Genomic DNA, 71,328 nt, shown 5'->3' with positions numbered 1-71,328 from the left:
TGAAAGTTTATGTACATTTGAATAACAGAAACTGGTAAACTTTTTCCTGTGACGGCTCTAGTGATTTTTTCTCAACATTTTTTTGCACCCTTAAAATTTCATATTTTCAAAAAGTGTCCTGTCCTCACAAACCATACATCAATGGAAATCTTATTTCTTCACGTGAATAAATCTCAATTTATTTATGAATGGTTTTGTTGGGAATCGATGTATTGAAAATGTATTTAAAATGATCAACAAGTAATCAAGCAATAAATCTAATCATATAGCGCTTATTTTTTTCTTCTCTTGCGGATAACCGTGACCAGCAGCTCTTTCATTCATCAACATCCTGCAGACATTCCTCTACAATACACTGAAAGCAAATATGAATAAGTGTTCCCTCAAAAAAAATAAGGGAACGTACAGGACATGCTCAAAAAATACATTTCCATACATGGGAAACTATACTGAAGTATATTCATGGACCAAGTATGAATATAATTTGAGGAATTTAAAAGTACATGTCAAACCTGCAGTACATAAGAAACAGCTTAATTGAAAAACTCAATTTCTCCTTGTTTTATATAGATGAACACATTCATAAACATTTCTATCACTTTGTAATTTTCACGTCCTGATAGAAAGGCAGACACAGGAAATTCCAAGTAATAGTATCTTTAATAATTCAAACTGAGGTATCGGCGAGTAGCCGTTGAAACAAACATAGGCTGGGTTCCAAAACCCTGAGAGAAACAAACTCAATAGTCTCAAAAAAAAAGTCTCAATAACTTCCCTACAAAGGGTCGGAGAGTTCCAGGGTTCCTGAGGACAGCAGATTGAGAGAGTAAGCAGACAGACTGGTTAGCAGGCAGGCAGGCAGAGCACAGGTCGAGATGCAACCTTGAGATCAGCCGTTGAGTGAATGTGAGTGCGTGTATATGAAGGGGAACGGGTGACTACAGGTGTTGATGGTTAGTAATCAGGTGACTGGGATCTTAACCATGTGACTGGCTCATCTGATGGTGGCGCTGGCGTGACAGTAATATATCACTATAATATGTATATTTTTTTTCTAGGCTGTGTGTGTGAGTATACACTTCACACTGTATCAAACTGTATCATACTGTATCAAATCTACATATTATAAATACATTATATAAGTAAATATATATTTGCTCGTCCCGCTCTGATACACATTAAAGGCATAGTTCACCCAAAAAGGAATATTCTGTCATTAATTACTCGTCTTCATGTCGTTCAAAACCCAGAAGGTCTTTGTTGATCTTCAGAACACAACGGGGCCTTTCACACCACAGGAACCTTTTCATAGACCCTGAACTAATGGTGGAGCTACCCACTTTTTAGCACGTTCACGGGAACTAGGAACGGTTTTAGTTCCAGGTGCTCAATTAAATTAGCTCTGAACACTTCTATATGAGGTATCAGATACCCAATACAATGAACAAAGAAGGTAAGGGCATCAGGAAACGTAGAAAATCAAACTGTTTTTAAAATAACTTTTTGTTTAGCCTCTGCTGAAATGGAAACATTAAAGCAGATACAAATTTATAAAATACATCTTTGTTTACTTTTTAAAATAATATATCACTGATACTTCAATAATTTTTCATTGTTAAAGAATTTATTCAAAATTCATCATTAAAAATATATATTCCAGTTATATTCAAAGTGCAATTAAAATACAAATTTCGATCCCATTATCTATTATACTGATAAGAATGAAGTTGATTTAATCTTATAAAATTTCATGCCTTTTTCTTTTTTGCCACAGTATCTGAGACCACTGAAGTCTCTCAGACCGCCGAAGATTCTCAGACTGCTGAAGCCCTTCACATTGATGAAGCCTCTCCTGCCGAAGCCTCTGAGACTGCTGGTGCCTTCAGGAGCGCCACTTTCTCTCAGACTGCCATTGTCTCAGAGACAGTCATTAAAACAGAAACTGCCGCTGTCTCTGAGGCAGCCCCTGAACATCAGACTGTCTCTAAACTGTCAAAGGATCTGATACAGTTACTGCTTCTCAGTCATCCACTGTCTCTAAGACTACCCCTTCCTGAAGACCTGAGCTGCATTTAACTTCCACCGTTTGTCCTACTGTCTGTATAATGCATTTAAAAAATTACAAAAAATACATATATTACAAATACTTTGTACTGTTCTCTGTGGGAGTGTAATGAAGAGTCATAGGCGGTTGGATCCATGTGCGACAGGGTTTTATCGTAGTCAAACGGGCGAGGTCAAACAGGAGCAAACAGAGCAACAAGGGAGATCCAGAAGACAAAACGATAACAGGCAATAGGTCAGTAGGCAGGCAGAGAACAATCACAGAAACGTATACGGTCAAGGTCGGCAACAGATAATCAAAACAAGAATAAACGCTCGGAATTGCTGTGTAGACAAACAAGATTTTGCGAAGAGTGATCATAGGGAAGTTCATTATAAAGGTTGGGAGTGATGAGAAACACCTGGTGATAATGAGGAGGTAACACCATCAATACTTTGGGATGCGATGAAAGCAGTTCTAAGAGGTAAAATCATTGCATTGACATCTAATTTGAAGAAACTCAGAAGGCAGAAATTGCAAGATCTTGAAATTAAACTCAAAAGATTGCAGGAAGAACATAGGGCCACAATGAATCATAAGGTGAAGCAAGACATTAGAAAAATAGTTAAAGAAATAGATGAAATATATTCTAAAGAAATACAAAAGAAACTTCTGTTCTTTAAACAAAGTTATTATGAAGTAGGGGGGAAATCTTTAAAATTGCTATCATACAGATTAAGAAAACAACAAGCGGATAGAGCCATCAATAAAATTAGAAATACTCGGACAGGGGAGATATATTGTAAATTAGAGCAAATTCAAAAGAGTTTTGAGAAATTCTATAAAACTCTTTATTCACAACCTAAAAATAATAACGATTTACAAATAAACGCATTTCTAGATTCACTAGAGTTACCCACGGTATCAGAGGAACAAAATAAATTATTATTAGCGGAAATTAGTATGGAAGAATTGAAAATAGCTGTAACAAGATTAAAGACAGGTAAATCCCCAGGAGCAGACGGCTATTCTGCGGAATGGTACAAAACGATGTTTGACCACTTGGCCCCGTCTTTACTAAAGGCATTAAATTGGGTAGTACAAAAAAGGGAAATCTTACCATCATGGAGGGAAGCAATAATTTCAGTTATACCAAAGGAGGGAAAAGATAGATTGGAATGTGGCAATTATCGACCAATTAGTGTTCTAAATGTTGACTACAAATTGTTTACCTCGATTTTAGCTAGGAGACTAGAAAAGATTCTTCCAGATCTCATTAATTTGGACCAAACAGGCTTCATCTGCCAAAGGCAAGCAACAGACAATATCAGAAGAACTCTGCATATGCATAGTTTTATTTCAAATCATAAAGTGGAAGCTGCTTTTTTGAGTTTAGATGCAGAGAAAGCCTTCGACTCGGTGAGATGGGGTTTCCTATACAAAGTATTAGAAAAATTTGGATTTCATAAAAAAGTTATAGAAATAATTGAGACTCTATATGACAAACCATATGCAAGAATTAAAATCAATGGAAATGTATCTGACCCTTTTAATTTAGAGCGGGGCACAAGACAAGGATGCCCCATCTCACCACTACTTTTTGCCTTGTTCATCGAACCTTTAAGCCAATGGATAAGACAAAACCATGCAATTAAAGGGATAGACATGGGCTTTGGAGAGCATAAATTAGCTCTCTTTGCGGATGATATACTGATTTATATGAGCCAACCTACAAGGTCACTGCCTATTTTATTCAACTTTCTTAAGGGGTACGAAGCAATATCTGGTTATAAACTTAATGTCACAAAAACTCAAGTTTTAAAATTTAATTATAACCCACCTAGGCAAATTAAAGAGGAATTTGATCTAAAATGGGACACAAAGTCAATTAAGTATTTAGGAGTAAATATACCGGGTGATCTTTCTAAATTGTTTGATTTAAATTACAATCCCCTTCTTAAAAAAATTTAATCAGATCTACTCCGTTGGAACCTTATTCCACTCTACGGTTTAAGTTCAAGAGTTGATTCTGTACGGATGATAATTTTACCAAAACTTTTATATTTATTTCAAACGCTCCCAATAGAAGTACCAAATCAGAAGTTTATGGAATGGCATAAACTAATATCTAGATTTCTTTGGCAGGGTAAAAAACCAAGAGTAAGGTTTAAAACATTACAATTAAGTAAGGAAACTGGTGGGCTAGGTCTCCCATGCCTTCAAAAGTACTATTTTGCCGCTCAGTTAAGGCCACTTGTCTGTTGGTGTAGCCCAACATACTCAGCTAAATGGATTGAAATAGAAAAAGGGTTGATTGAAGAGTTTCCATTACCAGCTCTGGTTGCGGATAACAAATTAAGAACTAGAATTACTACGGAAACAAACCCATGGATTAATTTACCATTTAAAATCTGGCATCAAATTAAAAAAATGGGCAATTTGGAGGATGCAATGAGAATATTAAGATGGTGTGCATATGACACTGATTTTATTCCGAATAGAATAGATGACCGTTTCAGAACATGGGTTAAGCTAGGTATTACAAATTATTATGTATTTTTAACAAGGGTAAAATCCAAAGCTTTGAATCACTAAAGGAAAAGTATGGTCTTAACCAAAGTGATTTCTACAGATATCTTCAAGTAAGACATTATATTGAATGTAATATTAAATCAGAAATATTGAAGGCAGCAGAGACAGGAATAATAAAGGTGATCTTGTCAGTGTCTAAAGCTCATCCATGCAATAAGATTATTTCTAAATTATATAATGGATTCCTGCAAATTTTAGATGAGAACACATTATATGTCAGAGACAAATGGAAAACAGAAGGAAACCTGAATATTTCAGAGGATAACTGGCGGCAAATTTGTAAATCACAATGGGAATCTACAAGTTCAGCAACATGGAGAGAATTCTGTTGGAAGAATGTTATTCGTTTTTTTATTACACCTATCCAGAAACTTCATAGAGGAGATAGTACTGATTGTTGGAGACTATGTGGGGAGAGGCGAGCTAGCCACTATCATATTTTTTGGGCATGTCAAAAACTAACCCCTTACTGGCAAGAGATTAAAAACAATTTAGAAGCGGTTTTTGAAATAGAGATAGATTTTAATTGTGAATCTTTGTATTTTGGTAATATTACTTTAAAAGGGGGAACCAATAAGGATAAAAAGCTGTTGTTAATTCTGTTGGCAGCCAGTAAAAAAGGAATTACTAGAAAATGGTTAAAACCAGAACCACCTACAGTGGTAGAATGGATTGATATAGTGCATAATATATATGTCATGGAAAAATTATCGTTCTCAATAAAAACTCAAACAGAATTTTTTTCAGATTTGGTGCAAATGGATGGACTACATTAATCCAATACGCCCAGACTTTTCGTAATTGTAATTGAACTTTGCTTTTTTAACAAATTACCTGAATAAGCCGCACACTAGAGCTCCCCATGTTCTGTTGTATATAGTTAAGTGGAAAATACATCACATTTGCAATATTTGAGAAATTATTATATTTTTATTTCTAAGGTCCAGGGGCATACTCTGTATCTGTATTTCAAACTATTATTTTTACGTCAGTGAAATTGTATGTCTGTTGAATTGTCTTTGAATCTGTATGTATTTTCTATCTGAAAAGAAAAATAAAAATTATAAAAAAAGAGAAACACCTGGTGGCTCTAATCAGCCCAAGGTGCACGGGTCCTGATGATCAGTACTCCGGTGAGAGCTCCCTCTGGTGGGGGTCGGAGAGAGGGGCCCCCCCCGCGAGCGGCTCTGGAAGCGAGGAGTGATCCGACGCTGAGGTCTTCCACGGGGTCTGGGAGCAGGTTTGTCGGGATGGTCATGGTGAAAGGTGGCAGTGAGCGCGGGATCGAGAATGTCTCGAGCAGGTATCCAAGACCTCTCCTCGGGTCCATAGCCTTCCCAATCAATGAGATACTGTAGTTCCCTGCCTTGGCGTCGTGAATCCAGGATTTCCCGAACCTGGTAGGCCTCCTCGCCATCGATGATTAAGGGAGGGGCGTCGTAAGCAGCAACCTCATCCTGGTCCCTCTCTCCTCCTGGGCCACCGGTGGGTTTGAGCAATGAGACGTGGAAAGTAGAGGCAACGCGGTAATTAGCAGGGAGATCAAGACGGTAAGAAACTGGGATGATTTGAGAAATGATTTTGAAAGGACCCACGTACCTTGGACTTAATTTCCTGCAGGGTAGCCGAAGGCAGAGGTCTCGGGTTGATAGCCAAACCCAGTCACCAGGAGAGTACGCCGGTGCATCTCGGCGATGACGATCTGCCTGAGCTTGGAACCTTCCGACTGCTCCTCTGAGATGGACATGAGCGGAGTTCCAGACCTCCTCACTCCTTTGTAGCCACGAGTTAACTGCAGGTAGTGTGGAGGTTCCCCAGACCAGGAAATAATGGAGGCTGAAAGCCCAGTACGCATTGAAAGGGAGTTAGCCCGGTGGATTGTTTCCTTAACGAGTTCTGTGCATACTCCGCCCAGACTAAATAGTGGCTCCAGTCCTGTTGGTTGTTGTGGCAGTAATTCCGGAGGAATTGTGACAGTTCTTGGTTCTGACGTTCGGCTTGACCATTGGATTGAGGGTGATACCCTGAGGTTAGACTTACGTTAATGTTGAGTTGTGAGCAGAAAGCCTGCCAGACTCGAAAGGTGAACTGTGGACTGCGATCAGACACGATGTCTTCGGGTAGGCCATAGAAGCGGAATACCTGTTGCAGCAGTACTTCGGCGGTCTCCCAGGCTGTGGGTAGCTTAGGCAAAGGTATGAACCTGCAAGATTTGGAAAACCGATCCACAACTGTGAGCACCGTGGTGAAGGAGTTGGAGACCGGTAGATCAGTTACAAAGTCTATGGCTATGTGAGACCACGGTCTTTCCGGTATGGGTAGTGGTTGAAGGAGTCCTGCTGGGCGTTGATGGGAGGTCTTTGTGATATTGCACGTTTCGCATTGTTGAACAAAATGGATGGTGTCCGAGCGAATGGTTGGCCACCAGAAACAGTTGTTAACTAGCTGGAGGGTGGCTGTGATGCCTGGATGACCGGCGCTGGGGGTATCATGAACCCAATGAAGAACTCTTTGTCTTAAGACTTGAGGCACGTAAGTTCGATTGGGAGGGCATGCTGGTGGGGCTGGTTCGGAAAGTTGAGCTTCTGTGATCTCGGTCATGATGTCCCACTGGACCGGGGCAACGATGTGGGTTGGTGGTATGATAGGATCGTGAGAGAATTCCTGAGGAACGCTCTAAAATTGTCTGAATAGGGCATCCGCCTTAGTGTTCTTTGATCCAGGACGATACGTAACTTTGAAGTCAAACCTGGAGAAAAACAGCAACCATCTGGCTTGCCGTGAATTCAGGCGTTTAGCAGATTGAATGTATTCCAGGTTTCTGTGGTCGGTCAGAATGGTAAACGGTAATTTAGCTCCTTCTAGCCAATGCCGCCACTCCTCAAGGGCGGACTTCATAGCGAGAAGTTCTCTATCTCCCACATCGTAGTTATGCTCAGCGGAGTTAAGCTTATGGGAGAAGTAGGCACATGGGAAGAGTTTCGCTGGCTGTCCGTGACGTTGAGATAAAATTGCTCCAATGCCTACAATAGATGCATCCACCTCCACAATAAACTCTCGATTCGGGTCTGGGTGATGGAGTATCGGGGCGGACGTGAATTTTTTCTTGAGCATATCAAATGCCTGGATGCTGTCAGGTGACCACGATAGGCGATGACAATTCCTTTTGACAAGTGTGGTGAGAGGGGCGGCTACAGTACTGAAATTACGAATGAACCTTCGATAAAAATTAGAGAAGCGCAGAAATCGTTGCAGTTCCTTTACTGTGGAGGGGCGCGGCCACTCCATGACTGCCTTGACCTTGTGCTCGTCCATGGTCACCCCCTCCGAACTGATGATATACCCCAGGTAAGCCACTTGCGTCTTATGGAATTCACATTTTTTGAGCTTGGCATACAATTGATTCTCTATCAGGCGTCGGAGAACAGTTCTAACATGAGAGACATGAGAATCAAAGCTATCAGAGTAGACGAGTATATCATCCATGTAAACGATTAGAAACTGGTTTAGCATGTCTCTAAATACCTCATTCACGAAGGCTTGGAAGACCGATGGACTGTTCGCGAGCCCGAACGGCATAACAAGGTATTCGTAGTGCCCGGAAGTTGTGGAAAAAGCTGTTTTCCATTCATCTCCCTCTCTGATACGGATCAGGTTGTAGGCATTTCGGAGATCTAACTTTGTGAAGAACTTGGCGGTGCGAAGTTGTTCCAGGGAGGCTGGTACTAATGGCAAAGGGTAGCGGTATTTAATCGTGACTTCATTCAGTCCACGATAGTCAATGCAGGTCTGTAATGAAGAGTCATAGGCGGTTGGATCCATGTGCGACAGGGTTTAATCGTAGTCAAATGGGTGAGGTCAAACAGGAGCAAACAGAGCAACAAAGGAGATCCAGAAGACAAAACGATAACAGGCAATAGGTTAGTAGGCAGGCAGAGAACAATCACAGAAAAGTATACGGTCAAGGTCGGCAACAGATAATCAAAAAAGAATAAACGCTCGGAATTGCTGTGTAGACAAACAAGATTTTGCGAAGAGTGATCATAGGGAAGTTCATTATAAAGGTTGGGAGTGATGAGAAACACCTGGTGGCTCTAATCAGCCCAAGGTACGGGGTTGTGGGAAATTGAGTCCTTTGATGATCAATACTCCAGTGAGAGCTCCCTTCGGTGGGGGTCGGAGAGAGCCACAGAGGTGCTGTTTGTGACAGGGAGTGGGGCAGTGAAGTGCACAGCAGGAGCAATGCTAAATACAATACAATAGCGTTAAAGTGATTCCACAGTGAATAGCAATGCTTTGTTATTTTATGTATATTCTTTTGAAAAGAAGGTTCACGGATTTGCTTTTTATGATTTTTTTTGCACCAAAATGAAATCAGCTCAATTACATTACCTCCCAACTGTTTGACGTTCACTCCATGCTAAGCACTTTTTTTGAATATCCTATTAAATGTTTTTAAATGATTAAATCACAAATGCTACATGCTCAGCACATGATAAAACTTCTTTATTACAGTCCTTTATATAGAAGATCTGTAGTCCTGTATTTCATGTTAAATTTCAGCTTGATCACCGAGTCATAAACTCCTTTTAAAACTTATACAAAAATCTGAATCAGGGTTTAATGGCTGTTAGCTTTGCTTCATTCAAATTATATTTCTCTTTAAAAATTCACATTTAGAAGTGAATCTGGCTCAAGATTACTCCAAGAACATGAAGCTGAGATATTCTCCTGATATTAAATAAGAAAGACGTGAGAATGCAGAGTAAATACTTTTATTACATTATATACAGTGTAAGTGTAACTTTATTACAGTTGTTAATTTATAAATAGTTCTTTTGTTAATCATGTTCACATTTATATGGTCCTTTACAGCAAAAACCAGCAAAAGGAGCAGCTTATTATGAGATATGAAGGACAGACACAGGTGAGGGAGATCACATTAAAAGAGTTATTAAGGAGTTCATTTAAAGAATAATTAAAGTTTGGTGTTTATACGAGGGTGTAGGTTATGTAGGTGTTATGTTTTATTATAACCTATTATCTCCGGAGCAGAGAGGGCGGTAAAGCACCAAAACCTTACAAGAAAAAGAAGAATCTTTCTCGTTTAAACGGGACTTTTATTTTGGCGTCGGGGCGTGACGTCACCCGGCTGCGCCCGCATCTGTTGAAGACAGTTTTGCGTTTTGAAGCGTTTAAAGCGCCGTTTTCGCAATGAATTCGTAGCTCGACATCCACGTTTAGCTCCATCGATCATGAATCGGTGTATCGGTAAAGATGAAGTCCGGTAGAGAGGATGGAGAAACAGAGCAAACTTTTCTCAGGGGTTCACAGCGAGGACAACAAACACAAACAAGTACGAGATGTTACCTGAAAGCATGAGATGTTACCTGAGCTAACTCTAAATAGTGAAGTGGAAACAATGTGTCCAGATCCTCGCGACAAACTCTCATAAAGATGGCTTTTGTTAAAGAGGAGAGAGAAGAGCTGAAGATTGAAGAAGCGTTCAGAGTCAAACATGAAGATACTGAGGAAGAAACAGGTCGGTTTTCATTCAAAGAATAAAGTCCCTCTTTTGATTTCATTCACCTCGCAGTAGAAAAATAACAAGAAAACTCAACTAAAAGTATCCTGGTATTATCATTGTAAAATTCCACAAGAGTTCAGCATTTCACTTTCCTCAGTTGTTTAAAATAATAATAAAAACAATCATCTTATTAATGCATTTTTTAAATATTAATTTAGGAGTGTCATGATTTGATTTGTATTCCTTACAGCTTCGTTCAATGACAATCAAATACTGAAAAATAGTTTCTTGATAATCTCAAAAAAAAAATCAATTCAAAATAAAAAAGTAGCATATTTGTGATATTAACATTGACATTAAAATGATCAGAAACGGTGCATTTAAGGCATGGTTTTTAAAATTTCGGATGGGGTACTTCAAGAAAAAAAGGTGATGAATAAAGAACGATGTTGAGAAACAAACTCCCATTTTATTGGAAAGAGTAGCCTAACTTCAACTGTACGAGTACTAATAATGACAATAATCTGCACAGCCTGCACAAGTGATTTAAACCTTATTTTTACGTTGGAGAACATTAATAAGTAGAACAACAGCGCTCTTCTGTGTGGGAGTAGTCAACACCCTACAGATCAGGTAGGGCCACATCTGAGAAGGAGCGTCCGCTAGTCGCCCAAATCCTTCGTTTTCCACAGTGCTAAAAGGCTGATTATCAAGAGCAATCGTTTGATTACATTGTTGAAGGTTTTTAGGCTCTTGGTGGTTGAATGTTTTTGCCTTCTCAAACGATTGAACACTGGTTCCTCTGGCTGGGTCGTATACAGGTACCGTTCCCGCTTGTCTGCCCATCAGTTTGATTTTCTGTCTGTCCGAGGAGCTGCTTTCACCGGAGAAGGCCGTCATCTGAGACATGAAGGGGGTGCCCTGATTGTTCAGTATCTCTGACCTGACAAAACGGCTTAACTTTGGCCCGGCCAGTGGAAATAATCACGGATGCAATCTTTAGTGTTTGTGGCCCAGAGATGTCCGGCTAAGGCATGGATCTGAGTTGACTGCAAAACCGCTTCTGTCTCTGGAATGAGTGTCATCCTCTCCCTTGGAGATGGGGTGAGGAGCTCAGAGTAGACCGCTGCTCCTCCGCATCCAGAGAGAGGCCAGCTGAGGTGGCTCTGGGAAGACCTAGGACATGCCGGAAAGCCAACAATTCACTAAAAACGTTTTTTTATTGGACGTTTGTTGAATGTGAGCCAATATCATCATAATCAAACCAACCACAGACTTAAACTACTTCAGTCAGTTTGCACTGAATTTATTTAATACACGAGTTTGAGTTCAATTAAATTCCAATTTATTGAGATGCACCTGTATCGAACTGTTGCGTTCATTGCGTTTCATAATATTATTGTATTATATAATCCACAAAAAAAATCAATTTTATGATGTAAATCCCAATTAATTTCCACTTTGAAGTTAACGTGTATTAAAATTTTTCCCTCCACTGTAGAGCTGATGTCTCTGAAAGAGGAGAGACAAGAACCCAATGAAATGAACGAGAAGGATCAATGTGTGGAACGTAGTCATTTTACGACTGAAAAAACATCTTCACAAAAAACACCTAAGAAAGCCAAACCTAACGCCTGCCATCAGTGCGGAAAGAGATTTCTGCATAAACAGTCGCTAAAGGACCACGCGAGAGTTCACACTGGAGAGAAACCTTTCACCTGCCTTCAGTGCGGAAAGAGTTTCAGGTACAAAGGGAGCCTTACGAACCATATGAGGACTCACACCGGAGAGAGACCTCACACGTGTCAGCAGTGCGGAAAGAGCTTCGGTCAAAAGATGCACCTCGTGTGCCACATGAGAGTTCACACCGGAGAGAAACCGTACATCTGCCCACAGTGCGGAAACGGCTTCAGTCAGAACTGGACCTTTATAAAACACATGAGAGTTCACACCGGAGACAAACCGTTCACGTGCGGTCAGTGTGGAAAGAGTTTTGCGCTGAAAGAAACTCTGAACTCTCACGTGAACGGTCACTTCAAAGAGAACAGCTATGTTTGTCAGAAGTGTGGAAAGAGTTTCGGTCATAAAGCCAGCTTCAAGACTCACATGAGAGTTCACACGGGAGAGAAACCATACGCGTGCTCTCAGTGCGAGAAGAGCTTCGGATACAAACAGTCCCTCGATTCCCACATGAGGATTCACACCGGAGAGAAACCTTACGTGTGTCAGGAGTGCGGAAAGGGCTTCTCTCGGAAAGGAGACCTCAAGCTTCACGCGGTTGTTCACACCGGAGAGAAGCCGTTCGCATGCGATCGCTGTGGAAAGAGTTTCGGACGCAAAGTGAACCTCAATCAGCACGTGAAGATGCACTTCTGGAAAGATGTAGTTTTAGAGTTCTAGTATTCAATGCTTTCTGTATGGAATAATTTTGAAAGATAGGAAACCCCTTATGCATCATGTTAACACTGTTTACCCAAAAAGCCAATCATGTAAATACGTAAGTCGGTCTTGGTGTTATTTACAGTGTTATATATGCTCCAATATAAATTTACAAAAATGGCACTGCTGGTATTACTCTACATATTAGTAACTACAGTAAATCAATAAATTACTAAATCACAGTGTTTAAGATGTTGTTGTTGTTTTTGTTTTTTTATTAACCCAAACTGATGTAAGAGTTCAGCGATCCAATGAGAAATAGGAAGCTGATTGAAAAGTTTAGATTTATTTTTCTGTCTGATAATTAAAGCTCCCACTCCCACGCTACTAGATTTTTACCTGAGGAGCCTGCAGGAGACTGTCACAACAGGCTCAGAGGATTCAAGTGCGGTTAAACAAAGTTTCTTGACAAAGAATAATTTAACAAATCCAGGAAGAAATGAGTCATAGTAGAAAATCCAGGAAGAGCAAAGAGAATCCACAAGAGTCCAGAACACGGCGTCCATGTGGCGTGAAGGGAGCCACAAACCTGGAGACCCTGAACGGGATAACACGCAAGAGGAACTGACAAAACACAAGACCAAAAGCACACAATAAATAGCGGGCAGAGTTTAGCAGAGCAGAGTTTTAAATTTAATTTTAATGTTAACATTTAATAACTCAAGAATGAAGTATAACAATAATGTTTTGCATGGCTTGAAGCCCTAAAGTACGCATGGGATATAAATCCGCAATGAACTGCAGTTACAGGTTTTCAAACATAGATGGTGACAAAGAGGCGAATCTTATGGACTGCAGCTTTAATTAATTATTGTTAATTAATCTTAAACGGAACAAACATCCAAACCTACATAAGAACTCCTGTTGGATAATCCACTTGACAAACTATTGTGACGTTTACTGAAGAAGAGAGCAAAGAGATGAAGATTAAAGAAACATGCAGGAATACTGAGGAACAAACTGGTTGGCTTTCATTCTCAAAGCTGAAGTCACTCGTTGGATCCTATAGAACATACAAGTTGGACATTTGTTATTACGATATAATATGCATAAAACTGCCATGATCCTCCAGCTGGCTCATTGCTGTGTCCCGCAAGAGTTCTGCGCATATACGTGGATCACACCTGAAGCTTCAGCAGCTCTGAGCAACTTTTTGGCATACCAGTGCCCCCTTGGGGTGAGAGTCACACTTCAACCTCACCCGGGGATGCGATCATTGTCTTCTCATCCAGTAAGTTCCCGAGTCAGTGAACCCTTGTGGAGCTTCTTCCAACACCCTTGGCAGCCAGACTCAGTAACAGTGTAGCTTGCCTGGTTCTAGTCAGCCCCTGTACTGGGCTAGGTGCTCCATATAGCTGACTCTCCACAGCAAACCTATATGTGTCTCTGCTAAGAGATAAGTCGGATAATTTACTGCCCCGACCTTAGGTCAGTGCATAGCAGCATTCCACATCTCACTTCCTCTTGGTCAGGATGTGATCTCTGTTGCATTCTTCTTAGGAAGGCCCACTTCCCCATTGTTCTGCCATCTGTACAACAAATAGAAGAGGTTAGCACCCTCTCGGATGGTTGGGCCTGTTGACTTGGGCTTCTTTGTGAAATTTGGCTCTTTTTTGTTTTAATGTTTAGATTGAATCTTACGCTGTTTGATGCCCTACACCTCTGTGGATTATTAAAAGACTGTTTATCATTCTTTGTGTTATCTCCTGTACCACACTGTGACAGGTTTATTATTGTTGCTATTATTATTATTATTATTATTATCAATTCAATTGCAGGAACAAACCCCGTTTTAATCACACATGAAGAAACTTGTTTTACCTTCTAGACAAGTCACTGATCAGATTGAGTATCATAAATACAAAGCTAATGTCAGATCTTTTGATAATTTACAGCGTTCAGTACCATAGTAAAGGACTGTCAGCGTTTGCTCCACAGTATGTCATTTATGGTAGTTACTTAAAACAGTAATTATTTCTCTCCGTAAATCTCACATTTCTTGAAGACTATAGGAGAGTTACAGCATGTTTTTATCCTGCGTCACTGAAAATAATGCTATGCGTAGCTTTACTACATTAAAATGTTCTTCAGAAGTGTCCTTGTAGCACTAACACAGTTGCATAATCATACTGTTCATGCTAAAAAAAATGGAGTTACATAAAAGTAAATGCACGTTTATGGGGCGTTTTCCTTCAAATTACAACAATTGGTTATAAACAACCCAGTGAATTAAACCTTCCATGACAACTGACCTCCCAGCCAATCAGCAAGCCTCTTTATGCTAGAATGACCCCGTGACACAAAGGCCTCCAGATTAAGGCTGAACTGCTCAAGAACGAGGGTCAATCATGTGATTTATGGTTGTTCAGGTCTATGTAATTTCACATATTGCTGTAAACTTGGGATTTCACATTTTCGTTCTCTTTCTTTTCTCACTTCCTCTCTTCCAGCAACTTGTATGAATGAGTGTGTTTATGTGTTAGTTATTTTATGGTTTTTTCCAATAAAGCCATATTTATATTGAAAAGAGAAGTGTCTTTTGTTCTGTTCAAGTTAATGTGTTAAACATTTTGTGCTGTTTAACTGTAAGAATAATTTCTCAGATTTTTTACAAAACCAGAAAGGGGACAAAAAGCTAAAAGCAAAATAAAGCTTACCATAATTAAAAATCTTCAAATTACATACCAAATAAAAAAAAGTCATAAACGGCGTAATATAATAATAGCAATAATAACAATTGAAAACCCAAAATTTTTCTAATTTGTCTCGCCACCATCCTTCTTTAGGAATTATAATCAATAGAGTATTATAATCACACTTTCCCTCTAATAATAATATAATAATAATAATAATAATAATAACAAATTATGCAAACAAATAAAAAAACAACAACTAAAAATTCCCCTCCAACCTTATTTGGGGTATTTAAATCATTAACCTGGGGTAAACCTTTTTTTATCACTCACTTTGAAAAATATTGTTCCAAATAATAGTTTTTAAAGATCATTTTTAAACAATTTCGGCATCTCCAAAGTAACATGATAAAAATGTTGTGTAATATTATGACTGTCACAGCAAATGTGTAATATATTGAATATTTTTAAGCACTGACTAGTAAAGAAACTGACTTTTTTAAGCGATTCAATAATCATTAACAAACACTTTTATATTCCTCATACCTGATTATTATAAAACGTTAGCAGAAATTTTATCAAAACAATGTCAAAACCAAACTGTAAAAACTAGGATAACAATTTGGTGGTTTTTTTAGAGAAAGATTTGGCAACCCTACTGTCAAAACGAACGTGAAAGCAGAAGTTGTACATGTTGTGTTCACCCTTGACTGTGTGATTTTTTTCATTTTGAAAATCTGATCATCGAACTGTCATTATTGCTTCCTGATGTGGAAATGTACATGGACCTAATGAAGAAACCAAGGACATACTGAGAACTTGTCTAGTAGCAGAACAACCTGGTCAGTCGTGAGCTGTGGAGCGCAAAGTCACTTCCTTATTCATGTAAGTAAGCATAAAATACTAAGAAACATGATTAAATATGGAATGGATTATAAGATTGTAACATGTTTCACTGTAATGTTTTGCATTCCTGTTTTCAAACATTTATAGAATTCATATAATCATTTTAAAGTAGCCTACTTTTGTTACACAAGAGGTTATGTTTTACAATGTAAGTAATATGACATGCAAATATATTTTATTCATAGATATTACTCATGCATCACCTTTCTTAATTACTATAAAGGAGAAACCGTATATTTTTTTGCTGTTGATGACACCATAGGTTTGGTAATTTTCTAGGGGGAAAGTTAATTTGCATAAAAAGCCATCAAACATGGTTTTATTTATTTATTTATTTATTACACTTTTGTTAAACCCTTTATGTTAAATGCATTATAAATTATTACTAAATGGTTTAGAAAGTCAGAAAGCAACTGTTTCCAATGCCACTTTCTGTTAATCTTTGTTTGTCATATTTATGTTACTGTTTTTCCTAATTTGGTCATTTTCCTGTGTTCCCTGATTAGTTATCATTAGTGTCTTATTAGTTTCCAGGTGTGATTGATAAGTAGTGTTTAATAAGCAGCGAGTCACTAAAGAGTTACCTTCACAACAAAAAAAATGGTTTAATGTTGGCTTAAGATTGAAAACCTTTAAGAATTGTCCCATTTGTTTTTGAAGTAGCGTCATCATCCATCAAAAATCACAATTGGTGCATTGGTGTTTTACAGCATTAGTGTTTTACTTTTCTCCTGGTCCCGTTCAACTCAGAGCAGTTTCATGTTTGCTTTGGGGACAGAAGAAAGAAATGCTGTCTCCAAGAAGAGTTTGGCCTATTGGGTAATAGATGCCTTCACCTTGGCATATTAAGCTCATTGTGTGCCATGCCCTCCACCCGTTGGCACAGGGTAGAGTTTGACTTGCAGCGCCATTCCCTGGATCTGTGTGCCTTCTTACTAGTCATTTTCCCTGGATACATTGGCTCCTCCATTGCCCCACAGTTCAGGCTAGTCACAGTAGTCTGAGCTGTGTCTGATAGGGGGTTTCCTTCACCCCCTTCCACTTAGCGTCTTGTCCCACTTTTTTTTTTCTCACTGCTTTCCCCATGTTCCATCTTCTGTATCCTCACTTCTATTTAGTGTGCCCCACCCCCGACCTATGCTTCTGAAGAACTAGGCATCCCTGGTGGGCTCACTCCAAGCCGGCCATGATGTCAGGTACTGATGTAATATCATAGTGACTGACTGAAAGGAAACGTCACAGTTACTTGTGTAACCCTCGTTCCCTGAAGGGAACTCTTGGCACAACCTTGATCCACGCTGGGAGTCGGGCAAAGTCAGGCTCCTCAGCATAAACTGAGGCGGGGGAGGGGAAGATTTGGCTACCGAGACTGTGGACTGGACTGATAAAAGAGCGGCCTTACAAGATTATGCACAGTGAAATTTAAGTGCCTGAAGACAGATAGCAGCTCACATTTAGAACACAGAGGCTTAGCTAAGAGGTTGGAGACCACCAGAATGTTTCTGTCAACTTTTTCTTAGGAAAGCGAAGCTTGGAAATTTTGGGGGTTTAGATTACTGCCTAGAAATTTGAAGGAGGTACTGGGACTAGCTTGGAACAGCATTGGGAGGAGATATGATGAGAGAGTCATCTATGAGATAGAGAATGTGGTAGTTGTTGGAGAGGAACCAGCAGTTCTACCTCTCAGTTCTAGAAAGACTCCCATAAAGACTCAGTAGACGAAATTATGATCCAAAAATATCTGTTTTACAAAATCAATATGTAAATATAAAACAGTATTCTGTGGCGTAAACCCGGTCCTTGGTGTGGATCTGTAGATGAAGATTTCAGCATGTACTGCCGAAGACGGAGGCAGGAGCGGAGCCTACCCCCTGGACAGGGCCAACCTGGTGGTGGTGGTGGGGAGGGCAGAGGGGAAGTCATATCAGTATCTGCAAACACAGATGAGGATGAGTAGAGAGCTTATATAGTCCTTGTGTAGAATACCGATTGGCTAGATGTAATCCCATGATTTGACATGGCATTGAGTCTTCCTGGTAGAACATACACTAATGCTTTCTCCTTCTCGATGCTTGCCCCTCTTCTTCCTGTTTTGTTGACAGGTCTTTGCTTGTCATCTTTGCAAGGTCCCAATAATCAAATTATCAAGAGCAATTTCTAGCTTATCTGTTCCATTAATCCATTAATGTATGTGAGGATTGTTCAGCAGATTGAGCATCTTTCCTAACATTATACACATCTTATTAATATAATTTGAGCACTTAGGTCAATGTGTTAAGAGTGGAAGTTCTTCAGATGTTTAGTTTTGTTTTTTGCAGCTGTGAGTTGGTGAAGGAAGATGGCGTTTGTCAAGGAGCTGCTCGTGGGGTCACTGAAGGGGCTGGTAGAAGCTGAACTAAAGGAGTTTCACTGGCGCCTAATGAATACATATCATAAGCATATAACAAAGTCTGAATTGGAGAAGGCAGATATATTTGACACAGTAGATAAGATGGTGGTGTGTTTTGGACCAGAAGAAGCTGTGGAGGTCATGGTAGATATCCTGAGAAAGATGAACCAAAATGATCTGGCTGAACAGTTGGTGAAAGAACACACGCAAGGTAACATTTAATTCACTGTAAATGTAACTTGTTTAAATATTTTATTGAATATATTTAAAATATTCCTCTTTACTCTACTGACATATTTCTGATAAATGTTTCCCAGTGAGAATTCTCTCTTTTCTCTCTCTCACAGCTCAGACGGAGGGCAATATGAATATATCTGCTGCTGTTGGAGGTAATTCACAACATACTGTACCTGGAGTAAATATCAATCACTGTCTGTAAACAGAAACAAGAAAATATAAAACAAGCAGCAATTGCAGTGCCTATCACATCAGATTTTATAGAATATAAAGAAGAAACTATATCAGAGATGCATGAAAAACATAGTCAGATATTTCAAAAAGTATGGATTTAATCTTTCTGCATTAGTTATTAATAATGACGATCATGCTAATATGAAAATATTTCTCAAATATGTGTAATTCAATTCAATTTCTGCCGATATTGTTTATGTTTATTACAGAGCAGCAAAACTGTTTTGAAACTCACAAAACAAACATGAAGAAGAAGGTAGAATATATTTTTGAGGGCAGCAGAGAAAATGAAGCACAACTCAAGGCTGTTTACACAGATCTGTTCATCACAGAGGGAGATATGGAAGATGTCAATCACGAACATGAAATTCTTAAGATTGATAATGCTTTAAAGCACAGAAAAACACAGGAAAAACCAGTCAAATGTAATGATATATTTACTGAACTGAGGAAAAATAATGAGAAAAACACTGTGCTGACCAAGGGAGTTGCTGGCATTGGAAAAACAGTCTCTGTGCACAAGTTCATCCTGGACTGGGCAGAAGGAAAAGCCAATCAGGATATAAACTGTGTATTCCTGCTTCCATTCAGAGAGATTAACTTAATGATAAATAAAGAGTTCAGTCTCCATGAGCTTCTGTTAGAATTTTATCCTGAACTGAAAGACCTGGAGAAATCAAAACTATATAAGGAATGTAAGCTAGTATTTATATTTGATGGACTTGATGAGAGTCGCCTGACTCTAAATTTTAAAAGTAGATCATTGAACACTGTTGAGAAAAAAGCATCTGTAGATGTGCTCTTTACAAGTCTGGTCAAAGGGACTTTGCTTCATTCAGCTCTTGTGTGGATAACTTCACGACCAGCAGCAGCCAATCTGATTCCTCCTCAGTATGTAGGTTTGTTCACAGAGGTTCGAGGATTTACTGACCAACAGAAGGAGCAGTACTTCACAAAGAGGATGAAAGATCAAAGTCTGTCCTCCAGAATCATCTCACACATTAAGACGTCGCGTAGTCTCTACATCATGTGCCACATTCCTGTATTCTGCTGGATCACAGCCACAGTACTTCAGGATATTCTCACAGAGAACAATGAAGAGAACATAAGCACAACACTCACTGAAATGTACATTGACTTTTTGCTAATACTGTTGGATATGAAGAACCAGAAATTCGATGAACAAGATGAAAGAGAATGTTCAGAGCACTTAAAATTAAATAGAGAAATCATTTTGAAGTTAGCCAAGCTAGCATTCGAACAGCTGAAGAAGGAAAACATTGTGTTCTATAAGGAAGATTTAAAAGCATGTGGTATTAATGCGAGTAAAGAAACTGAGTTCACAGGAATGATCGCTGAGATTTTTAAAAGGGAACGCAGACTTCATGGAGCAAAGGTTTTCACCTTTGTGCATCTGAGTGTTCAAGAGTTCTTCGCTGCAGTCCACGTGTTCCTCTGTTATCTGAACAAGAACATACAAGAGCTTCAGTTTTTCTTTGATGGGCCAGAAGAAAATGTCACATTAGAGAAGTTACTACAGAAGGCCATTGAAAAAGCCATGAAGAGTCAGAGAGGACATCTGGATCTGTTCCTGCGGTTTCTGTTGGGCATTTCACTGAAATCCAGTCAAATCCTGCTTAAGGGCCTGATCACACACACTGAAGACACTACAGAGAGCATCATGAGAATAAGTGAATACATTAAACAAAAACACAACAAGTACAATATCTCAGATGAAGCTTCAGTCAACCTGTTCTACTGCTTACTTGAGCTCAAAGATCATTCATTATATGAGGAAATTCAGAGTTACATTAGTTCAAATGAACATCCAGGAAGATACCTCTCATCTTCAATGTGCACAGTCCTGACTTATGTATTGCTGATGTCAGAGAAGGTGCTGGACGAGTTCAACCCAAGAGGTTCACATCAAAACAAGCAGACTACAAGAGACTCATTCCAGCTGTGAGATGCTGCAGAAAAGCCCTGTGAGTATTTCACTGACTGCTCTTCCATCAAATGTTTTGTTCTATATTACTAAACAACCAAAATATGTGAAATATTTTAACATATCTAAAAATTAAAAGTACAATATTACAAACAAATTAAAAATATATATCTAAAACATTCTTTTTTGGCAGATTTGACGGCTGTGGTCTTGATGAAACATGCTGTGAAACTGTTTCTTCAGCTCTACAATCACCTAAATCTCATCTAACAGAGCTGGACCTGAGCAGCAATCACCTGCAGGATTCAGGAGTGAAGCTGCTTTCTGATGGACTGAAGAGTCCACACTGTCATCTGAACATACTGAGGTTTGACTTTCACTTTCACTGTATCTCTGTTCAAATGTATAGACAAATAGGTGTTTCATAACTATAGCTAGCAGATATTTCTCCTTTCTATACTGTGGTATGATTGTATCAGTGGCATTTACTACAAGAACAGGCAATGCCTACTAAAAACTTGATGAGAAAACTATCCTAGAAAGCCTCGAATTTTGTAATGCAGTTTTCCATTTGTGATTTCATGAGCATTACAAATCCAGGTACCGAATATCTAATAGATCTTATTGGCGTCTTTGAACTGTTTGTTTGTTTAAAGAAAAATGTATAGTTTCATGCTGTCAGTAGGAAAAACATCATTAAATTACTGTTAAAATACATAATTTAGGGTTATGTGCTAGGCTTTGATTAGGCTTAGAGGGGACAGTATGTACACTTTATACAATATAAAAATACCTATTTCTATGAAAGGTCCTTATAACACACAGAAACCCAGTGTGTGTATGTTGGACCACTTCTGTTAACTAGGCTCTGTCTTTCAGAAACATGGCTTTTCATATCACTGCTGCACTATTCATGTCACCCAACTCCACCTCTCAATCCATCCTGATGATCTGACAATAGCTGCTCGCATGTCTAACCGACATTTCTTGCTGGATGAAGGACCATCACCAAGAACTGCTTGTGATTTCAATAAACCCATAATTTCTTCACAATTTCACTATCCAGTCAGGCTCATCAACCATAACTTCAAAAACAGCTAGAAACCTTAAAGTGATTGATGATCAGCTGTTGTCCTCAAATCACTATGCTGAAATGATTTATACATCATCAAGAAACTCCAGCTCTTTTTGTTTAAGGCTGTTGAAGCTGATTCCTGCTCCTTTTCACACTACATTGTTCCCAGCACAACCAGTGGATGAAGTCACTGCCACTGGACTGTAACTATCACTTATCTAAACCTCTTCCAGAGATCTTGGCATTGTTGTGTTTTATCAGTATATAGCACAATAAGGTTCTTCACCTTATTTCTTTTAGAGTAGAAACAGTTTATCTCTCCAGATAACATAGCTCTGATATAGCAACATCCAACATAATCACTTGCATTTATGCAATATTTTATTGCTTTTTTAGTGATTGATTACTTGTTTATCTTTTGTTAATTAAATCCTTTTTTTACACTTGTTTCTTCCTTGTGTTGATGATACAGAAAACGGTTCTACAAGTTAAGAGATTCCACCAATCTTTCTTACTGATGTTATGTTCAGCTGTGCGCTTCTCATCCATGCTTGTTTACATAAAATAGTGGTGCATTTAACCAGTTAATTGGAAAAGTACTTAAATGCATTTAAAAATCTAAATAATTTGTAATAAATAATTCATGGTGTTTCGAAGTGGCCACAATAACAATATTGTGAATATTTTTTATCTATTCATTTTCAAAGTAAATTACATTTTCAGATTTTATGTGACCTAATCTAAAGGGAGAACAATCTTAACTGTGCAACAGTGCAAAGTTGATTCTGTGATTTATTTATTTATTTTTTTTTATTCTCTTCACAGGCTGTGTGGCTGTAATGTCACTTTTCATTCCTGTGAAAGTTTGTCCTTAGCCCTACAATCCTTAAACTGTGTCCTGAGTGAGCTGGACCTGAGTAACAATGACCTGCAGGATTCAGGAGTGATGCTGCTTTCTGAAGGACTGAAGAGTCCAAACTCAAAGCTGGAGATTTTAAGGTTTGAGTTTCAATTTTTTTTTTTATATTATTATAATTTTTTTCAAATCACACTGTTAAGATTAATTCTGAATGTAATTAATCTGTTCATATTGTTCAGATTTTGCATATGTAATCTCACTGCACAGTCTTGTGGGAGTTTATCGTCAGTTTTACAATCCTCAAACTCTGTTCTGAGAGAACTGGACCTGAGTAACAATGACCTACAGGATTCAGGAGTAAAGCTTCTTTCTGAAGGACTGAAGAGTCCAAACTCCAAGCTGGAGACACTGAGGTAATTTTTTTCATATAATGCAATAATTAAGTAAAGGCTTTCACAAGAAATGACCATTATATTTTGTCAACAAATGTGTATTCTGCTTACAATGCAATGTAAGAACAAGAAAAAAAAACATGCAATTTTTCATGTTTGCATTATTGTCTGTAGATGTGGATTGTATTGAGATTGAAAACACAAAATGGTCTAAAACAGTTTCTGAACAAACTGCAAAACTGCTGAATTTTTAAGAATAACTAGCCTCTTTGTGTAGGACACCCTTAGCGTCTAAGATAGATAGCTCTGTGGAGTATAGAAATACATGAATATACACACATACAATCAGGCCAGTGCTAGCTAGAAGCAAAGCAGGCGAATGCCCAGGGCAGGGGCAAAAAAGATCACCACTAGGTGGCAGGCCAGAACATAGTCAAAGGATAATTTATAAGAAATTAATTGATGCAAAAGCAAGTAGAGTTGTCTTTTGTAACTGGTAGTGAGCTGTTACTCTGTGATAAATCATGTAGTTAATAGGACAGTCATTAACAAAAAAGTGTCCAGAGAGTGAGCTTGGAAGCTGTTGCTGCTTCAGAGCTTTTAATAATCACTACGCTTCAGCTCCACTCAGGGTTCAGCATTTCTCGCACCACATCTGAAATATCTCAATGTCTTAGTTTTGTTTCCCTTCGCAAACACTCTGCTCTGTGCTCAGGCTTAGCATGCCTACATTGCCTGTAAAGTAGATTTGTGCTGAATGTTATGGGGATCATTAATGATGTGTCATTTCTCATTTTCCATGAATGTGCATGTCAGCCATACTGAAGTAAATGAAAAAGAGTGTTTTTCTTACTCCACCCACTAAATTTGTCTAATTTTTTTCTAAACCAATAGATGGCGGTAATGCACTGTTTCAGTATGCAAGCTGGTAAAAGATGCCGCACTGCTTCTGTCCTGTGAAAAAAATTCACAGGTTCACATAACGGAACGTAGCGTTTGGTCATGCTACACCGCTATTTGCTGGAAAAAATTGTTAGCTACAGGAAAAGCTACATTGTTTTCACTACTTGTAATAAGCTGCTTACTAACATTTTGCTAATGTCATGGACTGTTGTTTTCCTAGGTTGTCTGGCTGTATGCTGACAGAGAAAGGCTGTGGTTATGTGTCTTTAGCTCTGACTTCAAACCCCTCACACCTGAGAGAGCTGGATCTAAGCTACAATCATCCTGGAGATTCAGGAGTGAAGCTGCTCTCTGAAAAACTGGAGGATCCAAACTGCTCTCTGAACAAATACAAGTATGTCAATCAGGAGTTGTGGTTTCAGTGTTTTTGTGTATCTATTATATTAACCTTTTTTTAACAGTTGAGTTTTACAGTCAAGACTGAATACATTCAGTCAATGGATTCAAAAACAGTAAAACACAACTGTTTAACTTTAGGAGAGTTTGAAAATTAGACATAAATAGTTCCTTTAAAATAGCACTAGTCAATAGTAAGTCTTTTCTTTTTTTAGACGAATTCAATCAGTTATATTAAAAATATCCTGGCTCTTCTCAGCTTTAAAAGGGCAGTGACTGGTTGTTTCTTTTTTAACAGTCCAAAATAAAGTGCATCCGTCTATAATAAAAACGTTCCTCAGTTCCGGGGGGATGAATAAAGGCCTCCTGTAGCGAATCCATGTGTTTTTGCAAGTGTACTACAGCCACAAAGCAAGTAATGAACAGTTCTGAACACATCAGCATCCATTTAAAAGCTCAGTACCAACAGTACCGTTGACACTTTGTGTTACGTGCAATATATTCAACAACCATGTGAGTGTAGCATAAATTACCAATATACTCAATATCTTGCAACAATCACGTTGCTTGCTTAATCACTGCATGTTGCAGAAGTCAGAGAAAACTTATAGCATTCCCAATACTAGATGAGTCATAAGCATATTTCAAGAACAATTACATGGCTACAGAAGCTACATATCAGTTTTTCTGTTGCAAGTTTAACCAAAAACCAGCACTTGCAGTAACAACCATAGTTAAACCAACAGCAGGTCTAGCAACAACATTATACTGAACACGAAATAAGCAAGCAAAATCCCAATACCTGAACAGTTTTAAAGTAGAGACCCTCGGAACTAGCATAGACTGTGGCAACATGCCCTTTAAGAAGATGAGAAGCAGCTGAGAAGAGCAGCATGCCCCTTTAATGCAGTACAGCATATGGTCAAGGCCCAAATTTTAGGCAAAAGCAGTTAATAACCAATGGTGGCAAATTCTACACACTGCACATTAAGTATCAAACATGTTACAGAGCCGTGTTATTTTATTTGGATTAAAGATTATGAAGGCAAACATTTTTTGGTTGAATTGCACTAATTAATTGAAATGAAATTAAACAGAATCCCAACACTAGATGAGCCTTAAGCAGCAAGTTTCATTTTAGACAGCCTTAAACAACAGATTAAAAACAAGCCTTGCGGTGGTATGTTTAAGTGGGTAATGTTACCAGCATGTCAAAATATTGATGATAGCATAATTGCCAACATAGCATAATACAATGAGGATGTAAAAAGACAATTAGGTTTGTGAAGACATCCAGACATGAATAAAGGGTTAAATGGTCAGATGTTATCTCGGTTCTTCCATCTGGGAAAGCAGATCTTGTGTAAAAGTGTTGTTGATGCAATCGCGTTAGCAAAACTTGAGCAAAGAGATAATGTCAGTGATATGAGAGAAGCAAAGCTTGCTCAGGTCACAGCGAGTCTATCAGCGTGGCGAATTCACGTTCAGGTTCACAAACTTGAAACTGGTGGAAACTCTTGAGAGAAAAAGGAATTTCCACCGAGATGGAATTTGCTGTCTAATTTCCTCCTGAGCAAGCAGAAAAAACTACTGATTAATATTGTTGTGGGCTGAAAAACTTGACCTTGATTCACATGACCTTAGGGCTGCCCTTGGCTAAAGATTTTTCTAATTATTTATTAATAAACATTTATCAGTAAACCCTTTAAATCATTATAATGAGCCTTTAATATGTATATGTATGGTCAATTACGGTCATGTTATGCAAATAAAGGTTTGTAAAAAATTGCTATGGTTTGCTAACGTTAAACTATTAACGTTATTGACTGCATGATAGTGGCACAACATATCTTCATACCTGATCTGAGTGATTACCACCAGACGTTGCTAAACCCTTTTCTCAGATATTGCCAATCCGAGAGAGATTATGTGTAAGAAAGAGAGAAATAAAAACTAATTTAAATAACAAATCAAAAATGAATTCACCTTCACCGTCTACCAGGAACTTACTGTTTTACCTCAAAAGAGACAGGAATAAACAATACCACTACCCCTCCTCCAATCACTGTGGGTCTCCTGAATAAACACACCCAGAGACCCGTAGAGGTGGGGAAGCATTGTCTCTTAATTGATGAGATATCATGTGAATGGTGGGGAATAAGTTAATTAGTATAAACTTTAACTACTGTATATCCAGTGAAGCTAGTATTTCTGCGCTTCTTGACTGGTGGACTGGCGTATAGGAGATGTGACGGTTATGGAAGCCCATTCTCAAAGCTAGAGGACCTAGGCAATCTCCTGATCTGCCTTTTATACAATAATTTTGAAATCTGTCTTTTATCTTGTTTCCTGACTGATTGTGTCTCTGTGTGTTTTCTAGTGTGGACCATGGAGGAGAATCCAGGATTACAGCAGGACTGAAGAAATGTACGTCTACACACACACACACACACACACGTTGTGTTTCCATGTTTTATGGGGACTTTTCATAAGCATAATGCTTTTATACTGTACAGACTGCATATGTTATTTTTCTACACTGAAACCTACCACTTACTGGAAATTATTGGCAATTTTTGATTTTCAAAACATTAAATCCTATAAGTTTTATAAGTTTGTTTCCTCGTGGGCACCTAAAAAATGTCTCCACAAGGTCAAAATTTACTGGTATTCCTATCCTTGTGGAGACATTTGGTCCCCATAACACACTCACACACACCTGCAGTGATTGTTGTGTTATTAATGTCTCTGTTCTTCTGTTCAGATGAGTGTTTTTTCACACTGGATCCAAACACAGCACACACTAAACTCAGTCTGTCTGAGGAGAACAGAGAGGTGACAGGTGTGTCTCAGTCTCAGTCGTATCCTGATCATCCAGACAGATTTGATTGTGTGCCTCAGGTGTTGTGTCGAGAGAGTGTGTGTGGACGCTGTTACTGGGAGACCGAGTGGAGCAGAGATACTGTGTCTGTATCAGTGTCATATAAGAACATCAGCAGGAAGGGAGAGGGTGCAGAGTGTGTGTTTGGACGTAATGATCAGTCCTGGAGTTTGCGCTGCACTCCTCACAGATACTCATTCAGACACAATAACATAATGACTGATCTCTCTGTGAAGCCCATCAGCATCAGCAGAAGAACAGGAGTGTATGATGATATCTATAAAGTAGGGGTGTATGTGGATGAGAGCGCAGGAACTCTGTCCTTCTACAACATCTCTGACACAATGACACATTTACACACAGTCCAGACCACATTCACTCAGACCCTCTGTCCTGGGTTTTATCTTTATTATTCTGGCTCATCAGTGAAACTGTGTCGATGAATCAGAAGAGACTGAGCAGAGTTGTAGGGAATCGGTGTGAATTAGACAATCAGGGTCGAGTTCCACAAAGAGGCTTGCAACATTAACACAAACATTTCAATTCAGGAAGAAGATTTTCACTTTTAGGCCAAGTAACCAAGATTCATGGTCAAAAACACAGCACATCATCAACATAACATGGGTAAAATAATAAAAAAGAATCTGTTGGATGCATCTCCATCCCCCCACTCAGAACACAGAACTTTTAACCTTTGGTTTGCACAGAACTAATTTTGTTTTCATCCACATGCATGCTCAAAATCATCTTAAAAAGACTTTAATCACTTATATGCATAACTGCATATTATATGTAACCCACATGTTTAACTATCACATGCTAATCGCTAATTGTTAATGTATTTGGAATAACTACACGCATAACAAACTATTGTTTGGTATGCGTGATCTTCAATTTCCCACCTTTGAAATGTTTTTTCCAACCAATCCTTGGCCAAATGTATCATATTCGTGTTCTAGAAATCATGTCCAATATTGTACTCTGCAAGAGCACATATTTATGACAGACTCTTATTGCTACGGAAAAAGGCTAGGATATATGTTGTTTCTCCTCTTGCTCTTTGATTGAAAATCACAACCAAAAATTGACACTATGGTATCTTATCAGAATTTTATTTTCGGGACTGTTTTTTCTGATTAGTGTTGCAGTTAAAAGTCACCAAGTGCAACCATTTGACATCATTGACACAGAATGTACTGTGCACTGTACTGTAAAATAATGGCGACCCATAGTCCAGAAATAGCTGTCAATCTTTTAAATAACATACATCTTTCATGGGTTTCTATTACACGTTTCAGTAAGAGACATCATTTATGTTTTATTAGGCTATCAATGTCTTAACACGCAGGGATCCCTTCAATCTTAACCTCATTGAGGAACTCAATGTGAGGGTTAATCATGTGATTGATGGTTGTTCAGGTCTATGCAATTTCCCACATTGCTGTAAACTTGGGATTTCACATTTTCATTCTCTTGAACACACTTTCTCTCTGTTCCTTCAACTCATATGAATGAGTGTGTTTATGTGTTAGTTTATGTGTCTTATCCAATAAAGCCATATTTATATTGAAAAGAGAAGTGTCTTGTGTTTTGTCTGCCAAGTTAATGTCTTTAACTGCCATTATTATGAATTAATTTACTACAAGCAGCATGAGGAGCGGCGCTCGTGCTGTCAGCTCTGGAGGGGGCTGATCACGCTTTATATTCTGAAAAACTGTAAATGCTTCGGCTTCAGAGATGCACCAAGGAGTGTATCTTGTGAGCTTGCAGTTCTCTCCTGCTGCTGTTGAGGCACAGCAGCGATTGAGCGTGTGAGGAATGCATTTGGATCTGTTGGACAGGTTGTAGACGGGCTTACTCTGAGCCTCTCAGCTCCTTTGCATTCCCGGGAACGTAGCCACTCTGGGAAAACCTAGTGACTGGTTCCCTTAGTATATTATTGGCTACTGCCAAGTGTGGTTTAGTGGGTCCTGCTCATTGCCCCACCCTGGTGGCCCCCGAGCTCTGACTCTGGTTATGGATCAAGAAGTAAATACTCTTTTGAGGGCAGTGGTCCCTCTTCATCTAAGAGAATCCAGGTTCTATAGCCGGTACTTCATAGTTCCTAGGGAGAACGGAGGGCTGATGCTCAGGATCCCAAGTCATGTCTTTGTTTTCGCTTGGTTCGCTTTGGTGCAGAGGCAAAGCTTACAAATATCGAATTCTTCCTCCCTACCCTGTGGAGTTAGAAAAGTGTGCTCTCTTCAGCTTAGAGAACCACTTATCTTGGTGTAGTGTGGGAGTCGACCATAATGCAAGATGGCATACTAGATCGTTTTTTGGACCCGGGACAGACTACTCTCACCGTGTTTATAATTGCAGTTTCTTGCACATCTGTAAATAAGTGTCCTCTTATTATGTCTTTGCCTTTCCGCTCTGTACAGAATTGAAGCACAGTATGTATTCAACATAGAAACTGTAAACAATTTACAAAAAAATGTAGTACAGCATGATAACCAACCTCATTCATTCAATGCAGTGCGTAAATGGTTGGCTTAGAGTTACAGATGTTTATCCAATACTATCCAGTCATACGTATTTTACTGTTCTTTACTGTGATGCTAAAATAATCATTAGTTGCATAGGTTTGAATTATGGACGCCACTTTAAATTAAGTTGGGCTGGACTCTCAGCCTAGCCTCTCTTATGGTCAAACGGTGGTTGATCACATGATCAAAAAGTGTTGCCCTAATCTCATCAGAGAGGACTCTCCTTGCTCCTCTTCTTCATCTTCCTCCTGCTCTCTGTCCATTGTTGGCATCCATTGTTCAAAAGTTGTAAATGTCATTAGAAATATTTAACTTGATAAGATTTGAGTTGAATAATAATAAAGTTTAGCAAGCCCTTGTTTCTCAATAACAATAAATAAGGTTAGTGTCAGAATGCCATTATTACCCCTGGAGCCATGTGAAGTATGTTGTAAAAAGGATTCGCTTTTTTTGGCCTTTTATAATCTTATCCGGCATTCACTGCCATTATAAAGTTTGGAAGAGTGAGAATATATTTTATTAAAACTTTGTGTGATTGTGTTTGCCTGAAAAAAGAAAATCATATACACCTAGAATGTTTGTTTTTGTTTGCCCAAAATTTTAAATATTTCAAATATACCTCATTTCTAGATTATTGTAATCTATCTACTGTGGAATTCCTGAAAGACTTGGGTGTAAACTGAACCGAGGCATTGTTTCTCTGAGGAAATGGATCTCTATGTGATTTATTTGGGATATATTTGTAGAATTGTTGATTTTTCTTTAATATCCCAAACTGATGATGTTCCATTTAGATATTTTATACATTTCCTATTAAAACGATTCGTTCAAACAAATGGTTCATTCAGAAGCAAAGTATTTGATTGTTAAAGAGTGAATCATTGAATCATTTATTCGACAGATTCATTCAAAAAGCTGATTCTGTCTATTTTTGTTGGCGAAACTGAGCAAAAATGAGCAGTGTTACTGAACTTCAACTCAATCCAACACCTCAAGATACATATATGAATGTAATCTTGAGGTCGTTGCTTCCTTGAAACTTTAGCGCATGTTGAAACAATTGTTATTTCGGGACTGTTCCTAGAGGCTTTCGATGCTGATATCCTTGGCGTCCCTTGTTCTCCTCAAGACTCTAGAGATAGGCCTTGTCCTATTGCATACAGAACATAGCTACCAATGACAATAAACTGAAGCGGTCCTCGGGTCATATGCTTGTTTTGCTCCAAATATTGCCATTCCTGTTGGATGGAGTTTAAGGTAGTGCATATTTTTAATTCATTCTCGAACTTGTTTGCATCTTTGTCAAAATGTAAAAATTGCTTTAATGGACTGGATTAAAAAAACCCTGTCTTCAGTAGAATCACAACAGATGCTGGATCGCAGCCTTGTGACGTCACGTCTCCAAACCAGAATAAAAGTTCATAAGAGAGTAAAACATTTAAAACGTTACTGGTAGAGTTATTAAAAACAAGGTCAAGGTAGAGTTATTGGTGAAATAAATGTAGTTTGATATAAAAAAAAAAAAAAAAAACATTGTGTCGGATTCTGAGCAAAAAATATATAGTGAACAGAAATCTAATGCAATACATCTTATCTCATACACAAATGCAATACAAATTGATTTACGTGAAAGGGGAAAAAAAAATCATGTGTTAATTTCACATTCAAATTATCTTTTATAATTAAAATAATAAAAAAATCAGTATTCAGCATTTTATGATTAATGTCAAAACTTTTATACATTTGCAATTTCTGCACTAAAGTATGTACACACATCTAACACTTCAGATGCGGCTTCAAAGGTGAATTTTATTGATAATGACTTCATTTGTTGTTGTAATTAGCTATTCTAATTCACTGATTAAATATAAGAATTTGACTCAAAAGATAATGGACAATTAAAAGGCACAAATTTTTGCTGAGGCACACAATCCAGTTTTGTAAAAGGTAGGCGTATCAGTAACAATGTAAACGACTTGTTTTACATATATTTACTCTCAAGCGGACTTTTATTTTGGTCTGGCGATGTGACGTCCTAAAGCCGCGCCGCGCTCCTCAACTTGTGATTCGGCTGAAGAAAGGTTCGTGCTAACGCTTCCAAGTCGATGCGAACCGCTTTAAGAAGCTACATGAACTAAATAAAAACGATTTAAGTAATACAACGTGCGTGACTGATTTAAAGTTATTTCATGAGTGAAGCGCGTGGTCGTATCAGTAGCAGAAAAGGTGCGTCTCGCTCCCGGCATCGTTCAAGAACTGACGGGAGAAGTCCGAGTCATCGGAACCGAATCATTTGTAAAATGATTCAGTGATTCGAAACGAGCACAACAAACAAACTCTAATGACAGCTTTCACAAACCAGCTGCAAAATGAAATCTACTTCACATTATGTACCACATCACAAATACCTAAATATTACATTTATGTTGAGTTTGTATATTTTAATCCGGTCATTTACTCTCACTAACTACCGAACTAGGGAGCTCATTGAGGTAGAAATGTGGTTACCATTTATATTTACTTTCTGGTAATTATTTTCATCTTATACAGGAAACGATCCACGTGACACTCTTATAAAGATGGCGTCCGTTAAAGAGGAGAGTGAAGACGTTCACATTGAAGAGACTTTCAGAGTCAAACATGAAGATCCTGAGGAACAAACCGGTTGGTTTTCATTCTCCAAGCTGAACTCGCTCATTTTATCCTTAATAAAATGTCAGACTCTTTAGAAATGGTCACACAAGCGTCGTGCAAACCCCAAAACACGCTTTTTAGGATGTAAAGATATACGAACAGGTTATACATCAGTGAAACCAACAATAGTGCTCATTACGTTCATTATTAAGGGCTTTGAGAGATACCTAAGAGACATGGGCTCTGTTAATGTGCCTTGTTTTCATTTTAGTTTTAAATTAGTTAGAGCCACATTCATACTGTTTTCAAGTTTCAGTCAACTCTTTTTAGGTATGCAATTCAAATAAACCCAGTTAATATAGTATAAGTGTAGACAAAACCAACATTTTCTTTAAGCCAAACCCTTTTTTTTCATAGACTGAAGAAAAAATCCATTCCAGACATGGAAGAAGCTCTGATTTGAATCGACAACATTTATTTTACCAGCCAAACACACACAAATTTAAATAAACCAAATAAAATAGCATCACGTGAGAATGCCAGAAAAAAAAATACATTGAAGTTTAACAAAGAAACCATTTTCTTTAAAGCACTATAATTATTTTTTTTCTTCTAGAAATTCTCGTTTTCAAATGAAGACATGAAACATCTATGAATGTAGTTAAATTTGACAGTGAACTGAATACGTAAAGACATACATTACACGATACATGTTATCTGTTCAATCAGACTTTTATTTTGACGGGTTGCTGTGAGGTTTCTGTGTGTATATGGTATGATATGACACTAGTTAACTTCGCCTTACAGCTCGGCTCATTCTTCACCATGACGACCGCATTACTGCAGAAGCTGCATCGATCCGTCTGTCGATCTCTCATTCCATCCTCCCCTCACTTGCGAACAAGACTCCAAGATACTTAAACTCCTCCACCTGAGGCAGGAGCTCCCCACCAACCCGAAGGGGGCAAGCCACCCTTGTCCGACTGAGAACCATGGCCTGATTCTCATCCCCGCTGCTTCACAATCAGCTGCAAACGGCCCCAGCGCACACTGTAGGTCTTGGCCAGATGCAGCCAACAGGAAAACATCATCAAAGCAGAGATGATATCCTGTGGTCACCAAACCCGACCCCCTCCGGCCCCCGGCTGCGCCTAGAAATCCTGTCCATAAAAATAATGAACAGGATCGGTGACAAAGGGCAGCCTAGTCGGAGTCCAACATGCACTGGGAATGAGTCTGACTTAATGCCGGCAATGCGAACCAAGCTCCTGCTCTGATCATACAGGGACCGGACAGCCCTTAATAATGGGCCCCTTACCCTGTATTTCCAGAGCACCCCCCACAGGACACTGCGAGGAACCCGGTCGAATGCCTTCTCCAAATCCACAAAACACATGTGGAATTGGTTGGGCAAACTCCCAGAAACTTGAAGTATTCCTTCCACCGACTGGCAATGTCCCCAGTCGAGGTTCCCACCAGCACTGTATACGGTGTTGGCAGGGCACTGCTTCCCTTTTCTGAGGCGTCGGACAGTTTGCCAGAACCTCTTTGAGGCCGTCCGATAGTCCTTGTCCATGGCCTCCCCGAACTCCTCCCAGACCCGAGTTTTTGCCTGCACAACCACTCGGGCAGCAGTCCGCTTTGCCCACCGGTACCTGTCAGCTGCCTCAGGAGTCCCACGAGCCAACCAGACCCGATAGGACTCCTTCTTCAGCTTGACGGCATCCCTTACTTCTGGTGTCCACCACTGGGTTCGGGGGTTGCCGCCACGACATGCACTGGAGACTTTGCGGCTACAGCTCCAGACGGCCACGTCGACCAAAGAGGCTGAGAACGTCTCAGGTTACATATGTAACCATGGTCCCTCTAGGGAACGAGACGCTGCATCACAAACGCTTTGGGAACACCTTCAGCGTGAGCCGCTCTAAACCACGTGTGAAATCTGTCCAATGGAGGGGAGCGACGTCATGGACGAGATGACGTCACCGACCAGGAAGTATAAAGTCACGCTCTGCGAGGCCGGCGCCAGCCTCTGTAGTGGAGTAAGCGCCGGCAGGGGTGCGGGCATGTATGGCATTCTGCGCACATAAGTGTCCAGTGCTGGTCTGCCTGGAAGGGGGGAGGACAGAAGGCCTGTAGTACGATCGGTTGCGGTGTAACAGAGGGCACTTTAGTTGTATAACCCACTCGTGGGTATATAAAAGCCTTGGACATGCCTGGGGCAAAGTCCAAGTAAGTAGGGGCCACGGAGAGGGCCTGCAGATCTCCCACCCTCTGAAGAGAGGTGATGGCGAGGAGAAATGCTGTCTTATAAGTTAAGACAGGTAAGGGAACCTCTTCGAGGGCCTCGAAGGGTGCCTTACACAGAGCCTCTAATACCACAACCAAATCCCAGGGGGGAACTCTGGTCCGCACTGGAGGTCTCAGCCTCAGCACACTGTGGAGGAATCGTGTAACTAATGGGTGTCTGCCCACTAAGTGGCCACCAATAGGGGGTCATGATATGCAGATATGGCTGACACGTGAGACCTTTAGGGTGGAATGGGATAACCTGGTGGAGAATCTCGCCTGAAGGAACTCCAGCACTGAGCCTACTGGGCAGTTAACTGGGTTTAAGTGGCGATCTCCACACCAGGAAGTGAACATTTCCCACCTCCTGGCATACACGCTCCTCGTAGAGGGAGCTCTGGATTGGAGGATGGTCTCAACAACCTCAGCTGAAAGTATGAGAAACTATGAGTAGTGCCCCTTCAATAACTTCAATAAGCTTCAATAAAGCTTCAATAACTCCGGGCAAGGGTGAACTATTGTTCCCCCCGCCTGAGAGAGTAGATCCGGCCTCAGGGGGATTCCCCACGGATGACCGTCTACTAGGCCGATCAGGTCCGCGAACCATACTCGGCCCGGCCAGAACGGGGCTACTAGCAGTAGTCTGATTCCATCCTGGCGCACTGTCGCCAGAACTGTTGGGAGCAGGGCAATTGGGGGAAATGCGTACAGGCGAAGCCTCGGCCACGCTTGTGACATGGCATCCAGTCCCAGGAGAGCTGGATGAACTAGAGAGAACCAGAGGGGATCAACCCCAGCAGTCTCTGATACTGCTTGACAGTATGACTGGCCTTCCTTGACTCTCTCGACTGACGTGAGGATCGACTGCACACGAGCAGGAGACAATTGTGCCCACATCGTGGTCGAATCCCACACCACGCCTAGGTATGTGGTCCTCTGAGCGGGACGCAATACACTCTTCTTGGTGTTCAGTCTCAAACCCAACTCCCCCATGTGAGACAGAACAACATCTCAATGTTGAACTGCCATCTGCTCTGATTGAGCTAATATCAACCAATCGTCGATATAATTGAGTATGCGGATGCCCTGGAGTCTCAGTGGAGCCAGAGCTGCGTCCATACACATCGTAAATGTGCGGGGTGAGAGTGCTAGGCCGAATGGAAGTACTCCATATTGGTATGCTACGCCCCCGAAAGCAAACCTCAGAAACTTCCTGAGTTGAGGAAGGATGGATATATGGAAGTATGCGTCCTTCAGATCTATGTTGACAAATCAGTCCTCGGATCTGATTTGAGTCACCACATGCTTGATGGTAAGCATTTTGAACTTCAGTCTGTTGACATAGCGGTTCAAGACCCTCAGATCTATGATGGGACGCAACCCCCCATCCTTCTTCGGAACAATGAAATAGCGGCTGTAAAACCCAGATTCCACAGCATGAGGAGGGACCACCTCAATGGCCTCCTTCCTGAGCAGGGATTCTACTTCCTGTTCCATCACCAGAGCCTACTGGGGGCCGACTACTGTCGGTGTGCCTCCCCTGAATGTCGGTGGTGGAAAACCGAACTGAAATCGATAGCCTTTCTCTATCGTTTGCATGACCCATTGAGATACATTTGGCAGAAGCTTCCACGCTGCTAAATAATCTACTAAGGGAATCAGCCTCTCGAGGCTGACCTCTGGTGTGTGAGATACAGGTAACTCGGTGTCCTGAAGCGGCTGACCGGCAGGCAGACCCGGGCTAGCTGTAAATGGGACCCCCGCATGTGTGGCGCGTTCCCTGGCCGAGACGCACCCTTGGGTGAATCCGGCTGGGGAGACGTGCTGGAAGGCTCCGCGCTCTGGCACGAGGGCAGAGACAGCGGAGTTACTCCCTGAGGGCCCTGAGGAGGAACGGGTGCCGACTGACAAGTCATAACCTGATCCTCCCCAGGAGGGGCAGCCCTCAGAAGCCCTGGACCACTCACGTCAGGGCTTGTTGGCCGAAGACTTCCTGTCCAGAAAGACCCTCAGATCTTTGGACCCGGAAGTCCCGGCCCAGAGCGCTGCTTTGCCCCCTGCTGTTTCTTAGGGGGAGAACGAGAGGCGACGCTCTGTTTCTGCGTTCGCCTGTACGAGGAGCTGGCATGCGGTTGGGGCATCTCTCGTCCCGATGCCCCCTGAGATCGACGCGGGAGGAAATTTTGACAGAGTCGCCGAATAGGCCAGAAGGCTGCAGGGGGGCGTCCAATAGGCAGACCCTGTCTCTCTCTTTCATATCGGACAGGGTAAGCCAAAGATGCCTCTCCACGGCCACAAGGGATGCCATAGACCGCCCATAGAGCGCGGGCGGTCTCCTTCATGACGCAGAGGCAGAGGTCAGCGGTCCGACGCAGTTCTGCGATTTCATCGGAGCTGATCCCCTCTCCCTCGTCGACCTCTTTCAGCAGGTCGGCTTAATATGCCTGCAGCACTGCCATAGTGTGCATGCAAGATCCAGCCAGACCCGACGTTGTTCTAAGCGGCTTTGATGGTAAGGTCGGAGCCTTCAAAGACGATGCTGCACCGGGGGACAGATAGGTGGTGAGAGACTGTTCCAACCGGGGCATCGCCTTATAGCCGTACTCCGCGACTCCCGCCATATTTCCATAATAACAAACAGCAGTGGGTGAGAAAACACGAGCGGAGTACGGCCTTCCCCAGGACCTCCAGATCACGCCCCTCCAGGTGTCGCTAGCATCACCAACGTGAGCGTTGAAGTCCTCCAACAGGACGATAGAGTCCCCAGTTGGAGCACTTTCCAGCACTCTTCCCAAGGACTCCAAGAATGCCAGGTACTCTACACTGCGATTCAGCCTGTAGGTACACTCTATTATTTTTACTGTTCATAAGGGGTGGACCACTCTTTGTCCTAGGACCTGTTTGCCTTGGGAGACCCTACCAGGTGCATGTAGCCCTGGACAACCTAGCTCCTAGGGTCATTCAGGCCCTCAAACCCCTCCACCACATTAAGGTGGCGATCCAAGGAGGGGGTCATAGTTATGTAGTCCTAGTTGTTAAACAGGCGCTAATTTTTATTTCTTTCTTTTTATTTTCAGACCTGAAAGAGCAGAGTCGAGAACTGAATGAAATGAAGGATCAAAGCGAGAAATGTGATTTCAAAGCTGAGGAAACATCGATTAGTTGCTCGCCAGAAAACGCAAGCATCAATTTCCGTGACACAGTTTGCACCGGAGACCGGCCTTTCACCTGCCAGCAGTGCGGAAGAAGTTTCAAAAGGAAAACCCACCTTAATGCCCACGCGACGATTCACACCGGAGAGAAAGCGTTCTCCTGTCAACAGTGCGGGAAGGGTTTCACGCGCAAAGAAAACTTCAAGACTCACGCAAGAGTCCACGCCGCGGAGAGAGCGTTCACCTGCCGACACTGTGGGCAAACGTTCAGCCGAAAAGACAGCCTTGATGCGCACATGAGAATTCACGGCGAAAGGAAGCCATTCGCGTGTCGTCGCTGTGGAAAAAGTTTCACCTGGAAAAGCCACTTTGACGCGCACGCGAGAATTCACACCGGAGAGAAACCGTATGTCTGCCAGTTGTGCGGGAAGTCTTGTACGCGTAAGAACCAGCTCAATATCCACATGAAGATCCACAGCGGAGAGAAGCCGTTCAGGTGCGCCCGCTGCGGGAAGAGCTTCAGGTATAAATCCAATCTGACAACTCATGTGGGGTTCACACCGGAGAGAAACCGTTCACGTGCGCTCAGTGCGGGAAGAGCTTCGCTTACAACATAAGCCTTAGCAACCACGTGAAGACCCACTCCAGAGAAACACTCCAATGCCACCTATGCGAGCGGAGCTTCACGGACGCCGGTCGCCTGAAGAATCACGTGATGGCTCACGCCGGCGGAGAGGCCTTCGTGTGCCACCACTGCGGGAAGAGCTTTTCTAGGAAAGATGTCCTCGGCATCCACATGAGGGTTCACACCGGAGAGAAGCCGTTCACCTGCCCGCAGTGCGGAAAGAGCTTCGCGTGCAAAGGAAGCTTCAGGATTCACGTGAGGGTTCACACCGGAGAGAAGCCTTACAAGTGTCCTCGGTGCGAGAAGAGCTTCAGGTATAGAAGCGGCGTGAACCTTCACGTGCGGACTCACGACGGGAAGAAAGCGCCATGATTGGCGCAAACATCATTCTGGAGTAAGTCGTAGCAGTACGATTTTAAACATTCAGATATGTTAAGAATAAAACGCATGTTGCACGAATAGCATTAACAAGAAACACCTGCGACACTAAAAAGTACATCTGTAGTGTCTATCCTTTCATTCCTTACATGTATTAAAAAGCAATAAAGGTTGAAGTGGGCTCATTAACTTAATGAATTTCGTTGTCTGTTTTGATCTAATGGTAAATTTTGATTCATGAAAAATTACATTTTAGGAGTCCCCAACTATAGGTTGTCAAAAACACTTTCAATGCGTCTTATAATGTGTATTTATTTTTACTTTTTTGCTCAGTGACTCATTTGTTTGACGTTGCAATTTCATAATAAAAGTAGCGTTTGTACAGCCGTCACCAGCCATTTCGTTTCAGTGTTTCATAGTCGACTCTCTTACAAAACGTTTGTAATGCAACGTTACAAAAATGCATCCTCCGTTTCCAAGGAAAACCCAGAATTCATAGCGCACATATGACAACAGTGCTTTTATTCAAAGAACAAGGTGGATAGGCGTTCTGTGGGAATTTCACATTGAAAGGTTAATATTGTTTTCATTTAAATACTTGAAAGAAGTGTTTAAAGCCTGTAAAGTTTGTAAAAAAATCACATTTATCAAACATGAGCATGCAGCTTTTACCCACGATTGAACAATTACTGTTTATAAATCTAATTTTTATTCGGAAGCACCTCCAATTTAACCATATTGGGAGACTTCCATTGAAAATCACGTGATTATGCAACTTTTATAAGAAATTAAAGGACATAAGTGGATTGCTTAATGCATATTGTGACACTCTTAAATGCTTTTATGTGTAAAGTAGTAAAAGACAACCACTACCTAGGAGTTTTCTGTTTTTGTAAGTTGTATGCAGTATGTTATTCATTTTTGTAATGTATTTGAGGAACGTGAAAAAGACGTAAGAAGAATGTGAAGTAATTTTGTTTATTACAAGAAAAAAAGCATAGACGATACACCATGCACACCACACTAGCTCTTAACAGAAACAAGAACAGTTTGCCCAAAAATTAAAATGAGCTCATAATCTACTAGATGTACAAGACTTTCATGTTTCCGCTGACATCATCCAAGAAGCCAGAAGTCCACTCTCTCGCGAACATCAGTGATTTGCTTTAGAAGTATGTTTATTGCAAAAACCCACCAATCTGCTTCAGAAGACGTGCGCTAACCCCCGGAGGCATGAAGGTTAGCTTTACGACAGATATATATATGTATATGCCATCTATGGAGCTTCAACATAAGGGGCAGTATTCACCGGCATTACCAAGCCGTGGAAGAGCCAGAATAAAACCACGAAATGCGTTTGGCTGAAAAAAAGTCACGTACACCTTGGCGGTAAGTATGTCATTTTAATATAAAAAGACGATCGGTTCACGTTTGAACCGAAACATACAGTGATCCATCACAACACGTTAAAGAGCCACAGAATGGTATTCATAGTTTCTTTAATAACGAGACGATTAAAAAACAGAGACCTTGTTTAGTGTGAGAAGTGACCTGCTCTGTCTTCTCCAGCATGTTGTCAGCTTTCTCTTTGCTGTGTGATGTATTTTTCACTGTGTGGAAACACACGCGTAGTGTGAGGTCATGGCAACGGTATTAGTGAACGGTCAATTGCGATGCATCAGAAAAAGCCGTAGGCATCTTCAGTTAATTCACTCTTCCGTTTTCACTCGTGACGCCACACGTGTCTCTTAAAGTTTCCCTTCAGTACGAAACTCTTTCCACAGTGCTGGCAGGTGAACGGCTTGACCCCAGAGTGAATTCTCTTGTGAGTCCGCAGGTTTTCTTTAACGGCGAAGCTCCTTCCGCACTGGGCACAGGTGAAGGGCTTCTCTCCGGTGTGGACCCGAATGTGATTCTTAAGGGTGTAGCGCTTCGTGAAGCTCTTCCCGCAGTGATGGCACATGTTCGGCTTCTCTCCGCCGTGAGCCGTTACGTGAACCTTGAGAAGGCTGCCGTCAGCGAAAGTCCTTCCGCACTGATGGCAGAGGAAACGGGTTTCTCTGGAGTGGATGCTCATGTGGTAGGTGAGAGTCGCTTTGAACCTGAAGCTCTTCCCGCACTGGTCGCACATGTAGGGCTTCTCTCCGGTGTGAATTCTTGTGTGGGTGTTGAGGTTCCCTTTGCACGAGAAGCTCTTCCCACACGCCTTGCAGTTGTAAAGCCTCACTCCGGTGTGAAGGCTCATGTGGGTGTTAAGATCTCCTTTGTGTGTGAAACTCTTTCCGCACGTCTGGCACGCGATGGACTTCTGTCTGGCGTGGACCTTCAAGTGATTGTTCAGATGTGCCTCTTGCGAGAAGCTCTTTCCGCACTGTGTGCAGGTGAAGGGCCTCTCTTTGGTGTGGACCGTCTTGTGAGTCAAGAGGTATTTGTTCAACTTGAACGTTTTCCCACACTGCTGGCACGTGAAGGGTTTCTCTGTGGAGTGAATCGGTACATGTCTTTTAAGGCGCTTGGCGTCTGAGAAGCTCTTTCCACACTGGTCGCACGCAAACGCCGCCTCTCCAGTGGGAGCGCTCTTCTGGACCTGGCGGTTTTGTTTCGCTGTCCGGTTGGGTTTGGTCTTCTGAGCTCTTTTCGAGACAAGATCTTTTCAGCCTGTCTGGGTTTTTCGCCGGTCATGAAATCCTGTTGCATACTGCACTGATCTTTCTCCTGCTCTTCATCCAGTTCTTGATCTTCCTTTTTGAACGCCATTGGGACTGAGTGAAAAAAAGAGACAAGACGGTGAAAAGAAGGAAGCTGCTTTGGCAATGGTATAAAACATTTTTAATGTAATTTGCGATTCAAGATTTAAATTTTTTTGCTTTAATAAAACAAAAGATTTGGTTTAGAATGAGATGCATATTAAAACACGGGAGGGTCGCCTGATCATCAGGGCATCTTATGTTTGGGTCTGCATGGTTTTATTCCACTATGTTAAGCGTATGATGACAATATCTTCCTCCGTGCCAGATAACGGCACCTCAAATCAAACCGCTCGTGCAAGTTTCATTCATTCGTGTGGAGCTGGAGATGTTCACGAGGTTAAACCAGAGAAAACCTACCCGTTTGTTGCTCAGTATCTTCAAGCTTGACTCTGAACACTTCTTCAATCTTGATCTCTTCGCTCTCCTCTTTAATAGACGCCATCTCTGTGATAGTATGAGAGCCGATCCACCAGGAATGGTTCTGTGTTTGGACACTTTCTTCTGTTTTCCACCTGAATAACAGAAGAATTAAATACAACTGAACCTGAGTGTAGCTCCCTTCTTCAATAGTCAAAACGAGATTTATAGATTATATTTAATATATTCCAATCTTATGAAAACATTTCCAGTTGGTTTGTAGAAGTCGAAACAGGTGTCTGTTTTGTTGTGTTTACACAGTTTTGAGCAGCAGCGTGATTCGAATCACTGAATCATTTTCAGAAGCAATCGATTCAGTTGATCAAAAAGCTCCGTTTCTCCATCACTGCTCGCCAGTGACTGACTCTGCGTCCCAGTGTGCACAGTATACACACTATCCGCCCTAAAAGGGTCTAAAAAGGCAGGCTGAGTTCGTGTTTAGAAACTGATTCACTACACTGTTAAATGAGACGCGCCTTTCACTAATAACGTTACAACATACCTACCCGACGAAGCATTACTTATTTATAATTGGTGTGTGCATTTCTCTAAACGAACTGGACAGATTTCAATACTAAATGAGTAAAAACACTCACCTTTCTTCAGCCGCAATCACGGGAGCGAGAGCGCGGCGCGCGCATATGACCTCACAGCGCCGCTCCAAAATAAAGGTCTTTTTGGCTAAAACCATAGGCTGAATATTTGTAGATCGAAATTACAGTTGCGGAATCCTTATGTTACTGTATTATCCTGAAAAAAAATATATCAGAGAGTTTGTAATAGTTTTACTGTATATAATGGGATTTGTATTGGTTTTAGTGGAACTGTTATGGAGCCTGTTGGCTATTACTGGTTACTGTTTGCCTTTTGTTGTTAAAATAACTAAATACCAATGGAATATGTCTCAAAACACACATTAATGATTAATAGTTGATGGTTTGGATTTCATTAAAAGTCTGAAGGATTACATTGGCAGGGCGTTTAAAGGCCCCAAAATGAAAATGTTATGTCATTTAATAATCACATTCAAAAGTCAGAAAAGCTTTGTTTGTCTTCAGATCACAATTCAAGACATTTTGGATACATTTTTGGTGTCTATCCCATTCACTGCCAAGTAGTAACCACCATCAAGATGCAGAAAAGTTTAAAAGTCATCATCAGAATAGTCCATCTGCCATCAGTGGTAACATTATGAAGTTATCAAGAAATAAAATAAATGTAGAAAATGTATCCATGTGGCGCAGGTATAATGGGAGATATACAGTATGTGCTTCACAAACCTGATGTTATTTTGCTGTTGTAAGACCTTTAAAATGAACACTAATCTATTATAGTGAACTTTATTTAGATTTAGTTCAGTGAAAATAACTGTAATGTGGTCAAGAGCGATCTCTTATGCAACTCCCTGATAACTGAGAAAATCAGATTCAAGCATTCAATAACATAAGCATAATGCATTAAAAGGTAAAAAAAAATCAGATATCAAACCTGCTTTAGATATTGAATGATATCTGGGGTTTTTATAATTAAAAACGTGATATAAAAATAGCTAAATAAAAAGCCAAAAAATAAAGCATCAAATTAATTAAAAGAAAAACAATTTGGCGTAGTAAGGTATTTTTGCTTAAGAGATACGTGCAAACAGTGTGTCACAAAGAAGTGCCAAAAACCTTAAAAATGCATAACACGCATAACAGTATATGGTCACCCATCCAAACAATCAGAATCAGGTGTTCCGATCACTTTCATGACCTCAGGCGTATAAAATCAAACACCTAGACATGCAGACTGCCAAGGAATGGGTTTCCATGACCGAGGAGATGCATCAAGCCATGCATCACCGAGTGCAATGCAAAGCGTTGGATGCTGTGTAAAGCACCCGCCACTGGACTTTAAAGCAGTGGAGACGCGTTCTCTACAGTGAGGAATCACGCTTCTCCATCAGGCAATCTGATGGACAAGTCTGGGTTTAGGCGTTTGCCAGGATGGTACTTACTGTATGTCAAGTATAAGGACGATGGAGGGGAGATTATGGTGTGGGGTTATTTTTCAGGAGCTGGTCTTGGCCCCTCAGTTTCAGTGAAAGGAACTCTGAATGTTCAGACACCAAGAAAATTCCATGCTCCCAACTTTGTGGGAACAGTGAGCCGACCCCTTCCTCTTCCAACATGACTGTGCATCAGTCCACAAAGACATGGATGACAGAGTCTGGTGTGGATGAACTTGATTGGCCTGTGCAGAGTCCTGACCTTAACCTGATAAACCAAATGCGCTTTTAGAAGAATGGTCAGAAATTCCCATAAACACACTCCTGAACCTCATAGACAGCCCTACCAGAAGATCTTATAGCTGCAAAGGGTGGACCGACGTCATATTGAATCTTAGGGATTAGGAATGGGATGTCATTTCATGTGAGAGTCAAGACAGGTGAGCGAATACTTTTGGCAACATAGTGTATGTGCAATAGAATCGCCAATTACTAGAGCAGTTTGATCAGGTTTCTTAGCAGGGAGAACCTGTTTGATGTTTGGACGGAACAGAAGAGCAGTGTTTTGACCCACGACTTGCCGCCTCACAGTCAAGGCTCTAAAGCTGGATCCGAAGACTGTACGTGATTCACTTGTTGGCTTTTTATGCTTTGAATGTGACTAGTTCAACCAACGCTCAAATTACTCTGATTAGTTTGATAGAAATATGGTGGGAATTAAATTAGCACTTTGAACAACAGAGAGTGATAAATTATATATATATATAATGTATATGCATATGCGAGTGTGTGTGTCTATTAATTGACCTTCTTCTGGACTGGCCCATGAAAGGCTACATCAACACTGACCCCAGTACCCCCAGAGTCATTCAGTCATTCACCTCAGCTTGGTCTGGGTGGGTATTGAAGTTGTTTTTGGTATCCTTGACTCTGAAGATGGAGGGTACTTCATGAGCGGAGTGACTTCTTCCCTTGTGCACCAGCTGTGTTCACGACATGCTGTGCTCTGCACAATTTTTGTCAAAAATAAAGCTGAATTCTTTAACAGTAACTGGGTGGAGGAATAGTGTGAAGCCACAGTAAAAAATTCAGCAAATGCACTGCCAGGAAAGTGCGAGACTCCAACAAGGTTCATATAACAGATAATCAAGCAGGTTTACAACCAAATTTTACCTGGTTGAAAATCCTGGGCATAATCCCATAAAATATATTGTTTGGTCTGTAAAAAAACATAGAAGTCTATGGAAAGTCCTCACAATTCACAGAAATGTTTGTACGTGTCAGACTGAACCTTATGCAAATAGTTGTGGAGACACGCACCAGCTAAGGTCATCTTCTACACGATCTTCTGAGCATAAATGTGTTGAGGAATACTTTCCACTGGTTAATCATCATTCTGCATCTTCAAGGAGGTCAGTAGTCAAGACCTCTCCGGTATTTGGCATCAACGATGGCATCATCAGCGCAGAGAATCACTCTTTGTAATTGTGTCGAGTTCTTCTGCTATGTGCTGGTGGCCGATTGTTGATGTGCTTCACATCATTGGCATCATTGGCAAAAGGATGTGATGTTTTTCAATTCCATCCAAGCTGTCATATTGGAAATGTGGCATTCCACGAGTGCTGACTATTAACACAGCTTTGAATTACTTGGCTCCCATTACTTTGGCCAAATACCCTGATTGTGAAATTGCTTAAATATGGGCAATATTATAAATTGTTTCGTTAAATTGTACAGTTCTTGGCATCATACCTAACTTAAGACACGTTTTCCCTCAGATATTCAGGGCTTTACGTGTTTCACTTACCATCTTAGATATCGAGCACAGGCTTCAAATTGTTGTTCTGGACTGGCCCATGAAAGGCTACATCAACTCTGACCCCAGAGTCATTCAGTCATTCACCTCAGCTTGGTCTAGAATCGTATTGAAGTTGTTTTTTGGTATCCTTGACTCAAGATGGAGGGTTTCTCTTCAACGGAGTGACTTCTTCACTTGTGCACCAGCTGTGTCCTCGACATGCTGTGCTCTGCACAATTTTTGTCAAAAAAACCCAAGTTGAATTCTGTAACAGTAACTGGGTGGAGGAAAAGTGCGAAGCCACAGTAAATTTCCTTCAGTGAAGTCAGCAAATGCACTGCGTGTAACAACACTGTGAAAGAGACTCCAACAAGATACATCACTAACAACTTTCCTCTTCATACAGAGCACCTTCATCTGTACCAAACACATGACTTATAACACTTAGACATGTTCAGTGACATTTCAAATATTACAAATTCTCAAATCCTCTTAAATATAACATAAAATACTGAGTTTTCCATGTAAACCAAAAGAACACCTATGTGTTATCAATTATCAATGGAGCGCAAATATTATGAGTCACCATGGCAACAGTTCTCGCTCGTACTTTCGTCAATGGGTAACTTTAATTCTGTTAATGACTTAATAACTGTTTTAAAATCAGAGCCAATTATTGAACTTATATTCATTTTAATGGTATCCTAAGAGCAAAATAATAATAATAATTTAAGTGCATTTTTGCAAGTGGTCTACTAATAGGTAAGAAAAATATGTCGGTAGATGCTGTTAACACTTAAATAGTAAAAATAGTGATAAATTCTAAATTATATTTTTATAATGAAAATAGTGAGAAGAGCGTGCTCAGAAAAGCCGGCTCAATCGTGTCACAATCGTGTAAAATGCACGTAATTTAGATTCAGCAGCAGTTTCCTTACAAGTCTTTCTGAATAACAAACCAGACGAGAGTGAGTGTGTGAGTGTTTATATCTGACTGATTCACACGTCTCTGCCTCAGAGAAAACAGGAAGCAGGTTTCCCTTGTAATGCAGACGCTGAAAGAAATTTCAGAGCTGCTGTTGAACAAAATGGTTTGACGGGAGGAAGTAGAAAGACCTGCAAGTATTTTTTGAGGTGAGCGTTTCATCTTTAGTTATTTTCCTGTATTGTTTGTGTGTATTTTGTGCTTATGAGATATTAATACCGCAATCAAGTCATTTCGCTGTTTTATTGTAACATTTTTATGCCAGGGTGTCACAGGAAGTTGCTCATTCTGATATTGTTGTCAATATACCAATTTAGGTACGTTTCATTTTAAAAATCGGTGTCTACTGGTACACGATTGATTCTATTACTGGGATGTTACATCCTATTGTAAATTCCCAAAATTTCGTAATAGTTTTACTGGTAAAAGATAATGGTTCAACATGGTAATTTAATGGAAAGCATTGGAATTTCTATTGGAGCTTCTGTTGTTTTTTCTAGCTAGCAAGCTTACAGTATTTATTTTTGCTTAAAAAAAGCTACCGATTAATATTTTATGATGATTAATTTGCCTCTCCTCACAGATTAACGTACATCCCCATGTTAAGAGTGAAATTATTTCAGATCCTCTTCTTGTCCTGCAGCTGTTAATTGGTGAAGGTCAATGGCATCTGTTAAAGATCTTCTCCTGAACTCACTGAAGGAACTGGAAGATAAGGATCTGGAGGAGTTTCAGTGGAATTTAGAGAAAGATCATGAGGGCATATCAAAGTCTGAAATGAAGAATGTAAGTAGATTAAAAACAGTGGATAAGATGGTGGAGTGTTTTGGACTAAAAGAAGCTGTGAAGATCACGGTTGGTATCCTGAAGAAGATGGTTCAGAATGAGCTGGCTGAACAGTTAGAAAAGAAATATGAGGAAGGTAATGTTTAAATGACTGACTGCAGTGTTATTGGTTGTTTAACAGTGTGATGGTTTGACCAAATTTCCTCTTTGTTGATGTGACTGTAATTTATGTTTTTCAGTGAGCATTTTTCGAACACCTCAGGCTGAGGGCAATACCAAAACATCTGTCTCTTTTGAAGCCAATTCAGGTCAGATCTTGATAAGAATCACTGTCTGGAAATGGAAACAAGAAAAAATATCAATCAATTAAAGCATCAGCACCAATTAAAGGGCACATCAGCGACAGATTATGAATCAATCTATTGATTTATATAGTGCTTTTAACAATACAGATTGTGTCAAAGAATGAAACAGTACCAAATAAGAGAATATTATCTACAATTATATTGAATCAAACTGTGTATCCCATATATACTCAGTTTACAATAGTATAAAAGCCTTAAACAACTGTATCACATTATGGTAATTTGTTTAATAATAAATATAACAATTATGAGAATTGTATGAGAATTATTAAGAGTTAATAATAAAACCTCTGTCATCAAATGTTATGATTCTCTCATTAAGTCTTAATAAGGCATGATTACAATCTCAAATACCAGTCAAAACAAGTAGTAAATACAGTTCAGCTCATGTGAAAAATCAACTGATGGGAATTTTGTTAAAGGAACACTCCACTTTTTTTTTGAAATAGGCTCATTCTCCAACTCCCTCAGAGTTAATAAGTTGACTTTTATTATTTTTAATCCATTCAGTCGATCTCTGGGTATGGCAATAGCACCTTTAGCATAGCTTAGCATAGATCATTGAGTCTATTGGACCTCTGAATTGTGTGTGAAATCAAACCAATGAAATGATGTGATGTCATAGGCGGGTGACATCACTGGCCAGGAAGCATAAAAGCAGGTGGAATGCAGCCAGCTTCAGCTTCTGCCATAAAGCGAATGCAGGTAGATATGCCAGACATGTGGTTACGAGAGGAACCTTGGTTACATACAGAAACTGGAGAAGTTTCACTTCAGGAATGAGATCCACGTCGATGACATTTTGGGAGAAACGAGATGCCCATGCCCCACACTTGCAAATCTCTGCCTAGTGTGTGTACCTGCACAGCTAGGCAGAGAGAACAGAAAAGCCCAGAGTGGCTCACAGTAACAGGGTCTTGGAGGCCACCACACTTTGTGTCAAGTGCACTTTGACTCCTAGCCTCACCCAAAGCCAAAGACTTATAAGCATAAGACTTATAAGCAATGTTGATCCACTATCCACCTGCTCAACATAAGTTGGCAACCATTTCACAGACCGTGGGCTGAGCAGCCACTCATGATCGCTCCCCAACCAGTGAGAGAGACGTATCCACTGGATCCTGATGTAAGAACCAGGGTTTTCTCCACATGTCTTGGGCACGTTCAGCTAGGTGTAACACTTTGATCATATGAAGCGATTTCCCCTCAGGGAAATACCCCGTTCATGAGCCACCACTGTAGGGTGTACAGCAGGCCAAGAGGTATTGAACGCAGCTGCTATAAGGCCCAGCAGTCTCTGAAACTGCCTTCTTTTAACTCTTGCATTGAGCGTTGACTCGTCTGAGGTACTCGTCTGAGCCTGAGGCTGCACCTGCTCAGCAGACTCTCGAGCTGGTCAACCTGCTGCACTGTCCCATAACCACCTTCTTTCATCCCCACAACATTGCCATAGCATTCAGATGCGGGGACGAAGAGATTGATCCGGAAAAAGAAATGACGTCCCTCTATTTCAATGGTTTGATATCACACAAGATTCAGAGCCATCACGCTGGAAGCCATTCCCATAAATCCATCAAAACAGCTTGAATTCCTGAAGAGGAACAAGTTGTTATGGATAGACTGTCCAGTATAAATTTAATCTGTCTGCATAAGTTATTCATAATTATCATGTTAATATAAAAATATGTAAAATTAGTTTTAATGCTATTTTGTTTACTCTTATTTATTTGTTAATTATAGAGCTGCAAAACTTTTGAAAACTCATAAAAACACAATGAGGAAGAAAGTAAAATGTATTTTTGAGGGAAACCAAGAAAACGACACAGATCTCAAGACTGTTTACACAGAACTGTTCATCACAGAGGGAGATATGAGATATGTCAATAACAAACATGAAATTCAAAAGACTGTTGATGCTTTAAAGCACAAAAAAACACTGGACAAACCAATTAGATGCAATGATATATTCACTGAACTGAGGAAAAACAATGAGGAGAAGATTGTGCTGACCAAGGGAGTTGCTGGCATTGGAAAAACTGTGTCTGTGCACAAGTTCATCCTGGACTGGGCAGAAGGAAAAGCCAATCAAGATATACACTGTGTGTTTCTGCTTTCATTCAGAGAGATCAATAAGATTAAAGAAAGAAAGGTCAATCTACATGAGTTTCTGCTCAAATTTTATTCTGAATTAAAGAACCTAGAGAAATCAAAGCTATATACGGAATGTAAGCTAGTATTTATATTTGATGGACTTGATGAGAGTCAACTGCCATTGGACTTTGATAGTAAAACACTGGATACTGTGGAGAAAAGATCAGCTGTAGATATGCTGTTTACCAGTCTGGTGAAAGGGACTCTGCTTCCCTCGGCTTTTGTCTGGGTGACATCACGACCAGTATCAGCCAATCAGATCCCTCCTCAGTATGTAGGTTTGTTCACAGAGGTTCGAGGATTCACTGACCAACAGAAGGAGGAGTACTTCAGAAAGAGGATCACAGATGAGAGTCTGGCCTCCAGAATCATCTCACACATTAAGACATCTCGTAGTCTCTACATCATGTGCCACAATCCTCTGTTCTGCTGGATCACAGCCACAGTACTTCAGGACAATGAAGAGAACATCAGCACAACACTCACTGAAATGTACATTCACTTCCTTGTGATACAGATGAACACAAAGAGCCAAAAGTATGATGGAAAAAAACAAAGTCAACGTACACAGCTCTTAGATGCAAATAAAAAAATGATTCTGAAATTAGCCAAGCTAGCATTTAAACAGCTAAAGAAGGGAAACATGATGTTCTATGAGAAAGATCTTGAAAAGTGTGGTATTACTGTGACTAAAGACACTGAGTTCACAGGAATGATCGCTGAGATCAGTAAAAAGGAAGATGGACTTTACAAGACAAAGGTTTTCTCCTTTGTGCATCAGAGTGTTCAAGAGTTTCTTGCTGCAGTGCATGTGTTTCTCTGCTACCTGAACAAGAACATGCAGGAGCTTAAGTTTTTCTTCAAAGATTCACAAACTACAGCCAGACAAAAAATTTTGTTCTTTTTTAGAGCTGTCAAATTTGTTGACTTAACGAAGAGGGCCACTGAAAAAGCAATGCAAAGCAAGAAAGGACATCTGGACCTGTTCCTGCAGTTTTTGATGGGAATTTCACTGGAATCTAATCAAAATATGCTCAAAGGCCTGATCACACACACAAAAGACACTACTGTGAGCATCAGAAAAATAAGTGCACACATTAAACAATTACAAAAACAGGACATCTCAGATGAAACTTCAGTCAACCTATTCTACTGCTTACTTGAGCTCAAAGATCATTCATTATATGAGGAAATAAATCAATACTTAAGTTCAAATAAACGTCCAGAAAGAGACCTCTCCTCTTCAATGTGCACAGTGCTGACCTATGTATTGCTGATGTCAGAGAAGGTACTGGAGGAATTTAATCCAAAGCAGTACACGTCCTCATCTTCAAACTTCAAGAGACTTGTCCCAGCTGTGAGATGCTGCAAAAAAGCACTGTGAGTAATTTAATTGACTGCTGTTCAATCACACATTTTCTGTCACAAAATAGTTCAATGTCAAAATGTAAAATACTTTCCTGCCTTGATTTTAAATACAAAAGTACAATATGTTATTGCAGAAAAAAACAAGCATCAGAATAATCTGAATAAACCTTCTGTTTTGTTAGATTTGATGGCTGTGGTCTTGATGAAAAATACTGTGAAACTGTGTCTTCAGCTCTACAACTGACAAATTCCCATCTGACAGAGTTGGACTTAAGTAGCAATGACCTGAAGGATTCAGGAGTAAAGCTGATTTATGATGGCCTGAAGAGTCCACACTGTCAACTAAGCATACTGAGGTTTGCCTATCAAATTAACTGAATCACTGTTAGGGGTGTGCCCAAAGCATTAATCTGTTTTCATAAAGACATGGAAAATGAACAACACATGCTAAAGAGACATGTACTATAATGTAACAAACTACTGCTAGCAAGTGGCTAACCATAAGTTCTCACTCTGGAGTCTCCATAAATACAACCTTTATGTTCAAACAACATATAATAATAATAATAAATCACTTTTACTATTATTATTATTAGGTGCTCTGTTAATTAAGGGTCATTTTGTAGGATTTTTTACCTAAGCAATGAGAGTTGGCAGTATGTATAATAACCACCCTATAATGACAAAAATTCACCTGCTCCATTTTTTTTTAAAAGCTCATATATCATAAATAATTTCAGAACAAGCCAAACATAACGTCACATTTTACAAGCCCAACCCACAACATTTTAGTTCACAACGTTTCAAAGCATAACATACTTTTTACTGCACTACAATTGTACTTTCTTACTTTAACTCAAGTAAAAGTAATTCAAAGATTTGCTTGAGTACAAGAAAGTACTACATTGAAAATACTTTACAACTTTACGCCTTCTAGATTTCGAGGCCAGCTGCACTAGATGGCCTAGATTTTGCTTTAGCATGGGGTGGAGCAGGTCTGGCCTGTGGTGTAGTGGTGGCTGGTGGTGTATGTGTTGTATGGCCTTTGTCTGCTTCTGCACTGCTCAGAACAGCTAGATAAAGCCCTCAACAATGCTGTGCTGTAAGCCTTGGTTGCCGGGGCAGCCATCAGCTTAAAGGCTTTGGACTGGAGATGAGGATGAGTCCTCCAGGCTCTACCCACAACATTTGAAGGTTTGCAATCCTTCTGTTGGCGCACTGAATGAAATGCTGGCTGAAATGAGGTGCAAAATGACTCAGTAGCCGAACGTGTCAATAACTGCATGAGGAGTAAAAGGGTTAGTGTGGACTGGACCAGAATAAAAGCTCTGAGATCAGCTGGTGATATACACACGAGTCATCCACAAATGCAGTTTTAACATATTGGATGCCCAGACACTGAAGACAACAATTGCTTCCATCCTCACTATTCTGTCTAATCATTCAGTGATATTCCTGAGTTCCAGCAATTCCAATGGGTGTCTCACCTAAAAGAGCAATTACTGTGTACAGCCATTTCACGTCTTTCCAAAATGCCGTTTCGGCTGTGCCCTCTCGGGTGTGGTCGATATCTGTCTGCAAATGGCGACCACAATTGATTTCTTCTGGCGTGATCCTCCAACTGCCACCGCTCCGCCGCCAGGTTTCATCTCAGCCTAACCCCACCCTTGGCTCGGCTATGTGATCCAATTTGCCCAGCGACCTCCAGGGTAAAGTGGTGTTCTAAAGACTTCTATGACAGCCTGGAACGCTCCTGTCTTGCAAGAGGAGATTGCTGTCCTCCTGGCAAAAGGATGCAATCAGTCAGTTCCTCCCAGCCGAGGTGGAGAAAGGGTTTTACAGCCCCAAATTCATCATACCCAAGAAAGGTGGTGGCCTTCGACCCATCCTGGATCTGCAAGTTCAGGTGATTTACCACAGGCTGTGGTGAACACTATTACCCAGGCTAGAGCTCCTTTATGAGGCAAGCCTATGCCCTGAAGTGGAGTCTGTTCACGAACTGGTGTTCTTCTCGCAGAGAGAAGAACCGCAAAGAACCACGTGGCAGAAGATTAAATCCTCCTAGGACGCCCCTTGAGCCTTCATGCGGATCTCTCAATTGTCTTGGCTGGCCTTCAGAGAGGTCCCCTGAGCCGCTCCAGTTAGTTGAGTTTAAGTTCTTGTCTGCCAAGGCAGTGCACCTGACCATGCTCACTTCCATCAAGAGGGTCGAGGACCTCCAAGCATTTTCGGTAAGTGAAGATTGCCTTGTGTTCCACCAGCCTACTCTCATGTAGTCCTAAGTCCTAGATACATGCCTAAGGTTCCTACCACGCCCTTTCACAATCAGGTGGTAAACTTGCAAGCACTGCCCATGGAGGAGGCAGATCCAGCCTTGTCGTTGCTGTGTCCAGTCAGAGCTTTACACATATATGTGTGGAACATTCCTGGAGCTTTAGAAGCTGCAAGTAGCTTTTTGTCTGCTGTTGAGGCCATTGTGATAGGGAAGGCTGTCTCCAAGCAGAGGTTGGCCCGTTGGATAGTGGATGCCATAACCCTGACATTCCAGGCCCAAGGTGAATCTTGCCCTCTAGGAGTGAGAGCTCATTCCACTCGGAGTGTCGCCTCCTCCTTTATGTTGGTGCAAGGTGCCTCTCTGGCAGACATTTGCAGAGCTGCAGGCTGGGAGACACCAAATACCTTTGTGAGGTATTACAGTCTTCGTGTAGAGCCAGTTTTTTCTTGTGTGTTGGGTGATAGGTAATTGGCATAAAAACTAGCCAGTGTCACGCTCTCTTTGCTGCACCATTCCTGCTATCTGGTAGTAACGAGAGTTCAGGTTGTGGCGTCCATTGACCCTCAGTCTGTTGTCACAACATAACTCGTAGTGACTGACAGACAAAGGAACATCTCGTTATGTATGTAACCCTTGTTCCCTGAAGGAGGGAACAGAGGACACTATATCCCCTTGCCACAACCTTGAACCATCACTGAGAGCTGAGATCTGGTTTACAGTGGTTACACCTGTAGCCTATTTATATCCATGTGACGGGGAGGGGCTCAGGTTTAGTTAATCACTTGCCAAATTTCATTGGCTTTTTCTTTTATCAGAGCTAATAAGGGCTCCAAGCAAAACCCCAGTCTGCCGTCATGCCATAACGTCTCCATCAGGGAACAAGGGTTACAATCTTGTTACTATCTCTATTTTTTGCTTGGCTATTCTAATCTTTTCAGAGAACTAAGAGATTGACAGGTTAGTGCTTCATTCATAAATTTAGATTTGATTTTAATTTTATTAACAACTGATCAATGCACATACATAAGATGTGATGCAGTAAACACTAAAGCTCAGACATGTGACACTAGAACCAGTGATGTTTTGGTCATCTAATAGCTGAACTTGCATTCCAAACGATCAAATAATAATTTTATTTGAATTAAACAATTATGTTTTTAAATGAGTTATGTGTTGTATACTTCTAAAATGTTACCAATAAAGTCTAATTACACTTTTTATAACTTTTATGTTCTGCAGATTACAAACTATATAAATTGTCAAATTTCTATTAATGGCACTTTTTTGTTTTGTTCTTTACACAGACTATGTGGATGTAATCTCACTGCAAAGTCCTGTGAAAGCTTGGCTTCTGCTCTACAATCCTCAAGCTCTGTCTTGAGAGAGCTGGACCTGAGTAACAATGACCTCCATGATTCAGGAGTGAAGCTTCTTTCTGATGGACTAAAGAGTCTAAACTGTCAACTGAATATACTGAGGTTTGAGTTTCAAATACTTGATAAATTCTTTTGGAAAGTAATTACAAAAAAGTAATTTCTATGTAATTACTGTATTCTTCTTGTTCAGATGTTCTATATGTAATCTCACTGCACAGTCTTGTGAGAGTTTGTCTTCAGTTTTACAATCCTCAAACTCTCTCCTGAAAGAGCTGGATCTGAGTAACAATGACCTGCAGGATTCAGGACTAAAGCTTTTTTCTGATGCACTAAAGAGTCCAAACTGTCAGCTGGATATATTGAGGTAAATGGTTTTCTATCAAAATGGTAACAGCTACAGATAAGTAGTGGATTGCAAATGCACCCTGTGTGAATGCACAACAAAGCAATTCATTTGAACCACTGATTGCAGATTGAGTATTCTGTCTTTCTGACTTTGACAGTGGACCGTCAACTAAACATTGCTGAACACAATAAGACAATTAACTGAAATGAAGAGTAGGGCGCACAGAACACGTAGGGCAATCAAACACAACAACGCAACAGAAGCTAAAGACGTGAAATTAATTCAATTTATTAATATTGGTTATCTTAATTGCAACATTTACTAATGCATTAATAAAATCAGCAGTTGTGCTTTTTAGCAGAACTAACAGTGAACAACTGTATTATCATGAACTAAAAATTAAGACAGATTAATAAACACTGTAATAAATGTATTGTTTGTTCAAGTTAATTAGCACATAACTAATATAACCTTATTGTAAAGTGGATCAAAACTGGAAAGGCAGTCCAATCTATTGACATACATAAGGGAAACCCAGAAGGCATAAAGCAAGCAATGGATCCAAACACAAACATCAATCTAACTAGAATCAGAGGACAATCCAAACAATTGGTGGTCATGTAATCAGGCAGAATCATACAGAGAAGTCATGAGGAGAATAACACTCTGGTAAGCAGGTAAACTGACAATAATTTAATTAGTATGTGGATGGCCCTGAGTTAGCAGTGAAGAAATCAAGTGAGTGCAGAGGGGAGGGAGCAGAAGTCAGCACTGTGCGGGGGTGGATCCTCTGCTGGCGTGGCATTGCAACATCTTCCATTGTGTTTATACACATTTGTGTGAAATATTCCTTCAAGAAAAAACAAATATTCATCCAAATCATTAAACATTATACATCTTGTATTTAAGTACAAAAATAAAATAAGACAAGGCAAGGCAGATTTTATTTCTACAGCACAAGTTTAGTATTACTAGTTCAGCATCGAGAGCACCAGGAGCCTGGCAGCTTTTTATTTTTCCTGAAGGAATATTTCCACACAAAAATGTGTATAAACACAATGGAAGATATTGTAATGCTACGCCAGCAGAGGGATCCCTTGCCTGGAGTGCTGACTCTGCTCCACTCCCCTCTGCACTCACTTCCAGTTCTTCCACTCATATAACTCAGATTACACTGTTAGCGCACTGCAAATTATTGCCAGTTTAATGCCTTTACTGGGCGTTATTCTCCTCCTGCATGACTTCTCTGTATGATTCTGCCTGATTACATGACCACCAATTGTTTGGATTGTCCTCTGATTCTAGTTAGATTGATGTTTGTGTGCTTGGATCCATTGCTTGCTTTATGCCTTCTGGTTTCTTATATGTCAATAGGGATTGGACTGCCTTTCCAGTTTTGATCCACTTTACAATAAGGTTATATTAGTTATAAAGCAATTAACTTGAACAAACAATACATTTAATAATAAGTGTTTATTAATCTGTCTTAATTTTAGTTCATGATAATACAGTTGTTCACTGTTAGTTCTAAGTAAAAGCACAACTGCTGATTTTATTAATGCATTGAATGTTGTAAATTAAATTAACCATTACAAATAAAATTGAATTACCTACGCCTTTAGCTTCTGTTATGCTTGTTGTTTTGATTGCCCTACGTGTTCTGTGCGCTCTACTCTTCATTTCCAGTTAATTGTCTTATTGTGTTCAGCAATGTTTAGTTGATTTGTCCACTGTCAAAGTTCAGAAAGACAGAATACCAATCTGCAATCAGTGGTTCAAATGAATTGCTTTGTTGTGCATTCACACAGGTGCATTTGCAATCCACTACTTATCTGTAGCTGTTACCATTTTGATAGAAAACCATTTACTCCTAATATATCCAGCTGACAGTTTGGACTCTTTAGTGCATCAGAAAAGCTTTAGTCCTGGAAATCCTGCAGGTCATTGTTACTCAGATCCAGCTCTCTTCAGGAGAGAGTTTGAGGATTGTAAAACTGAAGACAAACTCTCACAAGACTGTGCAGTGAGATTACATATAGAACATCTGGAATAAGAAGAATACAGTAATTACATAGAGAATTACTTTTGTAATTACTTTCCAAAAGAATTTACTGGCATTTGAAACTAAACCTCAGTATATTCAGTTGACAGTTTAGACTCTTTAGTCCATCAGAAAGAAGCCTTACTCCTGAATCATGCGGAGGTCATTGTTACTCAGGGAACCAGCCTCTCAAGACAGAGCTTGAGGATCAGAGCAGAAGCTAAGCTTTCACAGGACTTTGCAGTGAGATTACATCCACATAGCTGTGTAAAGAACAAAATAAAAAGTGCCATTAATAGAAATTTGACAATTATATAGTTTGTAATCTGCAGAACATAAAAAGTTATAAAAAGTGTAATTTAGACTTTATTGGTACATTTTAGAAGTATACAAATACATAACTCATTTAAAAACATAATTGTTATCTAAATAAAATTATTATTCTGATCGTTTGGAATGCAAGTTCATGGCTAGGATGACCAAAACATCACTGGTTCGAAAAATGCATGTCTGAGCTTTAGTGTTTACTGCATCACATCTATGTATGTGTGCATTGATCAGTTGTTAATAAAATTAAAATCAAATCTAAATTTATGAATGAAGCACTAACCTGTCAATCTCTTAGTTCTCTGAAAAGATTAGAATAAAGCAAGCAAAAATAGAGATAGTACAAGATTGTAACCTTTGTTCCCTGATGGAGACGTTACGCATGACGGGCAGACTGGGGTTTTGCTTTGGAGCCCTTATTAGCTCTGATAAAAGAAAAAGCCAATGAAATTTGGCAAGTGATTAACTAAACCTGAGCCCCTCCGTCACATGGATATAAATAGGCCACAAAATCCACTGTAAACCGAATCTCAGCCTCCTGTGATGGTCTGCTGCTGTGGGCAAGGGATATAGTGTCTTCTGTTCCTCCTTCAGGGAACAAGGGTTACATACATAACTGATGTCTTTGTCCGTCAGTCACTACGTGAGTTGCGCAGACAACAGACTGGGGCCCAATGGAAAAACGCCACAACCTGAACTCTGGTTACTACCAGATAGCAGGAATGGTGCAGCAGCAAGACACTGGCTAGTTTTTTATGCCAATTACCTATCACCCAAATACACAAGAAAAAACTGGCTCTACACTAAGACTGTAATACTCAAGCAAAGGTATTTGGTGTCTCCCAGCCTGCAGCTCTGCAAATGTCTGCCAGAGAGGCACCTTGCACCAACATAAAGGAGGAGGGCGACACTCCTATGGAATGAGCTCTCACTCCTAGAGGCAAGATTCACCTTGGGCCTGGAACAACAGGTTATGCATCCACTATCCAACGGGCCAACCTCTGCTTGGAGACAGCTTTCCTTCCCATTCACAATGGCCTCAACAGCAGACAAAAAAGCTGCTTGCAGCCTCTAAAGCTCCAGGAATGTTCTTGCTATATATGTGTAAAGCTCTGACTGACACAGCAACGATAAGGCTGGATCTGCCTCCATGGGCAGTGCTTAAAAGTTTACCACCTGATTGTGAAAGGGCGTGTAGGGAAACCTTTTTAGGTATGTATCTAGACTTAGGACTACATGAGAGTAGGCTGGCCGGAACACAAGGCAATCTTCACTATCGTAAATGCTTGGAGGTCTCGACTTTGATGGAAGTGAGCATGGTCAGGTGCACTGGCCTTGGCAGACAAGAACTTAAACTCAACTAACTGGAGCGGCCCAAGGACCTCTCTGAAGGCCAGCCAAGACAATTGAGAGATCCTATGAAGGCTCAAGGGGCGCTCCTAGGAGGATTTAATCTTCTGCCACTGAGCCTTTATGGCCCTTTTTCTCTCTGCAGAAGAACACCAGTTCGTGAACAGACTCACTTCAGGGCATGGGCTTGCCTCACAAAGGAGCTCTAGCCTGCACAGTGTTCACCACAGCCTGTAAATCACCTGAACTTGCAGATCCAGGATGGGCCAAGGCTACCACCTTCTTGGTATGATGAATTTGGGGCTGTAAACCCTTTCTCCACTCCTCAAGGAGGAACTGACTGCATTGCATCCTTTGGTTGGTGGGAGGACAGCACCCTCTTGCAAGACAGGAGCGTTCCAGGCTGTCATAGAAGTTTTAGAACACCACTTTACCTCCCTGGAGGTCGCTGGGCAAATTGACTATAGCTGAGCCAAGGGTGGGGTTAGTTGAGATGAAAACTCATATGAGCGGTGGCAGCTGGAGGATCACGCCAGAAGAAATCAATTGTGGTCAGCCATTTGCAGACAGATATCGATCACTCCGGGAGGGGCACAGCCAAAACGCATTTGAAAGATGAAATGGCTGCAAAGGTAATTGCTCTTTAGTGAGACACCATTGGAATTGCTGAACTCAGGAATATCACTGAATGATTAGACAGAATAGTGAGGATGGAAGCAATTGTTGTCTTCTGTGTCTGGGGCATCCAATATGTTAAAATTGCATTTGTGGATGACTCAGTGTATATCACCAGCTGATCTCAGAGCTTTATTCTGGTCCAGTCCACACTAACCCTTTTACTCCTCATGCAGTTATTGACACGTTCACATTGATCATTTTGCAATTCTCATTTCAGCCAGCATTTCATTCAGTGCGCCAACAGAAGGATTGCAAACCTTCAAATGTTGTGGTGGTGAGCCTGGAGGACTCATCCTCATCTCCAGTCCAAAGCCTTTAAGCTGATGTATTGCCCCGGCAACCAAGGTTATATATTAAAGATTGTTGAGGTGGCTTTATCTAGTTGTTCTGAGCAGTGCAGAAGCAGACAAAGGCCATACAACACATGCACTACTCAGCCACTCACTACACCACAGGCCACAGACCTGCTCCACCCCATGCTAGTGAGGGACCCAGGCCATCTAGTGCAGCTGGCCCCGAAATCTAGAAGGCGAAAGTTGTAAAGTATTCAATGTAGTACTTTCTTGTACTACAAATCTTGAATTACTTTTACTTGATAAAGTAAGAAAGTACAATTGTAGTGCAGTAAAAAGTATGTTATGCTTTGAAACGTTGTGGAACTAAAAATGTTGTGGGTTGGGCTTGTAAAATGTGACGCTATGTTTGGCTTGTTCTGAAATTATTTATGATATATGAGCTTTTAAAAAAATGGAGCAGGTGACCTTTGTCATTATAGGGTGGTTATTATACATACTGCCAACTCTCATTGCTTAGGTAAAAATCCTACAAATGACCCTTTAATTAATAGATAGACCTAATAACAATAATAGTAAAAGTGATTTATTATTATTATTATTATTTATTATTATTAATATTATTATTATTATTATTATTATATGTTGTTTGAACATAAAGGTTGTATTTATGGAGACTCCAGAGAGAACTTATGGTTAGCCACTTGCTAGCAGTAGCTTGTTACATTATAGTATATGTCTCTTTAGCATGTGTTATTGTGTAATATGTTATGTCTTTATGAAAACAGATTACCGCTGCACACCCCTAACAGTGATTCAGTTAATTTGATTGGCAACTCAGTATGCCTAGCTGACAGTGTGGACTCTTCAGGCCATCATAAATCAGCTTTACTCCTGAATCCTTCAGGTCATTGCTACTTTCTAAGCCCAACTCTGTCAGATGGGAATTTGCTAGCCAGAGCTGAAGACACAGTTTCACAGCATTTTCATCAAGACCACAGCCATCAAATCTAACAAAACAGAAGGTTTATTCAGATTATTCTGATGCTTGTTTTTTCTGCAATAATATTGTACTTTTGAATTTAAAATCAAGGCAGGAAAGTATTTTACATTTTGACATTGACCTATTTTGTGACAAAAATGTGATTGAACAGCAGTCAATTAAATTACTCACAGTGCTTTTTGCAGCATCTCACAGCTGGGACAAGTCTCTTTGAAGTTTGAAGATGAGGACGTGTACTGCTTTTGGATTAAATTCCAGTACTTTCTCTGACATCAGCAATACATAGGTCAGCACTGTGCACATTGAAGAGAGAGAGGTCTCTTTCTGACGTTTATTTGAACTTAAGTATTGATTTATTTCATATAATGAATGATCTTGAGCTCAAGTAAGCAGTAGAATAGGTTGATCAGTTTCATCTGGAGATGTCTCTGTTTTTGTAATTGTTTAATGTGCACTTATTTTTCTGATGCTCACAGTAGTGTCTTTGTGTGTGTGATCAGGCCTTGAGCATATTTTGATTAGATTCCAGTGAAATTCCCATCAAAACTGCAGGAACAGGTCCAGATGTCCTTTCTGCTTTGCATTGCTTTTCAGTGGCCCTCTCTTCGTTGCGCCAACAAATTTGACAGCTCTAAAAAGAACAAAATTTTTTGTCTGGCTGTAGTTTGTGAATCTTGAAGAAAAAATCTTGTTCTGCATGTTCTGTTCAGGCAGCAGAGAAAAAAACACATGCACTGCAGCAAGAAACTCTTGAACACTTGATGCACAAAGGAGAAACCTTGTCTTGTAAAGTCCATCTTCCTTTTTACTGATTCTCAGCGTATCATTCCTGTGAACTCAGTGTCTTTAGTCACAGTAATACACACTTTCAAGATCTTTCATAGAACATCAGTTTCTCTTAGCTGTTTAAATGCTAGCTTGGCTAATTTCAGAATCATTTTTATTTGCATCTAAGAGCTGTGTACGTTGACTTTGTTTTTTTCCCCATCATACTTTTGGCTCTTTGTGTTCATCTGTATCACAAGGAAGTGAATGTACATTTTGTGTGAGTGTTGTGCTGATGTTCTCTTCTATTGTCCTGGAAGTACTGTGGCTGTGATCCAGCAGAATAGAGGATTGTGGCATATGATGTAGAGACTACGAGATGTCTTAATGTGTGAGATGATTCTGGAGGCCAGACTCTCATCTGTGATCCTCTCTCTCTCTCTCTCTTTTCTGGAAGTACTCCTCCTTCTGCAATAGTGAACTCTAACCTCTGCAGAACAAACCTACATACTGAGGAGGGATCTGATTGGCTGATACTGGTCGTGATGTCACCCAGACAAAAGCCAGAAGCAGAGTCCTTCACCAGACTGGTAAACAGCATATCTACAGCTGACTTTTCTCCATGTGCATCCAGTGTTTTACTAATAAAGTCCAATGGCAGTTGACTCACTGCCCATCAAATATAAATACTAGCTTACATTCCGTATATATAGCTTTGATTTCTCTAGGTTCTTTAATTCAGAATAAAATTTATGGTGAAACTCATGTAGATTGACCTTCTTTTCTTTTAATCTTATTGATCTCTCTGAATGAAAAAGTAGTAAAACACAGTGTGTCTTGATTATTTCTCCTTCTGCCCAGTCCAGGATGAACTTGTGCACAGACACAGTTTTTTCCAATGCCAGCAAATCCCTTGGTCAAAGTACAATCTTCTTCCTCATTGTTTTTCCTCAGTTCAGTGAATATATCATTGCATCTAATTGGTTTGTCCAGTGTTTTTTTGTGCTTTAAAGCACTGGGCCAGTCTTTTGAATTTCTTGTTTGTTATTGACATATTCTTATGGTTCCTCTGTGTGATGAACAGTTCTGTGTAAACAGTCTTGGAGATCTGTGTCGCTTTCTTTGGTTTCTGCACACATTTTACTTTCTTCCTCATTGTGTTTTTATGAGTTTTCAAAAGTTTTGCAGCTCTATATCTAAATAAATACAACAAGAGTAAATAAAATAGCATTAAAACTAATTTTACATATTTTTATATTAACATGATAATTACAGGAATAACTTATGCAGACAGAGATTAAATTTACATTGGACAGTACTATCCATAACAACTTGCTGTCCTCTCTCAGGAATTCAAGGTTTTGATGACGCTATGGGGAATGGCTTCTCCAGCATGATGGCTCTGGAATCTTGTGTGATATCAAACCATTGAAATAGAGTGGATCGCCATTTCTTTTCTCCGATCACCCTTCGCCCCCGTGATCTGGAATGCGTTATGGCAATGTTGTGGGATGAAAGAAGGTGGTTGCGGACAGTGCAGCAGGCTGACTAGCCCAGAGTCTGCTGAGCAGGTGCAGCCTCAGGCTCAGACGAGTACCTCCTCAGACGGCAGTCAACGCCTCAATGCACAGAGTTAAAAGAAGGCAGTTTCAGAGACTGCCAGCCTTATAGCAGCTGCTGCTCAACACCTCTCAACCTGCTGCACAATCTTACAGTGGTGGCTCATGAACGGGCATTTCCCGAGGGAAATCGCCCCATATGATCAAAAGTGTTACACCTAGCTGAACGTGCCCAAGACATGTAGAGAAACCCGGTTCTGGCATCAGATCCAGCGGATACGCCTCTCCCTACCTGGTTGGGGAGCGATCATGAGCGGCCTGCTCAGCCCACTTCGTCTCAGAAATGGCTACCAACTTATGTTGAGCAGGTGGATAGTGGATCGCACATTGCTTATAAGCCCTGAAGCTTATAAGTCTTTGGCTCGGTGAGGCTAGGGAGTCAAAGTGCACTTGACATGTGCTGTGGTGGCCTCCAAGACCTCTGGTTACTGTGGAGAGAGCCACTTGGGTTTTTTCTGCTCTCTGCCTAGCTGTGCAGGTGCCACAACACTCAGGCAGAGATTGCGCGTGGGGCATGGGCATCTCGTTCTCCCAAAATGTCATCGACGTGGATCTCATTCTCCTGGAAGTGAAATTCTCCAGTTTCTGTATATGTAACCATGTCTTCTCAGAACCACATGTCTGGCATATCTACCTGCATTCGCTTTATGGCAGAAGCCAAGCTGGCTGCATTCCAACCTGCTTTTATGCTTTCCTGGCCAGTGATGTTACCAGCCTATGACATCACACCATTTGGCTGGTTTGATTTCACACACAATCAGAGGTCCAACAGGACTCAATGATCTATGCTGTTATGCTATGCTAAAAGTGCTATTGCCATATACCCAGAGAGATCGTACTTGAATGGATTAAAATAATAAAAGTCAACTTGTTAACTCTGAGTGGAGTTGAGAATGAGTTTAGGCTTCAAAAAAAGTGGAGTGTTCCTTTAACAAAATTCCCATCAGTTGATTTTTTCACATGAGCTGAACTGTATATTTACTACTTGTTTTGACTGGCATTTGAGATTGTGTAATCATGCCTTATTAAGACTTAATGAGAGAATCATAACATCTTGATGACATAGAGGTTTTATTATTAACTCTTAATAATTCTCATACACTTCATAATTGTTATATTTATTATCAAACAAATTACCATAATGTGATACAGTTGTTTAAGGTTTTTATATTATTGTAAACTGAGTATATGGGTATACAGTTTGATTCATAATATAATTGTAGATAATATTTTATTTGGTACACTGTTTCATTCTTTTGACGAATCTATTGTTAAAAGTGCACCTATATAAATCAAATTGATTGATTCATAATCTGTCGTTGATGCTCCTTTAATTGGTGCTGATGCTTTAATTGATTGATATTTTTTCTTGTTTCCATTTCCAGACAGTGATTTCTATCGTAAGATCTGACTTGAATTAAGCTTCAAAGAGACAGTAGATGTTGGTATTGCTTCTGCCTGAGGTGTTCAGAAAAAATGCTCAACAGAAAAACATAAATTATGTAGCCACATCAACAAAGAGTGAAATTTGGTCAAACCATCACACCAAAAGTTAAACAATCAATAACACTGCAGTCAGTCATTTAAACATTACCTTCCTCATATTTCTTTTCTAACTGTTCAGCCAGCCCATTCTGAACCATCTTCTCTTCAGGATACCAACCGTGATCTTCACAGCTTTTTAGTCCAAACACTCCACCATCTTCTTTATGCACTGTTTTTAATTCATTTACATTCTTCATTTTCAGACTTTGATATGCCCTCATGATCTTTTCTTCTAAATTCCACTGAAACCTCCAGATCCCTTATCTTCCAGTTCCTTCAGTGAGTTCTTAGAGAAGATCTTTAACAGATGCCATTGACCTTCACCAATTAACAGCTGCAGGACAAGAAGAGGATCTGAAATAATTTCTCACTTCTAACATGGGGATGTACGTTAATCTGTGAGGAGAGGCAAATTAATCATCATAAAATATTAATCGGTAGCTTTTTTACAAAATAAATACTGTAAGCTTGTTAGCTAGAAAAAAACAACAGAAGCCCAATAGAAATTCCAATGCTTTCCATTAAATTACCATGTTGAACCATTACCTTTTACCAGTAAAACTATTACGAAATTTTGGAATTTACAATAGGATGTAACATCCCAGTAATAGAATCAATCGTAGTAGTAGACACCGATTTTTAAAATGAAACCTAATCTAAATTGGTATATTTGACAACAATATCAGAATGAGCAACTTCCTGTGACACCCTCTGGCATAAAAATGTTACAATAAACAGCGAAATGACTTGATTATGGGTATTAATATCTCATAAGCACAAAATACACACAAACAATACATGAAAATAACTAAACATGAAACGCTCACCTCAAAAAAAAATACTTGCAGGTCTTTCTACTTCCTCCCGTCAAACCATTTTTGTTCAACAGCAGCTCTGAAATTTCTTTCAGCGTCTGCATTACAAGGGAAACCTGCTTCCTGTTTTCTGAGGCAGAGACGTGTGAATCAGTCAGGATATAAACACTCACACACTCACTCGTCTGGTTTGTTATTCAGAAAGACTTGTAAGAAACTGCTGCTGAATCTAAATTACGTGCATTTTACACGATTGACAGACACGATTGATCCCCGGCTTTTCTGAACACGCCTTCTCACTATTTTCATCATAAAAATATAATTTAGAATTTATCACTATTTTTACTATTTAAGTGTTAACAGCATCTACCACATATTTTTCTTACCCTATTAGTAGACCACTTGCAAAAATGCACTTAAATTATTATTATTATTTTGCTCTTAGATACCATTAAAATGAATATAAGTTCAATAATTGGCTCTGATTTTACAACATAGTTATTAAGTCATTAACAGAATTAAAGTTACCCATTGACAAAAGTACGAGCTTAGAGAATTGCTGCCATGGTGACTCATAATATTTGGCGCCTCCATTGATAATTGATAACACATAGGTGTTCTTTGGTTTACATGGAAAACTCAGTATTTTATGTTATATTTAAGAGGATTTGAGAATTTGTAATATTTGAAAATGTCACTGAACATGTCTAAGTGTTATAAGTCATGTGTTTGGTACAGATGAAGGTGCTCTGTATGAAGAGGAAAGTTGTTAGTGATGTATCTTGTTGGAGTCTCTTTCACAGTGTTGTTACATCGCAGTGCATTTGCTGACTTCACTGAAGGAAATTTACTGTGGCTTCGCACTTTTCCTCCACCCAGTTACTGTTACAGAATTCAGCTTGGGTTTTTTGACAAAATTGCGCAGAGCACAGCATGTCGAGGACACAGCTGGTGCACAAGTGAAGAAGCCACCCGCTGAAGAGAAACCCTCCATCTTGAGTCAAGGATACCAAAAACAACTTCAATACGATTCTAGACCAAGCTGAGGTGAATGACTGAATGACTCTGGGGTCAGAGTTGATGTAGCCTTCATGGGCCAGTCCAGAACAACAATTTGAAGCCTGTGCTCGACATTCAAGATGGTAAGTGAAACACGTAAAGCCTCCTGAATATCTGAGGGAAAACGTGTCTTTAAGTTAGGTAGGATGCCAAGAACTGTACAATTTAAGGAAACAATTTATAATATTGCCCATATTTAAGCAATTTCACAATCAGGTATTTGGCCAAAGTAATGGAGCCAAGTAATTCAAAGCTGTGTTAATAGTCAGCACTCGTGGAATGCCACTTTTCCAATATGACAGCTTGATGGAATTGAAAACATCACATCCTTTGCCAATGATGCCAATGATGTGAAGCACATCAACAATCGCCACCAGCACATAGCAGAAGAACTCACACAATTACAAAGAGTGATTCTCTGTGCTGATGATGCCATCATGATGCCAAATACCGAGAGGAGGTCTTGACTACTGACCTCCTTGAAGATGCAGAATGATGATTAACCAGTGGAAAGTATTCCACAAACACATTTATGCTCAGAAGATCGTGGTAGAAGATGACCTTAGCTGGTGCGTGTCTCCACAACTATTTGCATAAGGTTCAGTCTGACACTGCACAAACATTTCTTGTGAATTGTGAGGACTTTCCATAGACTTCTATGTTTTTTTACAGACCAAACAATATATTTTATGGGATTATGCCCAGATTTTTCAACCAGGTAAAATTTGCTGTAAACCTGCTTTGATTATCTGTTATATGAACCTTGTTGGAGTCTCGACTTTCCTGGCAGTGCATTTGCTGAATTTTTACTGTGGCTTCACACTATTCCTCCACCCAGTTACTGTTAAAGAATCTAGCTTTATTTTTGACAAAAATTGTGCAGAGCACAGCATGTCGTGGAACACAGCTGGTGCACAAGGGAAGAAGTCACTCCGCCATGAAGTAATTCTCCATCTTCAGAGTCAAGGATACCAAAAACAACTTCAATACCTTACCCAGACCAAGCTGAGGTGAATGACTGAATGACTCTGGGGGTACTGGGGTCAGTGTTGATGTAGCCTTTCATGGGCCAGTCCAGAAGAAGGTCAATTAATAGACACACACACTGTGATATGCATATGCATATACATATATATATATATATATATATATATATATATATAATTTATCACTCTCTGTTGTTCAAAGTGCTAATTTAATTCCCACCATATTTCATCAAACTCAATCAGAGTAATTTGAGCGTTGGTTGAACTAGTCACATTCAAAGCATAAAAGCTAACAAGTGAATCACGACAGTCTTCGGATCCAGCTTTAGAGCCTTGACTGTGAGGCGGCAAGTCGTGGGTCAAAACACTGCTCTCTGTTCCGCCCAAACATCAAACAGGTTCTCCTGCCAAGAAACCTGATCAAACTGGTTTCAGTAATTGGCGATTCTATTGCACATACACTATGTTGCCAAAAGTATTCGCCACCTGTCTTGACTCTCACATGAAATGACATCCCATTCCTAATCCCTAAGATTCAATATGACGCCGGTCCACCCCTTTGCAGCTATAAGATCTTCTGGTAGGGCTGTCTATGAGGTTCAGGAGTGTGTTTATGGGAATTTCTGACCATTCTTCTAAAAGGTGCCATTTGGCGTTTACTCAAGGTTAAGGTCAGGACTCTGCACAGGCCAACTGTCTATCCACACCAGACTCCTGTCATCCATGTCTTTGTGGACTGATGCACAGTCATGTTGGAAGAGGAAGGGGTCGCTCTACTGTTCCCACAAAGTTGGGAGCATGGAATTTTCTTGGTGTCTGAACATTCAGAGTTCCTTTCACTGGAAACTGAGGGGCCAAGACTGAGCCCCTGAAAAATAACCCCACACCATAATCTCCCTCCATCGCCCTTACACTTGACATACAGTAAGTACCATCCTGAAAACGCCTAAACCAAACTTGTCCATCGATTGCCTGATGGAGAAGCGTGATTCCTCACTGTAGAGAACGCTGCCTCCACTGCTTTAAAGTCCAGTGGCGGGTGCTTTTACACAGCATCCAACGCTTTGCATTGCACTCGTGATGCATGGCTTGATGTATCTCTCGGTCATGGAAACCCATTCTTGGCAGTCTGCATGTCTAGGTGTTTGATTTTATACGCCTGAGGTCATGAAAGTGATCGAACACCTGATTCTGATTGTTTGGATGGGTGATCATATACTGTTGGCGCGGTTATGCATTTTTAAGGTTTTTGCACTTCTTTGTGACACACTGTTTGCACGCATCTCTAAGCAAAAATACCTTACTACGCCAAATTGTTTTTCTTTAATTAATTTGATGCTTTATTTTTGGCTTTTATTTAGCTATTTTTATATCACGTTTTTAATTATAAAAACCCCAGATATCATTCAATATCTAAAGCAGGTTTGATTTCTGATTTTTTTTGTACCTTTAATGCATTATTATGCTTATGTTATTGAATGCTTGAATCTGATTTTCTCAGTTATCAGGAGTTGTATAAGAGATCGCTTCTTGACTCACATTACAGTTATTTTCACTGAACTAAATCTAAATAAAGTTCACTATAATAGATTAGTGTTCATTTCAAAGGTCTTACAACAGCAAAATAACATCAGGTTTGTGAAGCACATACTGTATCATCTCCCATTATACCTGCGCCACATGGATACATTTTCTACATTTATTTTATTTCTTGATAACTTCATAATGTTACCACTGATGGCAGATGGACTATTCTGATGATGACTTTTAAACTTTTCTGCATCTTGATGGTGGGTTACTACTTGGCAGGAATGGATAGACACCAAAAAATGTATCCAAAATGTCTTGAATTGTGATCTGAAGACAACAAAGCTTTTCTGACTTTTTGAATGTGATTATTAAATGACATAACATTTTCATTTTGGGGCCTTTTAAACGCTCTGCCAATGTAATCCTTCAGACTTTTAATGAAATCCAAACCATCAACTATTAATCATTAATGTGTATTTTGAGACATATTCCATTGGTATTTAGTTATTTTAACAACAAAAGGCAAATAGTAACCAGTAATAGCCAACAGGCTCCATAACAGTTCCATCTAGAACCAATACAAATCCCATTATATACAGTAAAACTATTACAAACTCTCTGATATATTTTTCAGGATAATACAGTAACATAAGGATTCCGCAACTGTAATTTCGATCTACAAATATTCAGCCTATGGTTTTAGCCAAAAAGACCTTTATTTTGGAGCGGCGCTGTGAGGTCATATGCGCGCGCCGCGCTCTCGCTCCCGTGATTGCGGCTGAAGAAAGGTGAGTGTTTTTACTCATTTAGTATTGAAATCTGTCCAGTTCGTTTAGAGAAATGCACACACCAATTATAAATAAGTAATGCTTCGTCGGGTAGGTATGTTGTAACGTTATTAGTGAAAGGCGCGTCTCATTTAACAGTGTAGTGAATCAGTTTCTAAACACGAACTCAGCCTGCCTTTTTTAGACCCTTTTTAGGGCGGATAGTGTGTATACTGTGCACACTGGGACGCAGAGTCAGTCACTGGCGAGCAGTGATGGAGAAACGGAGCTTTTTGAAGCGCCGAGTCAACTGAATCGATTGCTTCTGAAAACGATTCAGTGATTCGAATCACGCTGCTGCTCAAAACTGTGTAAACACAACAAAACAGACACCTGTTTCGACTTCTACAAACCAACTGGAAATGTTTTCATAAGATTGAACATATTAAATATAATCTATAAATCTCGTTTTGACTATTGAAGAAGGAGCTACGCCAGATTCAGTTGTATTTAATTCTTCTGTTATTCAGGTGGAAAACAGAAGAAAGTGTCCAAACACAGAACCATTCCTGGTGGATCGGCTCTCATACTATCACAGAGATGGCGTCTATTAAAGAGGAGAGTGAAGAGATCAAGATTGAAGAAGTGTTCAGAGTCAAGCTGAAGATACTGAGCAACAAACGGGTAGGTTTTGTCTGGTTTAACCTCGTGAACATCTCCAGCTCCACACGAATGAATGAAACTCATCTTGAGCGGTTTGATTTGAGGTGCCGTTATTTTGCACGGAGGAAGATATTATCATCATACGCTTAACATAGTGGAATAAAACCATGCAGACTCAAACATAAGATGCCCCTGATGATCAGACGACTTCTCCCGTGTTTTAAT

The 71,328-nt window shown here is 40.2% G+C and overlaps 5 protein-coding genes across 6 annotated transcripts; 4 read left to right on the top strand and 1 right to left on the bottom strand.

The window, feature by feature from the left end:
* Positions 1-9,774: 9,774 nt before the first annotated feature.
* Positions 9,775-12,729, top strand: LOC122343073 (gastrula zinc finger protein XlCGF8.2DB-like). 2 transcript variants are annotated; one of them, XM_043237390.1, is made up of 3 exons: positions 9,775-10,178; positions 10,985-11,402; positions 11,665-12,729. In XM_043237390.1, the coding sequence occupies exon 3, from the start codon at positions 11,670-11,672 to the stop codon at positions 12,561-12,563; it is 894 nt and encodes a 297-aa protein (XP_043093325.1). In that variant the 5' UTR covers positions 9,775-10,178; positions 10,985-11,402; positions 11,665-11,669; the 3' UTR covers positions 12,564-12,729. The 2 variants fall into 2 exon arrangements, with proteins under 2 accessions (XP_043093325.1, XP_043093324.1); XM_043237389.1 differs by lacking the exon at positions 10,985-11,402.
* A 5,750-nt stretch (positions 12,730-18,479) lies between these two features.
* Positions 18,480-29,019, top strand: LOC122342325 (NACHT, LRR and PYD domains-containing protein 12-like). Its single transcript, XM_043236116.1, has 10 exons — positions 18,480-18,741; positions 18,878-18,919; positions 19,868-20,720; positions 20,891-20,986; positions 21,140-21,313; positions 22,847-23,020; positions 23,120-23,293; positions 24,396-24,569; positions 26,952-26,998; positions 27,336-29,019. Exons 1-10 carry the CDS (start codon positions 18,480-18,482, stop codon positions 27,893-27,895), a joined length of 2,556 nt encoding a protein of 851 aa, XP_043092051.1. The 3' UTR covers positions 27,896-29,019.
* A 2,994-nt stretch (positions 29,020-32,013) lies between these two features.
* LOC122342324 (gastrula zinc finger protein XlCGF57.1-like) lies at positions 32,014-39,052 on the top strand. Its single transcript, XM_043236115.1, has 4 exons — positions 32,014-32,061; positions 32,531-32,644; positions 37,981-38,603; positions 38,645-39,052. The coding sequence occupies exons 2-4, from the start codon at positions 32,560-32,562 to the stop codon at positions 39,050-39,052; spliced, it is 1,116 nt and encodes a 371-aa protein (XP_043092050.1). The 5' UTR covers positions 32,014-32,061; positions 32,531-32,559.
* Positions 39,053-39,361: 309 nt separating this feature from the next.
* LOC122343131 (gastrula zinc finger protein XlCGF7.1-like) lies at positions 39,362-42,883 on the bottom strand. Its single transcript, XM_043237488.1, has 3 exons — positions 42,822-42,883; positions 42,166-42,320; positions 39,362-41,820 (listed from the first exon to the last, which is right to left on the bottom strand). The coding sequence occupies exon 3, from the start codon at positions 41,301-41,303 to the stop codon at positions 40,782-40,784; it is 522 nt and encodes a 173-aa protein (XP_043093423.1). The 5' UTR covers positions 41,304-41,820; positions 42,166-42,320; positions 42,822-42,883; the 3' UTR covers positions 39,362-40,781.
* Positions 42,884-49,920: 7,037 nt separating this feature from the next.
* On the top strand, positions 49,921-67,624 carry LOC122342323 (NLR family CARD domain-containing protein 3-like). The gene is made up of 6 exons (XM_043236114.1): positions 49,921-51,677; positions 51,848-52,021; positions 55,245-55,418; positions 55,507-55,680; positions 61,140-61,191; positions 67,460-67,624. The coding sequence occupies exons 1-6, from the start codon at positions 49,921-49,923 to the stop codon at positions 67,622-67,624; spliced, it is 2,496 nt and encodes an 831-aa protein (XP_043092049.1).
* Positions 67,625-71,328: the final 3,704 nt, after the last annotated feature.

The sequence above is a fragment of the Puntigrus tetrazona genome, chromosome 4, assembly GCF_018831695.1.
Source record: "Puntigrus tetrazona isolate hp1 chromosome 4, ASM1883169v1, whole genome shotgun sequence".
Taxonomy (NCBI): Eukaryota; Metazoa; Chordata; class Actinopteri; order Cypriniformes; family Cyprinidae; genus Puntigrus; species Puntigrus tetrazona.
Note: the sequence above shows the minus strand (reverse complement) of the source record. Positions and strands in the feature narration are given on the sequence as shown.

Bases quoted from the DNA above. Each gene is read 5' to 3' on its own strand.
- LOC122343073 (XM_043237389.1), top strand. From the start codon at position 10,094: ATGGCTTTTGTTAAAGAGGAGAGAGAAGAGCTGAAGATTGAAGAAGCG. The intron at 10,179-11,664 runs GTCGGTTTTCAT...CCTCCACTGTAG, and splicing joins AGATACTGAGGAAGAAACAG to AGCTGATGTCTCTGAAAGAG.
- LOC122342325 (XM_043236116.1), top strand. From the start codon at position 18,480: ATGGCGTTTGTCAAGGAGCTGCTCGTGGGGTCACTGAAGGGGCTGGTA. The intron at 21,314-22,846 runs GTTTGACTTTCA...TTCTCTTCACAG, and splicing joins TGTCATCTGAACATACTGAG to GCTGTGTGGCTGTAATGTCA. The intron at 26,999-27,335 runs GTACGTCTACAC...TCTTCTGTTCAG, and splicing joins TACAGCAGGACTGAAGAAAT to ATGAGTGTTTTTTCACACTG.
- LOC122342324 (XM_043236115.1), top strand. From the start codon at position 32,560: ATGGCGTCCGTTAAAGAGGAGAGTGAAGACGTTCACATTGAAGAGACT. The intron at 32,645-37,980 runs GTTGGTTTTCAT...TTTTATTTTCAG, and splicing joins AGATCCTGAGGAACAAACCG to ACCTGAAAGAGCAGAGTCGA. The intron at 38,604-38,644 runs GTGGGGTTCACA...ACGTGCGCTCAG, and splicing joins AATCCAATCTGACAACTCAT to TGCGGGAAGAGCTTCGCTTA.
- LOC122343131 (XM_043237488.1), bottom strand. From the start codon at position 41,303: ATGAGCCTTCACACCGGAGTGAGGCTTTACAACTGCAAGGCGTGTGGG.
- LOC122342323 (XM_043236114.1), top strand. From the start codon at position 49,921: ATGAGGAAGAAAGTAAAATGTATTTTTGAGGGAAACCAAGAAAACGAC. The intron at 51,678-51,847 runs GTGAGTAATTTA...CTGTTTTGTTAG, and splicing joins AGATGCTGCAAAAAAGCACT to ATTTGATGGCTGTGGTCTTG. The intron at 52,022-55,244 runs GTTTGCCTATCA...TTCTTTACACAG, and splicing joins TGTCAACTAAGCATACTGAG to ACTATGTGGATGTAATCTCA.